The sequence below is a fragment of the Ostrea edulis genome, chromosome 7, assembly GCF_947568905.1.
Source record: "Ostrea edulis chromosome 7, xbOstEdul1.1, whole genome shotgun sequence".
NCBI lineage: Eukaryota > Metazoa > Mollusca > Bivalvia > Ostreida > Ostreidae > Ostrea > Ostrea edulis.
Window position 1 is genome coordinate 71,848,624 of NC_079170.1, and position 62,238 is coordinate 71,910,861.

General features: G+C 35.7%; 1 protein-coding gene across 3 annotated transcripts; it reads left to right on the forward strand.

The window, feature by feature from the left end:
• The first annotated feature begins 4,841 nt into the window (after positions 1 to 4,841).
• Positions 4,842 to 54,260, forward strand: LOC125653965 (uncharacterized). 3 transcript variants are annotated; one of them, XM_048883652.2, is made up of 10 exons: positions 4,842 to 5,061; positions 11,924 to 12,104; positions 37,205 to 37,369; positions 43,347 to 43,419; positions 46,960 to 47,292; positions 50,742 to 50,836; positions 51,188 to 51,268; positions 52,352 to 52,561; positions 53,079 to 53,427; positions 53,769 to 54,260. In XM_048883652.2, exons 1-10 carry the CDS (start codon positions 4,979 to 4,981, stop codon positions 53,957 to 53,959), a joined length of 1,761 nt encoding a protein of 586 aa, XP_048739609.1. In that variant the 5' UTR covers positions 4,842 to 4,978; the 3' UTR covers positions 53,960 to 54,260. The 3 variants fall into 3 exon arrangements, with proteins under 3 accessions (XP_048739609.1, XP_056001270.1, XP_048739610.1); XM_056145295.1 differs by lacking the exon at positions 51,188 to 51,268 and having other exon boundaries at positions 4,866 to 5,061; XM_048883653.2 differs by lacking the exons at positions 4,842 to 5,061; positions 11,924 to 12,104 and adding an exon at positions 19,295 to 33,425.
• The last annotated feature ends 7,978 nt before the right edge of the window (positions 54,261 to 62,238 follow it).

The window sequence follows — 62,238 nt, forward strand, 5'->3', positions numbered from 1 at the left end:
CAACAAACCAATTACAGAGGCCTTCCCAAAAAATTCGTATCTTTACTATCATTGATTCAATGAAGTACGTGCATGAATTTATTGGATTCAAGCAACAATTCAGTTAAATTGAGAACAAAATAATTCATGAATGATATTTTCAATATTCATTTATGATATATTTATGTCGCCCTGAACGTAGCTGCAATAATGTTTCACTCTCCGACTTTGGGTGTGTGTGTTTCACTCTCCGACTTTTGGGGGGGGGGGTCAGAATAATAACAGAAAAAATCAGAGAGAGTTCCACTGTTGCAGCTACCGTGAACGAAGTCTAGAGAATATTTATAAATTGTGCAAAGGGCAATAACTCCTACTTATAGATCTTGAACTAAAAGGGTGTATTGCTTCGCCGACGACCTTCTGGTCAGTTTTTAAAAGTTATCATTCTAAAAATGGATTTTTTTAATGTCAATATAGATATTCATATGACTTTTCTTAAAAGTGGATTTATTTGGCAAAACAAAGAGAGATAACTCTATAAGTTGGGCTAAAATCACGTACATTATATAGGAATCAATGGAAAACATCTTCGCTAGCCAAGGGTGACGATACACAGTGCTCCTCTCACGATGATGGAAAACGGAAAATAGTTTTAAAACGATCTTTCTCCCAAATTTATTTTTGCAGGTATCGTAAATTTTCATATAGCAAATTTATATTTATACCAAACCTTTTGTTGTTTTACGGGGGGGGGGGGGGGGGGGGGGGCATATGTTTACAGACCGAAATACAACGAAAATTTTCACTCTATGATCAATTACAACTGAGGTTAAAGTTTGAGAAATGAAGATTAACCATTTTTTTACTCAATAATATGTTTAGTTATTCTACAAATTAAATTAGTATTTACTGATATCAATAAGGATTCTAAAATATATGACGTTTTACAGCCCGGTTTCAAGGAACATGTTTTTCCTCCCCCTAATCAAAAGAGATTGAAATTATTCAACCCCCTTATCAAAAGCGATTGAAATTAAGAGCAATTAATATATCAACAATGACATTAAAGTTAATAATCAATTACTGATGGATTCTACTTTGCATTTTAAAAATAAATATCATTTACAAAATTGAAAAGCTTTTTAAAATATATGAGTTGAAAATAAAGGCGGGAGTCCAGAGTTAGCGTGCGTAGTTCTTTTAAATGTGTGGAAAAGAAAAACACGCGCTTCTGTATAGTAAATATTTGACTGGCAATATATCATATGCTAGTACATTATTATAAAGTCATTGCCATTAGAACAGATTAGACTGTCACTACTTCACCAGAAATTGTACAGACAAGCAAACCGAAGATCATTCTATTTGTACCTCTTTTCTCACAGAATCTGTCAAAATTCTAGATCTATCAACTACATTTTCTCTCACTGGACGACATGCTGCACTGTTTACTGTCTATGCGCATGCGTCTGAAGACTGAAAGAAGGAGACTCGATATTTTTTGTATAGGCCATCAAAAAGTATTAATTTTTACGTTAAAACGATAATTTTTAACTTTAGATTTATTTTCGCAAAGTTCATACTTTCAACAATGCAACAAAAATTGAGAAAGCACTAGGAAAATTGTCATTTCATGATTTTTGCGCAAAATGAGCTGTAGTGTCTCTTTAATGAAGCATCTTAAATAGCTAAATCATGCAAGTAGGAGAAGGTGAGAAGGAGGGATCTTCTCCTTCAATTTTTTCTTTCTTTTTCTTTTGAAAATAAATTTCCAATTGCGTTATTTCTTCTATTCTTACATGCGAAGGCCGTTTTATATTACATGCAAAGTTTGATTCACCGGCGGCCCGGTTTGTACCACCACCCCCACCCCATCCCACCCCATCGACCCCCATTTTATTGCAGTAAATAAAATTTAGTGGAAATGCAAGTTTTTCACAATTTAATTAGATTAATTTATTCACTCAAAACCAGATCACTGGTACATGAGGTACAAACAAATATATACATATAATAATATAAACTAAGGTTACAGTCGCAAAATATACAAGTATAGGTATCGAAAAATAAATAAACATATAGTTACATATGTAAGTGGCATGCAGAACTAAATATGTTCTTGACAAACTTTTCCAATGATTTTAAAAATACCATGCACATTTTTTTGCATTCATTAACTCTTTTTTGGTAAAATATATTTTTCGGTGGTTAGAAAAAAATGTATTTTCCATGACAAAATGAAAATGTAAGATTGAACCGATGAAGTGAATTTATATTAGTTGTTCCTATCAATCATACACTGCAGTATCAACAACATACTCCGCCTTAAAAAATGGGCGTCATAACCACTTTCAAATTATCTCTCTTTTTTTTATATAAGATAATAAATATTGCAATATAATCAAATCAATGTTATAGTATACTTATAAATATGAACTATTAGACAGACAGGGAGTTTATAAATACAATTCTAATACATATTTCCCTTTGTTTTTTGTTGTTTTTTGTTGTTTTTTTTGGGGTTTTTTTTTTGGGGGGGGGGGTATGCTATGAAAAAAGCTCAACATTAACCTTAAATAACTTCTGAGTCTGAAGCTTGCGTCCCATCATGATTAAGAGTCTGCACAAATTCACACATTCTAATATAAGTTGTCGTCATTCATATGAACAGGCGCGTAGCTGCCTATACGCAAGTACGCAACTGCGTACACATTTGCGAGCCATCTTTATCGTTAAAATGTATGTGCTTATGATTAAATCACAACAACTAAAAAAGATCGTGTAATGAATGTAAAGTCAGTTCTAGTACACACAGTTGGTATAATAAAACACTTTAGAAAATCTCTTTACTTTGGAAATTGACAAGAAACAAACCCTGTTTCTATGCACAAAATTAAGTGATTTCATTGGAAAAACCCATGAACTTCTAGAAGCTTCGCCCCCGTTCCCCCACTAGGGCTTTGCCCTGAACCCACTAAGGGTCTCTAGGCAGCCACCAGACCACATGCCATACTTTGCGTACACTTCATTTTCTTTCTGGCTACGCGCCTGATGAAGGTGTGATTATCAGACAGACATTTATCTCTATTTCACTATTTTGATATAGTATGCAAATACAGGTGAAAGGAAAGGATTGTCAGTTGATGCATTCGTCTATTTAACTTTTCTATAAAACAAAATGCAGTGTCGGGGAGTGGGAAAACTTTTCTTCTTGGGGGGGGGGGGTAGAGGATGGGGTGCTCTTAATTAAATCAGTTAATTAGTTGGGTTCCATGCCAAATTAATCACATAGAAACTACTTTTAATCTAGCAAGTGTGTTCCTGTATAAAGTACCATCAATATGCATAAAAAATGCAGATGTGGACAGAGTATAGGATAGTCTGACACTTATTTCAATTTTAGCTCCATTTTGAAAAACATGATAGCTACATTGGATGACCGGACTACATTAATACCGTAAACCGTCAAAACACAGACAGAAATCAATTTCGTCTTTGAACATTTGGAAAATCCGGATACATGTTCTTTGAAAAATCATTTAGAAAGAAAACTCAATCTGTGAAGTTGAAATCCTCTTTAAAAGAGGGGGGGGGGGGGCTCAAACGGAATCTACAACATTTTCTTCCGTTATGTCTTCCAGTTCTCCTGACTACTATCCCCTGGAGATTCGGGTCAGAATATATATAGGTCCTCAGTATCCCTTGCTTGTCGTAAGACACGACTAAATGCATGGGGCGGTCCTTCGTAGAGACCGTAAAAACCGAGGTCTCGTGTAACAGCAGGTGTGGCACGACTAAAGATCCCTCTCTGCTCAAATGACATATGCGCCGAGCGTCTACATCAGACGTAGATTTTACAGCCCTTCACCGGCATTAGTGACGTCTCCATATTCAGAGTGAACTGATATTCTCGAGGGGGATGTTTTTCAATATTCAATCAATCGATCTTACTGTGCCATCTCTCTGGGTTTATGAAGCACATATACATGTATTAGCTGTGGAAGTGATGACAACCTTTTTTCTTTTTTTTTCAAAATCAATCGCAAAGGAATATTTAATGACTAATAAAAACATTTGTTTCGTACAAAATCAAGAGAAATCTAATAAAAGTACAATTTTATTTGTGTTCGTTTGATAATTACCGCTTTTAGTGTAAAGTAAAATATAAGGGAAAATTATTGGCTTGCAAGACAATAATTATTCAATCACCGAAATTACATATTCATATCCATGTGCCTGCTTAAAGGTTATTTAAAAGTTTTTGAAATGATTAAATACTGCTGGTATTACTGAAATATATGATATGTTATTCTGGACCAATCTTCATTCAATATTAAATTTTTGATGACAATACAGGCGCGTAGCCAGAAAGAAAATGAAGTGTACGCAAAGTATGGCATGTGGTCTGGTGGCTGCCTAGAGACCCTTAGTGGGTTCAGGGCAAAGCCCTAGTGGGGGAACGGAGCCGGCGAAGCTTCTAGAAGTTCATGGGTTTTTCCAATGAAATCACTTAATTTTGTGCATAGAAACAGGGTTTGTTTTTTGTCAATTTCCAAAGTAAAGAGATTTTCTAAAGTGTTTTATTATACCAACTGTGTGTACTAGAACTGACTTTACATTCATTACACGATCTTTTTTAGTTGTTGTGATTTAATCATAAGCACATACATTTTAACGATAAAGATGGCTCGCAAATGTGTACGCAGTTGCGTACTTGCGTATAGGCAGCTACGCGCCTGCAATATTACAGCTAATACCTGAATGTTGTAATGTGATAAATGTAATCTGTGTGTCGATAGTAGTGACTATTAGTAATATTATTGCACTGAAATTTGGCGGGAATGTTAATTTTGCCAGGGTCACGTGAGAGGAAGTTACCATAGTTGAGCACGTGACAAACACTTTTCCCTGGCAAGGTGCCCCGAAGAAGATCTGCGTTTATCTATTTATCAAAAACTAATAATATAATAATGTATAAACATTATCCATAAATTTGAAAATGAAAACAGCCGACCACTTAAGCAGCAGTCTACCAGCAGTTTTAAAGCAGTATCTTCCGGATTATGAACCGACATTACCCTTGTAAGTTATGTCGTCCGTCGTGTTTACATTAGAGATCAATATCACTTTTTTTTGTAAGAAGTTCTGAATTTTCGTGAACTCTTGCAATTTTTGTATGTCAATGTAAAGAACTTGTAATTAATGTATCTTTCACTATCATCTTCAGTGAGAAATCTTGATGATTTAAGGTAAAATGAGTAACTGTTTTGCAATACAATCCGAATTTACTCAGATATTCTTTTTCGTTTAGTAAGATTCATAAATTCTTTCTGTTCATTATGTCTAGCTCCATATTTTGGAATCAATTACTTAATTTATTTGATCCGTAGTTTGTTTATCTTCAATATATGATGGGACAGATGAAATATTTTGTGTTTACTTAATATTATAACAGTCTATACGAAAGTTTTTGGACTACAGGACATTCGGTCCTGTGTAATCAATGAACACACCGGACCGAACCAAATTTTGTCAGACCGAAAAACCTAATGTAAAAAAGAGAAACACGTGAAAATGCAAAACCAAGGAAATCTTATGTATTATACTAGTAATACTATACCAGGGATCCCTCCCGCATAATACTTTAGACGGTCCATGCGGTTTAATCACATTCATTTACGTATTTGGATTTGTGTGATATTTTTTACTTATAACAAACATTTAATTGACTCCGCGTCAAAATAATAAAGCTTAAAACCGAATACTGAGACATCGGACATTCCGGTCCGGTGTAAAAAATGACACATCGGACCTGAGGCACTGCACATCGGTCAGGTCCGACGGTCTGATGTCTTTCGCACAGACTGTTATAATGTATTTTAAAATTATTTTTGAAATCATGCATACAGACTATTGTAGAGTGGTACAACGAGGAATTTTGATATACGTTTTTAATTCTAGTTTTGGAAATTTAATTCCACAGTCAAAGTGATAGATAATGTTGTATTATTGGGAGGAAATGTATTGAATAAATCTTGAAGCCTCTGAGAGAAATAATCTTAGTAGTCAGTACTAGCTACTGTGATCATAAGGGGGCAAATTACATGGAGAATATTAGTCACTTTGTGATTACTGGTGTAGTATTTATAAATTTCATGTTTTCTCATTGATAAACGTTTGCTTTCATTGTAATATGTATTGTATTTCTCAATAAAAACATTGTCATTTGACAAGCAAGTGACGTTAAAACCTATATATATATATATATATATATCAAAGGAAGAAGTTGAAATACAGATATAGATATAATGGTGGTATAAAAACTACAGAAGTGTTGGGTGATTTCTGATGACCCTATACTCCCATTGATTCAGCATCACCTCTAATCCCCTACCAAATTATCTTCACTAACCAAATGTCTGATTCGCTTGTTCTAGAGTTAGTCGGACACTTGACTAGCAAAGATGCTTACCAAATATACAAACAAACATTCTGACATTCCTTAAACAGAGTCTGGCTAAATATTTACATTGACAGAGACTGGCTAAATGTTTACATTGACAGAGACTGGCTAAATGTTTACATTGACAGAGACTGGCTAAATGTTTACATTGACAGAGAGTGGCTAAATGTTTACATTGACAGAGACTGGCTAAATGTTTACATTGACAGAGAGTCTGGCTAAATGTGTACATTGACAGAGACTGGCTAAATGTTTACATTGACAGAGAGTCTGGCTAAATGTTTACATTGACAGAGAGTCTGGCTAAATGTTTACATTGACAGAGAGTGGCTAAATGTTTACATTGACAGAGACTGGCTAAATGTTTACATTGACAGAGACTGGCTAAATGTTTACATTGACAGAGAGACTGGCTAAATGTTTACATTGACAGAGAGACTGGCTAAATGTTTACATTGACAGAGAGTATGGCTAAATGTTTACATTGACAGAGTCTGGCTAAATGTTTACATTGACAGAGTCTGGCTAAATGTTTACATTGACAGAGACTGGCTAAATGTTTACATTGACAGAGAGTATGGCTAAATGTTTACATTGACAGAGTCTGGCTAAATGTTTACATTGACAGAGTCTGGCTAAATGTTTACATTGACAGAGACTGGCTATATGTTTACATTGACAGAGACTGGCTAAATGTTTACATTGACAGAGACTGGCTAAATGTTTACATTGACAGAGAGTGGCTAAATGTTTACATTGACAGAAAGTGGCTAAATGTTTACATTGACAGAGAGTCTGGCTAAATGTTTACATTGACAGAGACTGGCTAAATGTTTACATTGACAGAGAGTCTGGCTAAATGTTTACATTGACAGAGTCTGGCTAAATGTTTACATTGACAGAGACTGGCTAAATGTTTACATTGACAGAGAGTGGTTAAATGTTTACATTGACAGAGACTGGCTAAATGTTTACATTGACAGAGAGTGGCTAAATGTTTACATTGACAGAGAGACTGGCTAAATGTTTACATTGACAGAGAGACTGGCTAAATGTTTACATTGACAGAGAGTATGGCTAAATGTTTACATTGACAGAGTCTGGCTAAATGTTTACATTGACAGAGTCTGGCTAAATGTTTACATTGACAGAGACTGGCTAAATGTTTACATTGACAGAGACTGGCTAAATGTTTACATTGACAGAGACTGGCTAAATGTTTACATTGACAGAGACTGGCTAAATGTTTACATTGACAGAGAGTCTGGCTAAATGTTTACATTGACAGAGTCTGGCTAAATGTTTACATTGACAGAGTCTGGCTAAATGTTTACATTGACAGAGACTGGCTAAATGTTTACATTGACAGAGACTGGCTAAATGTTTACATTGACAGAGACTGGCTAAATGTTTACATTGACAGAGACTGGCTAAATGTTTACATTGACAGAGAGTCTGGCTAAATGTTTACATTGACAGAAAGTGGCTAAATGTTTACATTGACAGAGAGTCTGGCTAAATGTTTACATTGACAGAGACTGGCTAAATGTTTACATTGACAGAGAGTCTGGCTAAATGTTTACATTGACAGAGTCTGGCTAAATGTTTACATTGACAGAGACTGGCTAAATGTTTACATTGACAGAGACTGGCTAAATGTTTACATTGACAGAGAGTCTGGCTAAATGTTTACATTGACAGAGACTGGCTAAATGTTTACATTGACAGAGTCTGGCTAAATGTTTACATTGACGGAGTCTGGCTAAATGTTTACATTGACAGAGAGTCTGGCTAAATGTTTACATTGACAGAGAGTGGCTAAATGTTTACATTGACAGAGAGACTGGCTTAATGTTTACATTGACAGAGAGTGGCTAAATATTTACATTGACAGAGAGTCTGGCTAAATGTTTACATTGACAGAAAGTGGCTAAATGTTTACATTGACAGAGAGTCTGGCTAAATGTTTACATTGACAGAGAGTCTGGCTAAATGTTTACATTGACAGAGAGTGGTTAAATGTTTACATTGACAGAGACTGGCTAAATGTTTACATTGACAGAGTCTGGCTAAATGTTTACATTGACAGAGAGTGGCTAAATGTTTACATTGACAGAGACTGGCTAAATGTTTACATTGACAGAGAGTGGCTAAATGTTTACATTGACAGAGAGTGGCTAAATATTTACATTGACAGAGAGTCTGGCTAAATGTTTACATTGACAGAAAGTGGCTAAATGTTTACATTGACAGAGACTGGCTAAATGTTTACATTGACAGAGTCTGGCTAAATGTTTACATTGACAGAGAGTCTGGCTAAATGTTTACATTGACAGAGAGTCTGGCTAAATGTTTACATTGACAGAAAGTGGCTAAATGTTTACATTGACAGAGACTGGCTAAATGTTTACATTGACAGAGACTGGCTAAATGTTTACATTGACAGAAAGTGGCTAAATGTTTACATTGACAGAGACTGGCTAAATGTTTACATTGACAGAGAGTCTGGCTAAATGTTTACATTGACAGAAAGTGGCTAAATGTTTACATTGACAGAGACTGGCTAAATGTTTACATTGACAGAGAGTCTGGCTAAATGTTTACATTGACAGAAAGTGGCTAAATGTTTACATTGACAGAGACTGGCTAAATGTTTACATTGACAGAGACTGGCTAAATGTTTACATTGACAGAAAGTGGCTAAATGTTTACATTGACAGAGACTGGCTAAATGTTTACATTGACAGAGAGTCTGGCTAAATGTTTACATTGACAGAGACTGGCTAAATGTTTACATTGACAGAGTCTGGCTAAATGTTTACATTGACAGAGAGTCTGGCTAAATGTTTACATTGACAGAGAGTCTGGCTAAATGTTTACATTGACCTTTTCTTAGAAGGAGTACATAATTACTGATGATAGTTCATGGGTGGAGATTTTCTGTTGAGTTAATAAATTTATTAACAAAACAACTGTATATGTACACATGTTAAGGACATGTGATGTTTTTCAATAATATATAATTTGTCATGACATTTTACATACAGTTCACTTGCATTCTATCCCATTTCTACAAAAAATCTTAGGAGTATATTACCATGTCTGTTTTAGAGTTGGCATAATTAGATAGTTCCTGGTTGTTGCAAGTAAAAATGTAAAGTCAGCTTTTATGCATTACTGTAAGTTGTATAAATGTAGCAAAGTAGAAGAGAAAAATCTTTGGAACATTCGGTTATCGCACCTGGTATCCTTGTATTACAAGTTAGGTGATCTAACCACTGAGCTAGATAGTTTATATTATATATAGTAATACTGTAGGGTAATAAGTTTATATTATATATAGTAATACTGTAGGGTAATATTACTACAATGTGAAATTTAAACTCTTTGGAAATCATATAAGAACTCTTCATATCTAGGAGATGAAGAAATAATTTTCGAGAAAATGTCAGAAATGTTACATATGTTCCTAAACTGTCATAAATGATTATTGTATACACCGACTTTGTGCAAATGCACTGGTATCTTAACTGTTTGTAAGGGATTGTGTTGTTAGGGCAAAATCATATATCTTGTAACTGTTGATATACAATTTATAGATTTAAAAGAAAGTAAAAATGGCTCCAATCAAGATGTAATGTAGGGACAGTAATGTTTATTTGAAGTCTGAGTAAAGGAAAGTGTTTGGGAGTTGTACAATCTTTGCTATTTGCAGGGCCCTGTAGAGGAGTGGTATCAGGTACTATAATAGTATACACAGGACCAAACCTGAAGTAGGGACAAATCCACTGTCCAGTTGTTGTTTTTTAAAAGCAATACTAGCTGTCAATTTGGTGTTAAAATTTTTGTTGCAAAACTATGATTTACTTTTTCAATGACCTAAAAAAAAAGTTTATAAACTTTGTTATTAATATTTGTGTTAGAAGACCTATCCATGGGCTCTGAATGATCAAGCAAAATTACATTATTTTTCCATACAGAAATTGATAGTTGGTCTAATTTCTAATTGGGGGATTAGTTGAGCTATGTTTAATTGGGGGGATTAGTTTTTCTAATTCAAACTGAAATGAGAAAAGAACCACAAAATTTTAAATATAGATATAGGGAGCAGATAGAGGGTTTAATTCTCATTTATTACCAATCCAGTTCAACACATAAAGTGAAAGCCTGAATTACTTCTGTCTTTTTTTTTTTGGAGGGGGGGGGGGTGATACTTCAGGTGCCTGTGTTTACTTTTTGAATGAAACTTGTTGAATGCTGCGTTACGTGTCACAGTGTTAACAAATATCCTAAATGAACGGCCTGTTTTGACTGTTTTAGTTTGTTGTTGTGATAAGAACTGTTTGAGAAAACAAGCTAACAAATGCATGGTTTTATTTTATAACCTTACCATCCTATGTTGAATTAAAAATATCAATTATATAAACTCGTACCATATTGCACATATTTAAATGTGGACATTTGTGTGTGTGTGATTTTTTTTTTCTTTTTCTTTTTTTTTTTTTGGTTGCAAGTTCCTAAACAGGTCAAATACTTCTGCAGTTAAGATGATATATACAATAAAGAACATTGATTAGTATACATATATGCCTTAGGTTTTACAACCAGCAACATATGATAATGATCCTATGTGCCAACTCAACCATCAATATGCCTGTATTAATAGTACACATATATCTGACAATTAACTTCAACATCTGGGTGGACAAGCTATAGATGGAAAGAAACATCTATCGGAAGAGGTGAACAACAATGGTGAATTGCATGATCTCTTGACCGTGTGGGCCTCTAAAATGAGACTGAGTGATGATCTGGATGTAAACTACAAGGGGATTCAACATTTTATATGGTGGATCTATTGGGATTTGGAATTAGCAGATGGGAATTAGCCTACAATGAGGACATAGAAAATTTAACGAGTGTTCTGTAGCTAATTATGGTTCTACAAATTATCTTGTTGCTCGATATGTCGTAAAGTAACAGATGACCTCCCAATAAAAGGGGTTGAAATATTAACTGTATTCACACCCCACCTGAGTTCTTTACATTTGTAAAAGCTTATCTAATTAACATGTTACTAATTAACCTCTGATTGCTGCATGGTTTGATTTAATTTGTTCATTAACAGCCTTTAACCGTAAAATGATTTTGATTTGAATATTGATTGAAGGTTCCTAGGGAGCAGGGATATGGAATTCTCTTAATTTCAGATTATGCATAGTATGTGTATGTATTTGACGAAGATTGAGTTTAGTCTATAAAATTTGATAAAGCTAGGAACAAGTTTCTGTTATCCAGCTTGAGAGTTATTGAAGCAGTGGTGGGTTAATGTACATGTAACACAAGAAAATAAGGAAATCTTGTATGATTATAAAAATTGTGTGATATAAATGCATGATGTATTGATTTGTACAATTAAGCAGACTAGGGATTCTGTGAAGCTTTTTACATGTAATCTAAGTGGTTTAATTTTCCTTATAGAAATCCTCAGGAATCACCCTCTCCTAGAAACAGGTCCCCGGGAAAGCACTCCAACAGGAGCAAGTCGCCGGGAAGGAGATCTGCTTCAGCTAAAAATAGCAACAAAGATGAGGGTTCTCACCTTGGGTCGGACTCTCCAGATCATCTGCATAATAGAAGGCGGCGTTCCAGTGAAGCTGAGGTAAGAACGGCCCCGTATTAGCCCAAACTGGACATAAGGGCTGTGATTTTTCCTCTTTTTAGAGGAAATCCTCTGATTGGCTCAATTTTCGATAAAATGAAACACTCTGGGTTTGATCTAAAGTGACAGAAAATGTTAATTTTCCAGGTAAGGTGAGGTGTTTTCCTCCCTTTTTGACCAGTTTTCCTCTGATTTCTGAGGAATTCAGTCACAGTCCTGAAGTAGGGCCTGTGGATTATGTACTTATAGAACCCCATATTGAGGGAACAAAGGGCGAAAGTTAAGAGTAAACTGTATTTATTTCTAACAAACAAGAACATGGTTAAAAACATGATATTGGAATTGTTGAGATTGGAAAACAAGTGCATTTGCACTTGTATCAAATTCCTCTCTCATTATGATAAGTTAACAAATGGCGATCACGTTTTCACAAGAAGGGATAGCTGCAGAACTGGCTGGCTAATCAACATGGCTACATCAACGAACAAAATCATTAAAAGAGCTGTGAGTTTTGGGCTCATATGGGGCTTTAATGAATATTTGAAGGTATGTTTGGACACAAGTTTTGTAGGAATATATGTTAGGAATTTTTTTATATTAAATTTATGAGATGGTGATGCGAGAATATAGCGATATCAATAAGGCCGCGACTGCGCATTTTATTGTGTGCCGTAAATTGAAGGTTTTTATAAGGGGTGGATCAGTAGCTCTCTGATCTATTCCAATATTTTCTCTCAGAGAGCTACAGTTTCTACAGGTAAAGAAAGGAAAGAGAGCAAAAACCAGAACTGAGGAACAGAAGAAGAGGTTGAACTGGAATAATTACAATTGTAATTGGGTCACACAAGTTAAAAAGTAAAGCAAAAAGTTCAGGCATAAAATATGAGATTGCATGATCATACGAAATTTAAACAATTTGAATATTTACATGTGTATATAGACAATAGAGGATTGACATTATGAATGGTATCAACAGCTAAAAAAAAAAGCAGAAGAGCTAATAGCAGATTTACAATATGAATGGGTTTTTTTTTGTTTCGATGTTTTCTGCCACACTCAACAATTCTTCAGTTATATGGTGGCGCCCAGTTTTTATTGGTGGAAGAGAGAACCCAGATACAATGTACCTGGGAAGAGACCACCGACCTAAAGAGACCACCGACCTTCCGAAAGTAAACTGGGAAACTTTCTCACTTAAAGGCCCGAGCGGGATTGGAACCCGCGCCGACAGAGGTGAGAGGCCGTGTGATTTTGAGCGCAATGCTCTAACCACTCAGCCACGGAGGCCCCTTAATGAATGAAATACATGAAAATTGAAAACAATTGGCAAGTTTTCAGTACGAATAAGATAAACAGGAAGCAAAATATCAAATAATAATAACATGAAGTTCTTGAACTATGATCCCTTTCAAACCCAATATGGTGAGATAAGAAAGGGTGTGGGGTTATAGGTTTTTGCTAATCGGTAATTCTAATATGAATACACAAGGAATTAACAGTTCATTTATAGAATGAAAGTAGTTTTTGCTCATTTTATACGATATAAAGTAAGTTAAGACGATTTACAAATTTCTCAATTTTATTGCCACCCCCACCCCCCTCCCCTTATAATTTAATGTACAGTGATTTTTTTTATTTTTCAAACTACCACCCCTCCTTTTGAATTGGGAAAAATTAGCGACATTTTCCTCAAATTGGGAAAAATCATTCATAGTAAATTAAAATGGTAAAGATGCATAAAATAATCAAATAACAATTTTTTTGTTTGAGGTTTATTTCAGATCTGATTTAAAATCATAAAATAAATCATTATTTAACATTAAATATGTATTGGAAGTCACACCTTGCATAGATATTATTTACTTTTCCTAAGAAATACTTATTGTCTAATTTCATAAAGAAAATAATAAATTATCAATTCACCAGCATTTTTACCCATAATCTTGTAAATATTATATTAATAATCAAGTTTCCAGAATGTCTCTCCTTTTTGTATTTCTTGGATTTTAGTAAAACCCTATACTGTTGGCCACTTCCTGTTATTAGCCTGACCCTACATACAATGGCGGTCAAACTAAATTGTCAACAATATGGCTTAATGTGTATCTGGAAACTATCTATACTTCACTGCATATTTGCTTATATGGATGCCTCTATTGTTTTACATATTCTTTACAAAACCTTTTGCATGTGCAGTGGTTTGGAGAATAAAACTGAAGAAAAAAACATATTTACTCTTCGTCAGCAATATACGGTAACCTTTTTTTAAATGGCCTAATTTCCCTAGATTTGAAATTGGGAAAAATATATATATATAATTGGGAAAAAATAGCTAATTTTAGTGAGGGGAAACAGCCGAATATCGGTGGCATTTTGGCCCCAAAAATCACTGATGTAGTAAATTGCAAATTATATTTAATGAATGATTTTTTTTTTTAAATATGTACTTTATATGATGTGGCGACCCAATATTGTTGTAGCCACAAAATGGAAACAGAAAAGTCTTAAGTATTGTGATGTCATTCTTAGGACGTCGTATAGTGGAACTAAACAACATTGTTTATATGATATAGATAATGTTGGTAAGGTCTAATCAACCAATGAAATCGCACATTACAGGTAAAATTTAATCATTTCATGTTGATCTTCCTCAAAGGCTGGTAGTTATAAACGTGAGAGTTTTATAGAGAAGTAAGAGTAACAGTGAACTATGACCTGAAGGTGACACCCGTAAATGAGAACATTTCAATTAATTCTATTAAAGGGGCTGGTTCACGATTTTTGAAAAAAAAATATTTTTCATTTTTTATGCTGAATATAACTTGATATTGATAGCCAAAATTTCGACCATCTGAATGCAAAAATAAAAGCAATATTTTAGCCTTAAATCTGTGTAATGTAAACAAAAACTCCAGTCTTTTAATGTTAACAAACAAACAAATGAGATGTTAATTTTGTAACATAAAGCATCTTAACTTTGCATAATCACAAATTTAACTGTTAGATGACATATTTTTCCTAAAGAATACTTGAAATGTGATAGTATGATAAACTTACATCGATATCCATTTCTATTGAAAACTCATAAACAATAACACACCGCAATCTTTGTTTACAAAACAAATAATAAACTCTCTGTGGTGAGCTGTGATGCTGCATAACCTAAATTTTTGGTGGGAAATCTTTTAAACACATCATACAGTAGATTTTGATCATTAAAATTGCCAAACAAAATTTTGGGAGAAATCGTGAATCAGTCCCTTTAAGCGTTTCTAAAATGTGCATACCGTTTATGATCATGAATTACAATTAAACAACAAACCTTCATTTGATGTTGTGTAAATCTGTGTAGTTTTGAAGTAACAAAGTGATTCTCACTGTAAACGCGACTGGAAGGTTGTGGAGCCTGACAGACTTGAAGCAGGAAACCAAGTATAGTAGCATGTGCCTTATTCCGATTAAATGACATTCTGTACTTTTCACGTTTTATGTCAGAAATTAATTTATTTTGTGTGTTGAAAAAAAGATAACTTGAAACTTGAACATGTTGAAAGAATATGCAGAGTCGGTTAAAAACAATAATGTTACGTATTATAGTTTCTCTTCGGGGTTATGGATTTAGAATGAAAGAGAATGAATTCTTTAATCTCATAAAAAAAAATTATTATTGTCTGAAAGCAATGTTAAAAAGAAAGTATTTCCTTTGTCTCTTATTCCAGATACTGCTTGTTTTATCCATTCTCATTTTTTTTTTTATTTACGTTGTGATTATCGTGCTCGGTGGAGACCTGAATGATGATCGTTGTACACCACGAACGCCACAAGTTTTAAAACGCAATAACGAAAAGAACACAAGTGTTATTTATTTCTTACTTTATTCATGCTTATATAATGAATAAATTAAGTAAGGAAGGAAAGAGAACAGCATAGGCATCACAAACAAGATATGATACATATGCTAAAATTAGCATCATTACTTTATCTTAAAATTGATACCGGAGCTGTGCAAGAGACATTCAGAGCCTGAAAAATGGCACGTTTGAATAGAATCACTTCATTACAGGTTCATTTATTAAAAGTTGACAAATTATAGCCATATGTTTTAGCCTTCCTATGAGATGAGATATTACGGTAAAGTATACCACAATTTGATTCTTGGTACTTTGACTTGCTGATATTACAATTCCATCCATTCAGTATGGAGTTGTTCAAGTCTTCAGTTTGGTTTTGTTATACATTTACAATATAGATTCTGGCCTATTTAAGCCTATGCTCGGGGCTTACAACCTTTGAGCAGTAAGGGATCTTTATCATGCCATGCCTGCTGTGACACAGGACCTCGGTTTTTGCAGTCTCATCTGAAGGATCGACGTTTGGAAATAATAACAAAATTGACATTTTTTGTCATACATGTATACAAAATTTGACATGTATTATGGTACGTTACTTATATCGTTAGCTGAGTATCATGAATATGGATCCTGTTGTGATGTTGATTTATCCTAGTAGTAGATCAAAAATGGATTTCTCTAAACTTTACAAGCTGGCTAATATTATTAATATGTTGCCTACAGAGTATGGCTTAATGCACGAGTCTGGCTCATCTCGTGAATTCCTAGTGTCAAACCCTCCATCTGTCTCTCAAGATAGAGTCATACTGCACAGGCTGTAGCAAACACAGATGTCTTGCGCATCCGTTAAACACCCAGGCTGCACACTGTGGAATCACCATAATTCATGGGGGATTGATGTTCGTGGATTTCGTGGTTCACTCTTACCCACGAATTTACGTGTCCTCCAACATTTTTTTTAAACCAAGTAGAGTTATTCCTCCTAGTGACCATCTTCGCTAGCCAAGGGTTTTCAGTCCACTCTGCTCCGAGCGGAGTGGACTGAAAACCCTTGGCTAGCGAAGATGCCTAGTGACATTAAATTGCTTACCCACAAAATTACTTCCCCATGAACCAGTAAAATTTTCCTTACTCACGAACATTGGGCCCCATGATTTAAAATGATTCCACAGTATTTGTCAGTTGACTGTTTGTTTGTCTGTTTAAATCTTCATCTTCCTGAACCACTTGGCTATTTAAAGCCAACTTCCCAGAGAGCATCCTTTGGTAAAGGGAACTGGAGTTTATTCAGAAGAAGGCCCATGCTGTGCTCCAAGGAGAGATGCTCGAGAAATTGTGAAAATGTATCAGAGAAAGAAATTTTCGAAAATCTGAAAGGTAATAAACATTCAAATCACCCCTCCCCCAGGGCAAGGCTGTCATAGGAGCTAAAGTTTTACATGTGAGAATTCGTGTAGAATCTTAAACACAGATGTTTACTACCCGTCATGGAATTATGAAAGAATTTCAAGTACCATAGATTAATGTGTACAAGTATTATGGAATGATGTTCCATCCATGAAGTCTTGGGGCAGGTTGAAGCCTTAAAAAGGTGTGAAAGCTGACATAGGAATTTGTAGGAAAATTGTTAAAAGTCTTCTTATTAATAAGAAAGGTATGGTTTCATAGTGTTAGCATCCTCAAATGTATAGATTCAAGTTTGTTATATCTGAACCTAGGTATTAGGATAAGGACAGCTGCAAAGCAAAATTGATTATAAGTAAACATACTGGAAGTGAGAGCTTAAAAAAAAGAAGACCGCTCAAGATGTGTATATATAGATAGAGAAGACAAATTCTACTGCTAAGGTGAGGCGTAGACCTGTTGTTCTAATATCCTAAACAGTCAAGACTCGGAAATTGAATCAAAATGCAGTTGGGGTTGGAATTTGAGGCCATAAGCATTAAGAATGGAAGATAAGTGAGCTTGGCACCGATGGTCGGGTTCCCCCGTTTCTGAATGGCAGGGTAATGGCGATGTTGAGATATGTGGTGTGTTGCTACAGAGACCTCACTTTTTACTCTCCATCTCACTGTGTCTATTGATTCCGTACATTTGTACATTTGTTATACAGAGAGAGAATGGAGGAAATTGATTGTAGACAGGATAATGAATTAACTATTTGTTCAGGGAATTTCCAAATACTTGGGTGATCTGTTGTATGATGCTAGGTGGGATATTGAATTAGGGGCCACTCTGTTTGCGTGGCTTGCTGGCCTTGTGCTCAAAAGGCTCGCTAATCATGGAAACAATTGATGAATTGACAGGATTGCACTGCAATTGGGAATTATTTTTAGTTTCATTAATGTACATTTGTTGTAGAACAGGGAGTAGTGGCATCCCATGAAATAAGAGTATTTATCTATATGTATGTGTAATTATGCTTTAAAGATTCCAGTTTTGTCCTTGTTGACTCTCACCAATCTGTTTGTCATTTTATATCTGATGTCAAATACAGTTTATGCACTATCCAATTTCTTTACATGTCACGCAAGATTTGTTGATCATTATTAATGTGTTGGAAATCTTTAGTTTTTATGATGCACTAAATATTTCATGGATTACAATTATGGAAATAATTTTAATAGCATTCTTGAATAAAGAAAACTAGGATGAACATTATTTAGGGAAGATTTTATTTTGTCTTTCATAGTAAAAAAAAACATCACATAAAAGGCAAAAAAAAAAAAATTGTGAAAATTAAAAACAAGATGATTTTGATGATCTCGGAATTCATGCTCACTACAATGAAAATTTTGGAAAAAATGATGAATGCAGTAGAAAGATGACATGATTATCAAACTTGAGTTATTTCCCTTTGGCAATGTGCCTGAACATGACTTCTGTGTTATTTTATTTATTGATAAGTGGAATGGATTGCATTTGTAGAGACTTGAGGAAAAGTCCTCTACTCATTTCCACATTGAGTCCCCTACTCATCTTCACCTGGAATTAGGATCCAATTTGCATAGATTTAGATTAGAAAATTTTTAATTATTAATTTACGAAATCAAGTGTAACCATCCTGATTATTTTAAGAGAGATGAGTTTTACCCCAGAAAGAGGATTAACTTTCAATGCCTGTATTGTAAATATTCATTGGGGTTTGAATTGATATTTAGCAGGAGAAAAGAAAACAATATTGAACAAGTCTAAACAGCTTGTCAAATAATTGATTGTAATGTGAAATTATATATCCCATTCTTTTAAACAGCTTTGTCAATTTAGCTATGCTTTCCCCCTGCATCCTGCAAGCACCAAGTTGTTATCGAACCCTGAGCATGTCGTGAGGAGGCTGTATTGATATCCATTTCAGCGGTGTTTAATAGTTTGTTTAGGTAATCATGTAACAGTATCGGTTCAATAATTCATTGAAGCAGGACGTTTAGAAATAGTGTTTGCTTAAAACGAGTTACCTTGTTTCCCGGGTAACCCTTTTCATCAATAATTGAGCCAAATCAAGCTTGTACAAGTTTTTCTCTCATGTTTAGATAATAGATTTTTTTTTCTTTTCTTTTGAATGAGTTGCAATTATGACTGAGTTTTCAGTGTTTGTGTAATGGTTTAAAGGTTTAAACTATTGGTAGGAATTGTTAGAGCTATACAAAAGCTACCCAATGGGGCCCGAGGAAGGACACTGTAAAAGCAGTGAGGGTCTTGAAAGGATATTTGGGTGTACCTGAACAGCCTTTGTGCACCTATATGTTTACCTTGCTGTGAATTTCACAGTGAAATTTGTCAAAGTGGAGTGTTGAATTTGATTTTCTTGAATTTACCTTGAAATAAGGAAAAGTGTTTAGTTCTGTAGTGCAGGGACTTTTTACTTTGTTTAAAGAAGAATTATTTAAATATAATGATGTCCCGTGTAAACAATATCGCGTATGGGTGCATGGTAATATAAAGATCATGGGTAGCTATTATGTGGCATAAGTTTATTTTCAACAAATTCTGATTTTGAATTTTAAAAATATTTTTTAAGAGGAATTTCCATTGGAAACATGTTATAGCTCTTACGGGTGTATGGGAAAAACTGGTTGTACATATGGCTTCCAGGGAGAAATTGGAGCATGCCATGATGGAGAAACATATCCACCAACTGTTGTTCTGTGAATGTATCGGTATATCGCATTTGAACATCACCGTCCACTTTGATGTCGGTAAAGTTTCCCCTGATCCCTGTAGAGTGCTGCTATGAAACATTGATAATTAGCAGTCCCTGCAGCCCCTATGATCTCGGAGGCTAGTGAAACATTGATAAATCTTGGTCCCTAGAGTAAGTCCCTGACACAGGGCTGTATAAAGTCTACATCTATTGTTTCTGCAGCAGGAAAACCAACAGCTGTGGGGTATGTGTTGTATGTGTGTTTATGCAGAATGCAGCGCTATACACAAACCCTATGCTGGTCAATAATTTCTGTGTCAGTTATCATGTAAGGGAATTTTCTTTCTTTTCTTTTCTTTTTTCTTCTTTTGGGAGGTTTGCTAATTATAGTCATATTTAGGACAGTCCTTTACAACTCTCTGAAAGGAATAGTTGTAGGTTGGTTTTTTTTAATGTGGGTGGATTGCAGGGAATTTTGAAACGAGTCGTGCCTCATCGACTTGCAGATATGTTTTGCCGTTGCGCTACAGTGGTTACATTAGAGAAGTAGTGAGGAGTTGGGTCGTTTAAATGAAGGGGTAGTAGGCAAGGTCGGAAGTGCCACGAGTCGGTAGCAGTTCACCTGTCCCATTCGCACAGACCACGGGGTAAGTCCTAGTGCTCATTATCATTTCTTGGGTCCAGCATTTATGATGAGCTGTCACTGTGCTCTCAGTCAGTCCTCCATTGGTAGATAGTACTCGATAACACTGTTTTCACACAAAAGCTACCATTAATGTGGACTGTTTATAATTGTTGTAGGCAAATAAATGCCAACATTTCAATCTATATATATATATATATTAGGTTTTGAAATTTAACAGCAGCAAGGCTAGGTTGAATATATTAATTTATTACATTCAGTGAAATACATACATTGAGTGGTAAAACTACTGCACACTGCTAAACATTTGTTGCATTCTTGTGGAAATTTGATTGTATCTCTGACCTATCCTGTTCTCTCTGTTTGTTGTCAATGATCAAGACTTGAAAGAGTATGTATACATCATTCTGAGTCACTGAAAAATTCGTAATGAATAAAAAGATATTATTTTATCTAGTATGTGGTTGAGGCAGCTCAGAAGTACAGTTACTTGTTGATTAAATGTGAAAAGAAGCCCATCTTCTGTAGTTAATCTTAATTCCTTGAGTACAAAGGTAATATTCTAGAATGTTGTTGAGGTAGCTCAGGATTTGTTGATTTAATGTTAAAAGGAGCCCTTCTTTTGCTGTGTGTCCTTTAACCTTTGTCTTTTGCTGTGTGTCCTTTAACCTTGTCTTTTGCTGTGACCTTTAACCTTTGTCTTTTATAATTTTAATCTTAATGAGTACAGAAATACCCAATTGCACAGGTTAGATAAAATTTTGCCAGGAGAATTTTTGCCTTGAGTGCATTTATTGGCTGCAGTATTTTAAGAATATTTCAATCATACTAAGATAGCTGTAGCACCTATCTCTTGTGTAGCACAGATCTAATTGTAGCACCTATCTCTTGTGTAGCACAGATCTAATTGTAGCACCTATCTCTTGTGTAGCACAGATCTAATTGTAGCACCTATCTCTTGTGTAGCACAGATCTAATTGTAGCTAGTGATGGGCAATGGAACCAAAAACCACAATCGATTATCGGCAATAATCGGACACATGTAATCGATTAATAATGGATTATAATCGGAATTGGCATTTAAGTGTTTCCCCCTCAAATGAGATGTAACAGAACCATTAAATGTATGGAAACATTTGAATTCTTCTTTGTTTCATTTGTTCACTGGTAAATAAATCGGAATTCCAATATATCAAGTAATGGAATTTATCTATAATCTCAATGTATCAAAGACATCAGAGATAGGCTCCTTTATTTGACTGTTGAAAGTCATTGTTGTTACCGTCCTTCATATCTCCCGCCATTTTGTTTGCTTATTTTTGATCGGGGCTGACATACAAAAAATAAAATTTGAACAAAGTTGAAGTGATTTCAGGATTTTGTTTGGTCAACGATGTCGGCGACATATTTTGTAATCGATTAGTAGCATCGTAGGTATCTGAACGACAGACAATCGATCATCGGCGACAATCGTTTCATCACTAATTGTAGCACCTATCTCTTGTGTAGCACAGATCTAATTGTAGCACCTATCTCTTGTGTAGCACAGATCTAATTGTAGCACCTATCTCTTGTGTAGCACAGATCTAATTGTAGCACCTATCTCTAGTGTAGCACAGATCTAATTGTAGCACCTATCTCTTGTGTAGCACAGATCTAATTGTAGCACCTATCTCTTGTGTAGCACAGATCTAATTGTAGCACCTATCTCTAGTGTAGCACAGATCTAATTGTAGCACCTATCTCTAGTGTAGCACAGATCTAATTGTAGCACCTAGCTATCTCTAGTGTAGCACAGATCTAATTGTAGCACCTATCTCTTGTGTAGCACAGATCTAATTGTAGCACCTATCTCTAGTGTAGCACAGATCTAATTGTAGCACCTAGCTATCTCTAGTGTAGCACAGATCTAATTGTAGCACCTATCTCTTGTGTAGCACAGATCTAATTGTAGCACTTATCTCTAGTGTAGCACAGATCTAATTGTAGCACCTATCTCTTGTGTAGCACAGATCTAATTGTAGCACCTATCTCTAGTGTAGCACAGATCTAATTGTAGCACCTAGCTATCTCTAGTGTAGCACAGATCTAATTGTAGCACCTATGTCTAGTGTAGCACAGATCTAATTGTAGCACCTATTCTTTGTGAAACGTCAGTGGTAACCCTTATATTGTGCATGGCACCTATCGTATGTGTAGCACCAATGCTATGTGCTGTTTTACAAATGGGCCCCTGTACTGATCTTTTGGGAAGAAATTCTGGTGGGTTTCTTGCCCTGCCTCTAATTTTGTGTTCATATTGCCTAGCCTTTAGTTTTGTGTTCATATTGCCCTGCCTTCAGTTTTTTAGTTTGAAGAATGTATTTATTTCCATTTGCCCTGCCTTTAAAATTAGTTTTAAGAAGGTACTGCCCTGCTTTAGTTCTGTTGTTGTAGTACCTTGCCTTGCCCCCCCCCCCCCCCCCCCCCCCCCCCCCCCGGGCTGTACATGGTCTTAGACAGCAACAACACCCCCCCCCCCCCCCCCATTCTCCATGGTGTACTAATCTTCGAGTGTGTCTGTATTGCCTTGCCTGTGTACATGGTACTAACCTGTGGATCACTAGTTTGACAGCAGTGGGTCACACTTGACCATATGTATGTTTTATATTGATTGGTTTGGCCCCCAGGCATTGCATGTGGTCAGCGCGGAGAATGTGTGATGTTATGTACATACCTAGAGAGGACCAGTATCTAAGATGATGTGTGGTGTGAACTATTTTGGAGATAGTGTTATGTTATGATGTATCTGTGAATTGTAACAGAACTTTGATGTGTGTTTGAGAGACATTATACAGAAGGTTTGTAGTCTTCAGCTCGTTTTAAACTACTACATGTATAAACTATCCAGAAAAGGGCAATCTATAGTCTAAAGCCACATCACTTTTAAACAAAATTGTATTCATTAGCATTCTTTGAAAGAACCTTAACTCAGGTCAAACTTGTAAACTTCCACTATTGCAGTGTCGCTCTGTGGGTTAATCCTTAAGAGTCTTTTTATTAAGTGGTCTTTTTTGCATGTTGACTTTTTTATGGTGTCTTGTTTGATAAATTTGACAGGTAGTATGCTTACCTACACAGATTGTGTTTTATGGTGTCGTAAACTTCAGCATGTGTCCCCACAGAGCAGTGGAAACTTTGGTTGTTTTATTATTTATGAACCGACAATTAGGGGGCGTGTCCCTAGCCTTGGTCATAGAATAGAGAAGGAGGGGCTCCCTGATGTTATGACCTGAAAATTACCTGCCAATATTTAGGTGTCAATAACACAGGTGAAATTACAGCAGAATTAATGGATCAGGCCACAGATGCTTTATTTTCGTTTTAGACAATAATCCATAAACTCTTATTAAAATCTTGTATAGGGAGGCTGTATTACCAAACTGTATAAAAAATTTATCAATTATCCGTAAATGATTCTCAGATTTTGTTTGCTTAATCAATCAGAGTTACCCAGTGTGATTTCTGCATAAAGCGACAACGCGTTGAAACTGAATGATTTTCCATAACGTACTGCTTAAGGTAGATAAAGGTTAAAGTTGCAGAGTTTGAGAAAATTACGTTAAAAGAAAGCATAGGGGGGAAAATGGGACAGGAAGTTGTTTCCTTTATGGGAAAATGTACAGTTTGTAGAAAATCCTAAATCCAATTGTGAAAAAAAAAGAGAAATAAAGAGACAGGAAATTTTTATGGCAGGAGAAGAAAGAGGAAAGATGATTGATTTTTTTTTTTTTTTTTTTTTTGGTATAGAGTAGGCAGAATGGGATGATGGAGCATGCCACAAGAATTGCCCCATAAAGACAGAACTGCTAGTAATTTATTAATTGAAAAGCAATGAAAATTTATTGCAGTAACTACATTGCTACTCTAGTTTCTAAAGGTCCTCACTGCAAAATAAAGAAATTTTGTTTTCTAATGATGAGTTGTTTTTTGTTTTAATGATGCCAGATAGCAGTTTTATGGATTGATATTTGTTTATTAATCATGCATTATAGTAATGTTTATTTTAAAGCATGCGAAGATGAAGTATATAATGTTAACACTATTAATGTTAAACAATTTTCATCATGTATTCTACTCCGTTTGTAATGGGGTTGTTTTTTTTACTACCAGTTTCTTTCTTCACACACATGGCGATGCACGTACACACTCGCACACACACACACACATCTACACTTCCTTAATTAGGGAACTATAATTTGAATTTGAATTTTACGAATTTTTTTCCTACAAAGGTCGAGTTGGAGGACGAAAAAAAAAAAAATAATAATTCACATTCAATACTTAATCATAAATCTACCTTTTAACAATTTCATACAAACACTATTGCAATGTTATTTTCACACATGGCAACAATTTCTACTTCGGATAGTCACGACTCCGTCCTATTGCTAACTATCGTCCCAACAGAGTCCGTGGTTTTACTTTTTATAAAAGTTTGCAAAAGGAGGTTTTAGGTTGTCCTTAAACATCACAACACACAGCCAATGATGTTCACACTTTTACTCCATCGTGTAATGCATACATATATCAAGTCGCCTTAAAGTGTGATTGCTACACAATTACGATCATTTGATGCAAACGTTTAAAGAATTCGCTATATATTATAAAGTGCCGGTTTAACACGAGCAGCTTGCAAAATTCCAGATCCTGATGTTTTTTTTATTTAAAAGCAAAAAATTAGAGTCAGCGGATCCGTTAAGCTAAAAATCAAATTACAGTCGCCTTAGCAAGACGATATCTGCCATTAATATGGAAACAATGAGTTCAAAATTTTATTTTTACACAAAATAATTGGATTTTACTCCCCAAGTTTTAGATGATATTTTGAATGTCAGAATACATGATTAATACAATAATTCATGCCGTAATTTCAATGCATTTTTAATTGATACCGGGCTCTGTAAAATACAATCTGTTATTTGATATACATGTTGATACATATTGGAAGGAAATACACATATTAAGTGTTTTAAAAGCAAACTTTATTTTTTTAATCATTTAATGAGAATGAAACTGAATATTAGAATTTCATGTGCATGGTGACAGCAGTGTTATCAGAAGCAAAGGTTTTCAGGATATTAATTAGTCTAATTGATTGCATTAACTTGATTTTAAATTGGGCTCTGAATTTGTTGGATCTGATCATTGTCAGCTTAGAGTGCTACTAAGATTGCCATTAGTGTAAACTGAGAATGGAATGCTGTTTTTAGGGACAGGAAGTTGGTTTGTATCAACAGTATTATATGTTTTCACCTGTTGTAAGGGGTGCAAGTATACTTTTTCTAATTCATGTGAAACAATGTTACAATATTTTAATTAGGACACGTTGATGATTTTTAAATGTTTAAACTCTAGTAGTATAATTTGCTGAATCCTCTAGACTATTGGTATTAATTGGATGATATGAATTGCATGCAGTTGGATTAGATTTTTTCCAAGGCACAATATGATCTGAGTAAACTTCTAATTATGGACATAAATTTGTATGAATATAATCATTGAACTGGTCTGCACTGTTAAGCAGTGAAAGAAAATGAGTGTATTTCATGGGGAGAAAATGGTTTCATGTGGAAATAAAGTTTGTCCTGATGAAATGAATATGGCAGGATAAATGGTGAAAATTGATCGAGTTAAAATCTTGATTGTTTGATATTGATGTTTTGAAGTTTTAAGCTAGTTCCCAACCTTTAATGGCTGGCATCCCACTGTGAGTCGCTTGTTGAGAGGGCTGCACAGGAACAGTGGACCCAGGACTGCTGGTGCATTGTGGCCTGTCTTTTGTGTTGGGCAGGTTTCCATAATGGATGGTCAATATTGTACAACTTTTACAGGGCTCTGAATTGCAGGGTAATGTTTAATATATAATATTACGAGGGTAATGTTTATACAGTACTATCCATTTTCATGGACTAAATTTCTCTTGCAGATGATGATTAATGGCATTTGAAATTACATCAAAGATTTTTATAACAAATGATTGGATGGGTGACAAAGTTGCACTTAGTATTATAAATGTGATTTTAAATGCAAATATTTTTTAAGAAATCATCGATGATATACATGATATCTATTTTTACCAAGCTAGAGTGATTTTCTTCATTTATCAGAACATAAACTTTTATATATCTGTCCCACTTGAATTATATTGATGAAGATCTAAAATTTTGTGGCATTTCAGTAAGCCAAGTTATCCCCCCCCCCCCCCAAACTTCTTTTTCTTGTGAGTTCAGTGTTAAGAAATGATGGTGTGTTTTTGTATTTAATGGGGAATAAATGACATGTTGTTTGATGAAGACGAGCTTTTTCCATTTCCAAACAAAATTTTGACATGGAGGAGACAATTTTTCATCAGTCTAACAAATATTCACATGGAAAGCATGTTTAGTTGCCTCTCTGTATGGAAACAAACAAGGCCATGCATTTCAGACATCACTCCTGATTGCCTGAGAAAAAGACATCCACATAGAGGATGATTTTAATGTTTACTTTCCAACATTTCATTGAATTACGCAAAATTTTATGTCTTAACAATATTGAGATTGAATTAAAACGTACTGATGTTTGTATAGTGTGTATCATATTGAAATAGCTGGTTGCGGCCTTCTTTGATGTTTACGATAGAATAAAGTTCCGTTTATCTACATTTCTTTATTATAGTACAGTAGTAAAGAAGTTCAAATCTTAGGTTAAAATCTCATAAGGGCATTATTTTTTATTCCCTCTCGATGTATTTTGAGACCACTTTTGAACTGAAATTTTTTTCAATATCTGATCATTTTAATGAAGATTTTATATGAACATGCATACTAAAAACAGTTTCAAACCCAGGATGTGAAGAGAAAGTGTTTTTGAAGTTATTTAAGGAATGAATTTCATTTTTGAAAATCCATAATGAGGGCATGAACTGTGAAGTGTTGTATTAGCATTCTTCATGAAGCGTGTTAGAGCTTTATGAAAAATATGTTGGTGTGCCGTGTTGCAATTCATCCTCCTAAGTATTTTTCTGAAATAAAATTTATTATTTATATTTACATCCTACTTTCGTTTCTGTCAGAATTCCCAGCTGTTAAAATAGAGGTATCATATATTGATCAAAGATTCATACACTCATTGTTTACAACTGTCTCGCATTCATGAGAAAATGGTTTTCATTACAATTGGTGAAGACATCAAAGGCAAAAACATTGGCAATGTAAATCTGTATAAGAGTATGTAGACACTTAACCTAACTTGGGGAGGAATGCGATGCATATTGAAGATGTGGAAAATGAAATGTGCGTGATCACGAGAGTTATGGACAAGAACCATGATCCACCTCTTTGTTTTACTGTGATCTACCACCATCTGTTGTGACAGAATTGTGGAGGACTTGTGTGAAATCAATTGTAATAAGGTAAAGCCAAATATTTGCTAACTTGAAAGAACAAGGTCAATTGATAGCTTACAAAGGAAACATGAAGTCAATAGTGGTGTTCTGTGAAGTCCAATGTGTTTGTTGTTCCATGTTGCAAGGACCTGCGGTTAAAAACGATTTTTAGAAGAAAAAAATTACGAAGAAGAGGTTACCGTTCTTTTAGATAATTCTATGGAGACTCACTGAAAAAAAGAAAGACTGAAAGCAGAAACTTTTTTTTTTTCTATGTACCATTATTTTTATGATCAATACGTTCAGCAAACTTGGAAATGTTCTTGTTGTGATTGTTGCAGACAATCCTGTAGTGGTGTACATGTATTAAATTTGTTTGATGACCAAATATAGATTCTTGCTGATTTACTTGCAAGGCATGATCAGTTTTACAAAGCTTTTTTTTTTTTTTCTGTGATCTGCTTTCTATTGTGGAATATGATGCATGTGGGCAGCTGAATTTCTATTAACTGCATTATAAAGACAGTAATTTGTCACATTGAACTTCCTAGTACTTTAGGCAGTGTAAAATGCACGTTATGGTTACAAACTTACAAGCACCAGCATATATGATTTCTCAGCTTCAAAAGATGCCCAGTCTGGTGGCAAATAAAAAAAACCCCGATCATTAACATAGATATAAGGTCAGAAAATACGGAATTACAATGGCATTATGACTTAAGTTTTGTGTGCGGACAAAATCGTTAGACAATTATTGCTGGATGTTAGAGTGGGATTTAGGGTTTTAAGGTACGGTATGAATACAACAGAAGGAGAAAGTGAGCTGATTAGTGAAGCGGTCTTAGGTGATGTCATGTAATGTCCGGCTAACGGTATTGTGGTCCAGGCGTTGGTCCGTGACTGTTTGATAGGCCTACTTGTTTTAACGCCACTGTAGGACGAGGCAAATGCTTTAAATTGTTTGCTCAATAAGCATTACCGTGGGGGAAAGAGAATTTGTTTAAATACAGAATTATAAGCTTTTGTTAGAATGAAATAATTCCGCATTGGGCTTTATTATGGTCAATAGTTGTAGAAGAGGTTCAGAAAGGGGAACTGTTGGTATCGTACTGAAATTATATTTCAATATCTGCATATATAATACATTAAAGATATATCTTTTATCAGATTTAGATAATATAGTAAGAGTTGTATTATTCTGGTAGTTAATAATGCTTTGTATTTTATTCAATTATTTTCACTTGAGTGAATTTCTGTTATAACTAATAAGGAAATGCCAATTCAATTTGTGTCCCCAAATCATTTTAAACTATGCAAGAAGAACTGAAATGCTTGATTAGATGTGGTCATTGTAAGTTATACAGAAACTGTCATTGTATATATCCCTTCAGAATTAAAACCTTGGTGTGTTTAAATCTCATGGTGTGTCCTACAAGAACCCCAGGAACTTATTTTTAGATAATTCTCGAATTTTTCGGCCATGTAATCCTTCTTTTTTACTGTGCCAGTGAGAGCAGGATTAAGTTGGTGACATGTTCACCGTGTTTTCGGTTCCTGTCGCCGCTGACCATGCTTTTGACTGCCTTTTCTGCCCAGGGACCACCACATTGGCAGAAGCTGTACATTTTAGTCATGTCTCAAGAAATCTGCTGCTTGGGGGGGAACGTCATTTATTGAAATCATCCAGGAGCTTTCTGATCAGTCAATATTTGGGACTGATTCATGAATGTCAGTTTGACCTTAGTAAACCCCTGTGTGTTTAAAATGTTTCCTTCAATAGTCTTGTCTAGTCCTGATGGTAACATGACTGCATGGTGAATGGAAAACCGGATGGCAACATTTGTGGAGAGACTCGTCGGTGGGTAGGTACTTGAGCTAGCATCTTGGTGTTGGCCCATGTCATATTGAGTTTACGAAACCTTGCCTGTCATTATGGTGCATATATTTTTTCATGCCCCCGCTGAGAACCTCGAATATAGTTGCTTTAATTATTGATTTGCTAATTGGAAGTGACTAGAAATTGCTTACAGAAATATTGAGCTTTCTGACCAGTGTATAGGACTGTACCACAGCCAGCTTGTCAGGGTTGGACGAGATTGAAGCAGGTGCTTGTTTTCTATCAGGTACTACTACTCCTGACCTTGAGAGTGAAAACTTCCGCATGTTAACAAAGTGTAAAGGATTACCTGTGTATTGGTTTGTCACCTGTATAACTTCAGGTATGTGTAAAATCATTGAGGGATTGTTCAGTGTGTGTTTGTTCTGTGTGTGTAGGGCAATATAGGCATGCATTGCATATGTTTTGTGTCAGAGTTTGTCGCTATCCTGTGGTTCAAATTTTTGCTGTTTTTTTTTTTTTTTAAATTTCTTCTTTTTTTCTTTTTGGCATTAGAAAAAAAAAAGAAGAAATCTCCGTGTGAATATTGATGGATTTTTAAAAGATGGTAATGAATTATAGAATTTCTAGTAACAGGTGTTTATTTTAGTATCTCAGTCATTGTGGTATTAATATCTGCAGTCCTTTTAGTATTAGTGTCTGCAGTCATTGTTGTAATTAAGGTAGAGTTTGCCACAAGATCTTACAGAATATCCTTAACCCAACTATATCTTGTTGATCAAGTGAATAGGCTAATTCGTGTTGGACAGATAGAAAGATGATTAAATATTGATGTTTTATGACGTGGAGTATGTGTTAAGGCATAGTCCTGGCCCTTGTCCCTGTGGACTATCATTAAACCTCCTCAAATTTCACATTCCGTTGTTATATAGCATGTCATCCCAAGTACCATCTGATATACATTGTCTCTGTAACATGCAACTACAACAAGCATGGGAGGCGGGCAGACTGCAGGGGGAAACCCATACCAAGAACCCTCCTGTACTTGTTATTTTCTTACCTGTACTTTCAGTTTTGCCATTTTGAGTGCATTGTAAAATTTATTGTATTTTGTTTTGGTGATTCACGTCATTACATGTAAGTAACAATTGAAAGTTGTGTGAATTAAGGTGTATTTTATATCTTGCGTATATAGTTTCTCATCTCTCAGCCAGCCTTATTGAATTCTATCAGTGTTCCATTCGTGCGCAAGTGATATTCCTTAAATTTCAAATAAACATTTTATTTTGTATTTGAAACTGTGAATTCTAGCAATGTGGGTATAAATTTGAATCCTGTAATAATTTTAGAGATGTATGCATTAGAAAGTATGGTGTGGTTTTTTTAAAAGTCAAGAAACCTTATTATCCGTATTTAACCTAGTCAAGACATGCCAATTAAAAGTTCATGATTTCTCATTAACATGGGATAATGTTTGCATCTGAACAAATTAAACACATAAAAAACACACTTCCTAATTGTGGAGTCGCAGCAGAAGTGTGCAGAGCCCGACATTTTGAGGCTCATCTTGTGATTTTTAAAGCCTTTTTGTGAGGTAATTATGTTATGGCAGACAATGAAACGTGGCATTATTGCCTCTTGATCTATTGTCATTGGATGACTACAGCAGTTTGTTTTTATCTCATGACAAAAAAGGAAATTAGAAAAAAAAATTCTGTAATTGTAACCCTCTTTTTTGCTTGTATCAGTCAGGGGAATGTTAAACTGTGAAGCATCGAGTATGAATTTCTCAGAAGAATGAAGGTTTTTAATTTTATTTTGGAACTTGAAATGTGGTTGCGATAACAACAGTTCATACTTTTTAATCAGTTATAGAAAATTGTGGAATTAAAAGCAAAATATGAGCAAAATCAGCACTGTTAATGGGAAGCGACAGACTTAAGTAGGGGAACGGAAAGAAATTTTATTTTCGAGAATCTCAATGCGCTGTACTCAGGAATGTAGAAAATCCCAGGAGGGTGAATGATTCAAAGCTACTAAGGAATACACAGGTCTACAGAAGATCAGCAGCTGTAGGTATGAAGGTAGGCAGTTGTATGAAGGTAGGCAGTTGTAGGCAAGAATGTAGGCATGAAGGTAGGCAGTTGTAGTTAAGAAGGTAGGCAGTTGTAGGTATGAAGGTAGGCAGTAGTAGGTATGAAGGTAGGCAGTTGTAGATATGAAGGTAGGCAGTTGTAGATATGAAGGTAGGCAGTTGTAGGTATGAAGATAGGCGGATGGAGGTAGGCAGTTGTAGGTATGAAGGTAGGCAATTGTAGTTATGAAGGTAGGCAGTAGTAGGTATGAAGGTAGGCAGTTGTAAGTATGAAGGTAGGCAGTTGTAGATATGAAGGTAGGCAGTTGTAGATATGAAGGTAGGCAGTTGTAGGTATGAAGGTAGGCAGTTGTAGGTATGAAGGTAGACAATTGTAGTTATGAAGGTAGGCAGTAGTAGGTATGAAGGTATTCAGCAGTAGGTATGAAGGTAGGCAGTTTTAGGCATGAAGGTAGGCAGTTGTAGATATGAAGGTAGGCAGTAGTAGGTATGAAGGTAGGCAGTTGTAGGTATGAATAGGCATGAAGGTAAGCAGTTGTAGGTATGAAGGTAGGCAGTTGTAGGTATGATGGAGAAAGGTAGTGGCTGGGTACAAGGTTATTGGTGAGTTAATTTTATTGGTGATAAGGAAGGGGATGTCGTGCACATCAAATTGTTGGAGAGGTTTTTATGTCCTGGATTTGAATTATAGTTCTAGATTTCATAAATTGAAGTCCTGAGACGGTGATTTGCTCTGTCGTGCCATGAGACTGTGACATATTGCTTGTTACTTAATTTATGTGTTAATGTTTGAAAACCAATAGCTAGAGTTGCATTGAATGCTGAAATATTGTATATAAAGGCAACAGAAATATAAGCACTTGCACGACCTATAGAATGGGCAGATCGTTCCAGGAAATGGAGATGTTACGTATGGTAGAACCGAGAATATTGTCAGACAAAGCCTCATTTTCATTAAGGCTGGGAGCTGCCAGGGCATCAACTCAGAAGTACAGATACGCTTATTTATATTTGTCTTCATTTTGTATATGAACAGAATACAAAGGGAGTTAATTTTGAAGAGACAGTACCAAACAGATCACTGGGACACATAGTGAGGGCGAGATAGGGAAGGGGGAGAGAAGACGTGAGGACCAGGGAAAGGATGGGGGGGGGGGTAGAGGTTTTCCTGGCTGTCCAGGTGGAGTTTATCATCACTTGTATTTTATGAATACATGTGTAAGCACAGGAACTGGTGTGGTCTTACACAATACTGGGAATCACAATGCCATGAGTTGGAACCTTTTCATTTTGGATCCCTTCCCTCTGGCAAGATCAGATGGTCAGCATTGGCCAGGTATATACAGGTAAATGTACTGATCTGGGGGACGTATTTGTCTAACGAATTAGTATACACTTGTTAGAAGGATTTTTCAGGACTGGGTAGTATTTATTCAGTTTGTCATTAAGAAAACACCATTAACCTTAGTGTGATAGGGGATCAGCATGGTCAGATTAAGTTGTTCATTTATTTCCTTGTACCGGTCATTGGGAAACTGATCTAAAACTTCAAGAGTATAAATTTTCAAGACTTATTTATTGTGTAGTGTAAAAGATAACGAGGGATGTCTTTAGATTAGATTCCAGTTTTCCGCATATTGCCATCTTATAAGATTAATTTTTTCCTCTCTTTTACGTTTGTATCATTTTTTCCTTCTTTTTTTTTTTTTGAGTTTTGATTATTTCGATTTAGTTGTGCTCTCCACATCCATGATGGTATGATTTCATTTTATTCTCTCCATTCAGGGGACTCATTACTCTTACTTCTTAAGCAGGGCTACATGTTATACCTCAAATCAGATTCCACACTTGGAAGGGGGGGGGGGGGAGAGAGAAAAAAAGAGTTATGTGACCCAACAAGTAGAGCATGGCAGAAAGTACTGCTTCGACAATCTATAGAAGAAAAATATCCCGGGTGCAGTGTTAGTGTTTTAAAATATAATTGCCCGAGCTTAAATTACACCACAGGTCATGCACATCTTGAATATTTTTCTCATTTAAAAAATCAATGACAAGAATTCTTTTGGGTAATTTGGATAGAAAACTAGGCAATTGAGTAATGTGTAGAGTCTCCGGTAATAAGTGGGCATTTAATTGTTGTCAGTCTTTTGTTGGGACGTTATTGGTGTCCCTTGGAGCATGCACAGTCACACAAGCAATCCAATACAGACGTGCAGTGTGTGTTCATTCTATATCATTGTCTCTGTCACGCTCTGCTGGCTCTCCCCTATTTATCTGATTTGGGGGGGCTTTCTAGGGTGTAAAGAGGTGGATCGGGTTTTATTGTGCAGAGGCCATTTGAGATTGTCTGATTTTGAGGGTTCTGTGACCGGTCGTATGGAAAATGATTAGTATTTCTTTCCAGTTAAAATTATTATGAATAAAATTTTATAATGTTTAGATAATCCTTATTGTGAAGGACTACGCTTACGTTTCACGATTTCTATTAATAAAGGACTTTTATTATGGGTTATGCAAATTACCATGACGATGTAAACATGGATCACATGAACTAGGAACTTTAATAATTTGTTTAAAAGCCGAAAAGAAAACTTGAACTAATATTTCAACATGTTGAAGTGATATAATTTGAGACAAGATACAATGGGTCTACTTGAGGCACCCTTACAAGGACAGTACAGCCAATGACACTGGAACCTACCATTGTGTGGGTTGTAATCAGAGGACTAAATCAGTTCCACTCAGGCAAATGCTTCTGTCAGAAGTCATAACCGAATTCTCAGTGTATATTCTGGACTCGCTCGAGTGCACTCTAAGAAATCTTGTTTCTGCCTTGTATGTTATATTCTTTTCAAGGATTCGCTGTCGGAGTACTAGGTCCTCATATTGTCGGGCTTGTTCTAGGGTTTGAACATGTTCTCTATGTTGAATTTGGCGGTGTAGATTATACTTAAGAAACCAAAAAGGTAAGGACTTAGATTGTGTGTAATTCTGATGTTTTATGCTCCAAAAAATGAGGGTTTGTGTGAAGGCATTGTAAGAAAATCAGATATACTTACACAGATTATTTCATTTTCTCATTCAAGAATTTGAGTACAAAACTTGATGTAATAACAAAAAATCGTTGAATATTTCACAATTGAAACTAATGGAGAACAAAAAGTTCAAAGAAATTTCAGTTGTGTACTAGAAATATGCCATCTTTAATGTATAGCTAAGCAAAATAATTTTAAAAGTTGTATAAATCAAATTGTTGGAGGTCTCTAGTCAGAGAACAAGTTAGCCCTGTGTGTTCTTAATGGGTTTGGAAAGTCCAATGTGATTTGTGACTCAGCTAGCTTAGTAAACTGGATCTTGCGTGGTTCAGGAAAAGATTGGTTGAGCTCACATTTTGACCTAGTTTCTTTCTGGTTCAGAAAAGTGCAGGCACTAGCTGTTTCGTTGAGCATATAGGAACCTTTACGATCGTCTTGTCTGGTACTCTACATGGAAGACGATCGAATTGCTTAGGAATAATCAATAGATCTGCTTTCACTGGGCTTCTTTTAAAACTTTCTGTTGTCAGAAGATTGTGGCTGAATGGATATATAAGAATATGTAATTAATAGAGGTTAATGGCCTCCGCAAGACGTCAATGACCCAAGGGTCACCACACTAAAGTTTTCCATAATTTTAGTATCCAAATATAGAATTATTTTAAATACAAATGATAATGGAGACAAATCCTAGAATGCTTTTTCGGCATTTTTTTTTTTCAGTGGTAAGGGTATCATTTACCGGTATATGCCATGAGTATCTGCACAAGTATTTTATATGTATGCTGTTGAACAGATCAAGGAAATTCTAACCTCAGTAGTGTGTATCATATTTCCGTAAATTGGCCCTCCATAGTAAACGTTTGATGGCCACTAGATGAACAATTAAGATAAAAAATAAAAGAGAAAATATGTTATAGGAAAAATTAAATCGATGGGATGTGAATTTCTAGCATCCCAAACCGGTGTAAGGTGTCATTTTTGCAGCAAACAAGAAAAATTCACTGGTCAATATTTAGGTGTACATGTATTACCAACAATTATATGGAGAGAGAAAGGGGAAGTCAATTTCAGTGATGCCTGAACTAGGGAGAAGAAAGAAAGATGTATGGCATTGCTGGCTCTAAACCACAAGAACATGAAACTTGTACAGGAAGGGGACAAAAACAGCAGCCATCGGCAATACAATAAATATTACTGGCAAAACACAACTGTGTCTGTCAATTAGAGCAAGATTGTGATTTCTAGGTCATGTATTGCTTTGCTGGTCGATTTTAGCTGATTTTCTGCTGTACTGTGATGTACCTTGACTTATTTTCATTTCCACTCCTTGCATGGTGTGGTCTGAAGATGGAGTGAGAGTTAGAAAAGTTATTTTCTGCTTGTAGATCATTATGAAAGCAGTTTGTGTTTCCCGCCAAATGATGACTAAAATACTCTTTTATTTATCTAAAAAAAGTGTTATTTCTCATTGTCAATTTATCGTGTTTTGTACTTTCTTTATCTAAGTTACAATATGCAAATCCAATTTGCCTCTTTTCCCTACGGAGGAACGTGGTTACCTCCAAGCCGTGAGGTCAAAAGGTCACAAGGTCTCACAGTGGTGGTTAGATATTCCAGTACTTGTAATTGGTATTTTGGGTTTCACTTTTGTTGACTAGTTGCTGGAAGGAATGGGCTAATGGATTGTTGGCACCTCTTAGAGAAAGAGGCCTGGTTGTAGTAGAAAATAGGATTAGAACACAATGAGTCATTCAGAAATTACACGGTGTGTCGGGGACTGAATAGATATGGTTTAATAAGAGAAAAAGTTCCACTGTACTAACTCTACATTGATTAAGAGAACTATTGCTACTGAGTGGCAAAGCAAAGGCTAGTTTAGGTGTTATTGGGGGCGGACTGGAAATGCTGATTTATTTATTTTCATATTTCACTTTATGTCTCTTCTGGTAAAACATAAATGAACTCTGCAATCAAATGCCTGTGTCTCTCTCATTCTGAAGAAAGTATGTCTCGCATCAAAGTATAGAGATGAAGTATACCTGAAAGAATGTTATTTTTATGTGTATGTACACTGTGTGTCTTTACAGAGATTGGAGAAGTTGTCGTTGAAGTGGGATATTGCCAAAAACGATGTACGGCAGGACCAGCACCAGATCCTTAAAGACAAAGTTTTACTACAACAGCAGCTCATCAAGAAACAGGATGCCCTCGCTCAGGCTAAGCGGGACGAAATGGAAAAGGAGGCCTGTAAGGTATGAAGCTCGAACATGTTAACCCCCGGAGGAAGTTTCTGTCTTTGCAGGTCATGTGAGCAGTCGTCGTGGAGATAGAAAATCTGCTGTAGGTCCCTGGTTTCAAGTGGTGAATAGATTTTGGAGTTATTATATTGTCTAGCACCATTTGAAATCAGTGCATCTTTTAGTGGAATGACAACATGGGGTGGAGATTGATAATACTTGCGTGTATATTTTGCTGGTGTTAAGGTTCAAGTGCTCTGGGGGGAAATGGGTTTACGGGAATGTGAAATTTTATATAGATTTATATAATATATAACCTGTTACATAGCATTAAATGTTGTGTAAGTTGTAATCAGTATGATTGAAAATAAAAGCCCAAAACACAAGAATAAAACAACGTGACGACTGTGAAGGACCCCAAGTGTTCTGCTTTTTTAAAAACAAAACTCTGACACTAGTTGATTTGGCTTGTGGTGTACTTCTTTGTTGATCAATATATTCCAGCAGAATTTTACATTGGTCTGATGTGAAAGTTAATTGCATGTACGACAACTGCATACCAGAATGTTAGATGAGTTTGTGTAACACTCTTTGTTCAGGCTTGTGACTGACAGGCACAGGGACAAAAGTGAAGCAGTTCCAGCAACAAGTGCTTTAGGGGATTGTCCTTTTGCGAAAGTCTTTTACTGTCTCGAAAATGGAAGACCAAATATGTTGTATGTGCCTTAATTATTTTCCATCACCATTTTTTGGCTTCAGGGGTGGACAACTCCAGGTTTTATTTGTGTGCACTCATTCATCCTGTGATTTAATGGTCGTACACAGGGATTTGTGCAGGAAACTGTAAATCGCCATTTATTAAAGGAAATTTAGGTAATTCTAGAGCATTTAAGGATGATTTCTTGTATATACATATATATAGATCAAATCCAATCCAATCTTTTGCAGAATTGGAGATAATTGATACTATTTTCACATGCTTTGTGCCCTGCACTGAGCTAGGGTCTCCTCTCTGCTTTCCAATCTCATTACTGCCATCATCTACCTGTACTTTGAAGTAAGTTTAATTCATAGAAATTGGAAGCAGAATTGAAGATTACGAAATAGGAAGGATCGTTGTACTCTCTTGGGATACCCTAGGCTTGCAAAGTGGAATTCTCATTCAGCTGCAGTAAGCCCTAGAGCTTTGATTTGTTTTAAGTTCTATTTTATAAAACCTTTGAGGTTTAGGAAGAAGATACCTGAGTACTTCTATGAAGTATTAATGGTTCCCAGATGTTCCAGATAAAGGACAAATATAGGTTATATGTAGATCTCAATGGTTTCCAGCATTTAAATCATTCATATAGAGGACAACGCTTCACTGGGTGTTTTGTCTCAGAACTGTGCAGCGGAGAATGAGGATTTCACAGGATGAAAAAGATTGTATCATTGGAGAATTTTCTAGTTGTATAGGCTGCACTTTGTTGTCGGGTACCATTGCAGTCTTGAGTAGAAAGCAGTGGAAACAGAAATATCACTCTCCAAAGAAACAAAAAGCAGCTCGAGGATGATGCATAGAGTATGACATAGAGAAGACTATTGGCATGTCAAATGTTTTTTCTTGAAAATATGGACTACTGACTTTTCTGACCCGGCCAAAAGTGAACACGACCTGAAGTGTACAATAAAAGCTGGCATAGATAATCCTGTCACAGTGTCCCATCACAGGTGATGGTCATCGAGTTATTATATGTTGTAAGCAGGCAGTGGTCAATACATGGAATTTAGCCGGTACTGGGTCATTTGCATGAATGATTGACAGTGACCACCATCCAGACCTAGTATGTCTGATTGTCCAGGACATGCCGAGTGTTTCCATTGATAAGTGTGCAGAGTTTTGTTGTGGGTAACGGAACGGAACTCAGCGGTGTTTATGAGGGTGCTGGCTCGTTATTTTATGGTGTGCTCTCCACGGGTGAGTGGGAACTCTGAGACGTGCTCATTTTCTCCTGTACATTAACAATTTATTGGGACTTGGAGCAACATCTATATATTGATTCACTTTGCTTGTTTTTATTGATCCTCGAGCAGACTAGTTCTTGTACCAAACATAGATACCAGTTCATTACATTCGGGCCAAATGCTCGAGATATGAACTCTCTGAAGATGTGAGAATTTTGCGTAGGAATCCATCAACGATTGTTGAAAGTACGGATTGGGCTTCAAGCAAAATACGGACTTTAAACTGGGCATGTGGACGACAGACTCGGAATGTTACAGGTATCTTATTGCGCTTCGTAAATGAGTTGTAATGTGATGTTGCATTTTCATTCATATCATATGAGAAAGGGGATTAACTTACTGAATGTATATATGTAATATGGTATGCATTCCCAAATTAACTGGAGCTTTCAAAATATAATCAATTATGAAATAGATTTGTGGAAACGAGGGAATTCTGCAGCAGGCGCCATCATTGATTCCGATGGAGTGCATCCATCGATTCCTTCATTCGCTGCAGGTTTAGTTTGGATAAACTCCTATTCTTCAAGTATCATAAAAGTCCTAAGTGTTAATATAGTAGGGGGAACTTAGGTTTTGAGGTTAACTGGTTCAATATTGGATGAGTTCTTATCTTGTGGACTGTTTTTAATGTTTTGGGTTCAATATTTGATTAGCTGAGCATGAAACTTTGCCAATGTAGCACCTTTTGGGTATCCTGGTTTACAGAAAGCATGTTGATATGGTGGGGTTTTCTGGTGTGACTGGGTCGTTCATAGGATGCATGTGTTTATGGTTTGAAGTTGCAGACACCAATGAGGCCAGCAGAAGTCGATGAAGGACTGCGTTGGAGGTTAAGCAGTCTGAGAGATGGCATTAAGCAGCTAATTGTCGACTATCTTTAGAATGGAAACTTTTGTCAGGAAGAAACGGAACCAAGAGCTTTACTGAATAGACAAGTTCTTACAAAACCCATCACTAATGTTACTTAATGGTGGAAAGATATATGTTTTATTGAAAACTGGTTTGGGAGTACTAAATTGGTCTGAATCAGTTTATCCATTCTAGATTTAGAAAAAAATTATCAACGGTTAAAATTTATAGTACTTTTCCTTCTTTTTTTTTTATTGTTAAAAGTGTACAGGAAGACGTGCATAAATCCTGCGAGGAATGGTGCAGTTTGAATGATGCTGTGTAGACCTATTTCTTACGGTAGTTTTTTGATGTGTAATGTTTTCTGGGAATCAATAGGCCATTAACTGTAGGGGAGAGAGAAAACAATAAAAAATTGATCAAACCTAGCTTAGATATGGGCAGAAGATAGCATTCCTTCATGTGTGATTACCGGGAACCCATCATCTAATGGTCGGTTTGCTGTGGAGTTGGGGGGGTTATCCATTCCAAAGCCAATGGACCTTGGTGGTAGCACATAGGTCATGTAGTTACAGCAAGGCAATCACAGGAATAGAGCATGATGAATCGGAGGAGGGGACTCTCCAGTTATTTAGGTAGAGAGATGGAATATTGGAATTTGTAGTCATTACAATTAATATGTGAAGGAACATGTTTTTTGGTAATGGAAAATGTCGGCATACATGTGAGAATATTATGTCTCGTTGGCTGTTTTGGATTGCTGTGAAAATTAAGAGACAGGAGAGATGTTGAAATTCCATAATGAAAGAGGAAGGAAAGTTGTACATGTAGTAGAAAATAACGTGAAGTGGGAAATCATGCAGTGATGTCAGGTTAACAGGCCCTGGATCAAAATTCCCCTTGGAAATCAGAAATATGCCTTTTAATGGATATTTATAATTGTTTGACATGTTGGAAATGCGACTGTTTTGGTTGGGGGTTTTTTTATTATTATTTTTTTTGTTTTTGGTAGGCAAATGTTTTCCAAAACAAGGGCACCAAAATTTTCATCCCTATAAATTTTTGTACATAGGTATGGATCCGTATAAATTTTTGTACATTAGTGTGGATCCATATAAATTTTTGTACATAGGTATGGATCCATATAAATTTTTGTACATAGGTGTGGATCCGTATAAATTTTTGTACACAGGTATGGATCCGTATAAAGTTTTGTACATAGGTATGGATCCGTATAAAGTTTTGTACATAGGTGTGGATCCGTATAAATTTTTGTACATAGGTGTGGATCCGTATAAATTTTTGTACACAGGTGTGGAATATAAAAACCTACCAACAAATCAACACCAATTTGAGAAAAATCTGTTAGATGTTCCCGGTGCCATATTTTACCCAACCTACAGTACATAGTACCATGCACAACAGTATGCTGAGGGAACATTCATGGGAAGCTTCAGTGGGCAGTATGTACAGCAGTATCAAGGGAGGTCATCCAACACAGAGATCAATGTGTAAGCTCCAGAAACCAATCTTCTAAGGAAAGAAGAAGACAAAAATTATTTTGAAAATGAATCTGAAAAAGGGAGATAATCTGCCACTTCTTGACAGCCTGGTCTCATCTGGTGAATAGATTATTCAGTTCTAGCACCATTTGAAATCAGTTTGTCCAAGTGGTGCAACATCTTAACTTCACCAACTGTGTTCATCCAGTGTTTCAGTCATCCAGTTACCAACGTCCAAAAGGTTACAAACATATCTATATGATTGTGAACATTGTTTTGTGTAGTATAAGTGTCAACAGTCTGAAATAATTCATTGGCTATGTAAAAACTATTTTAGTGGGGCTTTGGTATCATAAGGATTCTTGAGGAAATGAATTGTATACAGGCAATTTAATTAGCAAAAATATTTACCATTTCATGAGTTGTTGAGAAAAAAATATTGCAAAAGCTTCAAAGGAGTTAATTCTCAATGGTTAATGTGATACAGGCATGTGAAATGAATTGAAGCATGAATAGTTTTGAAACACTATTATATAAAGCAATAGCTTCTTTTACTCCAGTGGCCCGCAGATCTCGCACTTCATAAAATTTAAATGATCTTTTAATGAAAAAATAGGCAGTACATGACTGATTGATTTTGATCCTTGCTTGAGATATTTTAGCTTCTTTAAAAGGATCTATACACTTTTGTAGACCTTGAGTAGAAACACTTGTCATCAGAATACATTAAACTCAGTGGGGTTTTTTGACACTGGAGGGATTTAGATCAAAATTTTGAAGTTTGTTTTTTCTTGAGTTGTGCACTCAAAAAAGATTGACATAGTCTGTGAAACAATGGCCTCTGCGTACTACCTTTCTTCAAGAAATGGATGATCCCGTATCTAGAAACGTGATCAGTGAATTAACTCCTGAAAGACAACACTCAGACAACAATTGTTTTTCTTGACAAGGAATTTTAATTTTCTGAGGACTCCGAAGTCATGCCTGTAAGTGTGCAACACCAGTTTTCAGTCGGTTTCATTCAAACAATTCTTTTCTCACATGTTTGTTACCGTTGACCGACAGCATTATGTAAAGCTCGTATTAGATCCATGCTGTTGTTGCAGGACTTTTGTGCTGTCCCTCAGATTTTTATGGGCGGTTGGTTCCTTATTGTTAAAACTGTATGGCTCTTGTTTCATACTTAAATCTTTTTCGATAGATTAACTGACAATATCCACAGGCGTATGACTTAAAACCCTGTGTAGAGGCAATGCTTTATTAACTGCAGTTTATTTGATGTTATAACAATGCGAAGTCATTGGCATTTCTTTTGTTGATATTTTTACTGTTTCATGTTTAAAGTTATTGCTCCCCTCATTTTCGATTGATTTCCTTGTTACATCAATAATAACACTTGCGTGAAGATTAAATTAAACATGCAATTCGTTTTGACTGGTTACTTGCAGCATATGTGGGTCATATTGTAATTCGAATTTATCTGAAGAAGGAGGAAAAACCACACATTATAAGCATTGTGATGTGTACCACAAAATGGCCTCCAAATGAAGATTTTATCTTGAATTCATATTTTAAAAAATGCCAGTTGGCAACATATTGTATAATTTGCTAAATTGAATTCTGAAATTTTTCAGCAACGAGAATTGGAGAAGACTAGGAAACAGGCCAAAGAATCAGCACTACTTCAGCAGTGTAAGAATTCTCTAGGTGAGTTAACAAGTCAAAGATCAGCACTACTTCAGTAGTGTAAGAATTCTCTAGGTGAGTTAACAAGTCAAAGATCAGCACTACTTCAGTAGTGCAAGAATTCTCTAGGTGAGTTAACAGGTCAAACAATCAGCACTACTTCAGCAGTGTAAGAATTCTCTAGGTGAGTTAACAGGTCAAAGAATCCGCACTACTTCAGCAGTGTAAGAATTCTCTAGGTAACAGGTCAAAGAATCAGCACTATACTTCAGCAGTGTAAGAATTCTCTAGGTGAGTTAAAAGGTCAAATATCAGCACTACTTCAGCAGTGTACAAATTCTGTTGGCAAGTGCTTATAGGAATTGTCCCATGATGTAAGAAATCTGTTGCTGAATTTTTATAGGAATTGGCCCTCGATGTAAGAATTTTTTGGCTAGTGTTTATGTATAGGAATTGATCCTCAATGTAAGAATTTTGTAAATAAGTGTTTGTAGGAATTGCCCTCCATGTAAAAGTTTTGTTGGCAAGTTCTTATTTAAGTTGGCCCTCAGTATAAGAATTCTGTTAATGAGTGTTTGTAAGAATTGGCCCTCGATCGAATTTTGTCGGCAAGTGTTGATAGGATAGAAATTCTATGAGTGAGTACAGGCCTTACTGTATGTGGTAAGAATTCTATTGGTGAGTGTTAAAAGTTTGTCCTCTTTGTGAGATGTAATGCATAATAGATGTGGCCAATTACAATAGCTATGTTAATTGTGGTGTATAGCCTTCAAATTAAAAAAAGGGGGGCGGGGGGCAAAAGTTTGAGATACCAACAAATAACCCATTTTCGAAATAATGGATTGATCTGTATTTTCTGATAGTGACACATGAAGTGTTTGAAGTATTAACACTTATTATCCCATATCCCACAGTTATTACTGGTAATTACATGCTTTAACGTAAGCATTTAGATCATACTACATAATGGGTTACTAGCTGGCTTGTACATAGAAGGGGGTTGGTAGATCACGTACAGGTAGGGGGGTAGTCAGACGTTTAAAAGTTTACTGGTGTCAATATGGATGTCTTACACTTGCTGGGGTTTTATCACTTTTCAAAAAATAGTGAGTAATAGGTTTTTTTGTTGTTGTTTTTTTTTTTCCATTTATCAGGTTAGGCCAAAAATAAAAGTTGATTTGTTTGATGTACTCCGACCGACCCGTGAAATTTGCTCCTACCAGATCATTTTTTTTCCCGGCAATTTAAAATTTGTTTTTTCTTTTTTCAGTTTCTTTTAAAAATACAAAATTCTCCTTATTTTAAAAGAAAATATTTAAAAAATTTCATGACATTCAAAAAAAAAAAAACCTACCTACCTACCCACCTTGGAAAATGTGGGTCGGAGTACATCAAACAAAAATATTTTTAATGATGGCCTTAAGCAAAAAATATGTTTAATGATTGAGATAGTGTAAGATTTTGTATCATGTGCTGACAGGAGTTATCTTTCTTGGGTTATTCTCCTGTGTGTATCTTCAGTTAGTCATGATATGAGTCTTATCAACTAACATATATTTGTCACACTTAGAACTTCACAGCCACCTGCTTTAAACAGAGGGTGTTAGAAAAAGGGTCCCATGAACAGGGAAAATATGATAATTTGTGGAAGTTGTGACCTTTATAACACAGTAATATGATATGTGAAGATGGTATTCTATCAGAGATCAAATCTTGTTAGGTACTGTGGCTTTGTTTGAGGCTAAAGAATAAACAAAGGATATTTTTTTACCATTCAGCTCTACCTGTAGTACAAGTGAAGGAAAACTTGTATCAAGAGTCCCTGTAGTTCATTAACATTTTGAAGTATTTTCTAAATCCTGTAATCTAGGGTTGATTAAGAAATCTATGTGACTGGGATTAGTATAATGTAATCAGTAAATCTTAATGGAGCTTTATGAGGACTCTATTGGTTATTCTCCAAGGGAATTAAATTGAGCTGTAAATCTACCTGGATAATCCTAACATAATACTGCATACATTTGTTCCCAATGCCAGGCTGCATTATCTGAGCACATATTGACAGGGTTCTGTGTGACTGCCCCTCTGTGTCTGAATATTATCTGTGGTGTGCTCGACAGTGATTTTGATCATATTTATTGACAAATTATGTTGATGACAATGCAGGTTTCAGATTGTCCAAGTGTTAATTGAGACTTCGTCAGTTAAAATGATGTAATGGACAGAGGGAGATCTGTAGCTGGGGACTTGTGCTGGATCTGTTAAAGGATTTCACTACATGCTATGCAGGTGCCCTGAGTCTTAGTGTTAACCATGTTTTCCCCTAAAACCAGGTTGTCCGGATCCTTGGGGTCCATGGGGTCAATGGGCAGTTTGGAGGTCATTTCAGGTAATTTCTTCTCTTTCATGAATGGACAATTTGTAATTTGACACAAAATGTTAACTCATGTGAAGGAAACAAATATTTCATACATTTGGTATTCTGATAGTCTGTTTAAGTTGTACTGTTTCTAGCATGTGGTTTGCTTGTTCTATTGAATGCCTTTAGGTTTTCTTGACACTTCATTTACACGACAAATTTTTCCTGGGAACAAAGTGTTCAGATTGACATGTCTTGACTGTGCCTTTTTTATATATTACATTCTGTAAGAAGGGGAATTGGAAAATAGTGTGAATTACTTATCATTGATTCAACTAAGTTCAGTCATCCTTAATATAATAAAAAAAATCATTTTTTTTTGGTTGCGGACTGAATTGAATTGGATGGTGCCAATAAAAACTAAATCTGTTTCATATAGACCTGTACAATGGTTTCCAATCTGTGTCAGAAAGATTGGGGTTTTCAAAAATAAATCTGTTTTGCAGACTGAGAAAATCAATATTGGGGTTTCTTATCCACATCATCAGGGGAACCCTCTACAGATTGTAAAACAGATTTATGGCCAAGCCAGAAAACTGCTCACCAAGTGTCCCAGTGGGACCCATGTAGTTGTCTTGCTTTCAGTTTTAAGAAGGGTTCAAGGTCACTATGCTTTATATATAGGATGTATGTACGTGAATTTTTCAAACACCCCCACCACAAAAATAGATTTTGTATGTCCATCTGTATTTTGCAAAAGTATGTAACCTTGCATATATTTTTTAACTTTATGTGAGAGAGGGCTTTGATACGGAGTGTATACTCTTTAGGGTGCCACATATGATGACCCTGTGACATTGACCTGTGACCCACTCATTGAAAATTTGAGCATTTATCTTCATGGGAAAGGGCCTTCATAGTTATGTGTGTATGGTTCTTGTGATGAGCCTGAGGCCTTTCCAATCATAGGAATTATCAATTGTAGGCTCTGTAATCGCCAGGAACGTTTGTGTTTCACAAACACATTTTGTTGTCCCCTTTGTGGATTGCTCTTCTCTCTCAGAGTGTCAGTCACACTTGTAACTGCCATAGGTGCTCTAGCTGAGACATAATAGAATTATATCCTGAGTGAGACCAACTTCTATTTTATTCAGTAAACTCACTTTTACTAATAGTTGGGTTTTTTTTTTTTTATCTTTTAGAGGAGGACAGAAAGTCAGCAGGTAAAGAGAAAAAAACCAAAGCCAAAGTCACTACTCCACCCACGCCATCTTCTGGTGGACCGTCCAGCCCAGTCAAAACTCCATCCAAAGCACGCCGCTTCCAACCAAACCTTTCCCCGGTCAACCGAACTCCAACAAACCCCAATCTTCTGGAACGCGATCCATCGTGGAGCATGCCTGAGGCGGACCAGTTACCATGGCACCAGAAACAGCTCTACCAGGTCCTAGGCAAGGGAGCAGACTATTTCCTGCACCCCAAAATAGAAAAGAAGGCAGTTAAACCGGTCAACAGCAAGCTGCGGAAAGAAGGAGGTGGGTCTTTAATGATGTCCTCTTTTTTTTAATTTTTGATATTTCATACATATTACTGCTTTTGTTTAGAGCTTTATGCATTTATATTTACATTGTGTTTGCTTTTGTGATATTTTTATGTAATGATGGCCATTTTCTCATGAATGCGCTGCAGTTGCGAACAATGCATGTATGAATCTTGATATAAATATATATGTAGGGTATCTATTTTAACAGCTGGGAATTCCAACAGAAATGAAAGTAGAATATAAAATAAATTCCAAGAATGAATTTGCACGCTCAATGAAAAGTATGCCAGCATGAATCGTCGCAATTCGTACTCTCATGTATTTTCGAAAATGAAATTTATTTTTGAAATAGATTTACATATAAATAATTTGAGTTGTTGCTTTAATAATATATAGAAAATGAATATTTTAAGAATTTCCTGAGCAACATTGAGTTTCATTTGTGTGAAATATTCAAAAATGCCTTCCCTATTGCAAATAATGGATGTCAGTTCAGCTGCCACTAAGAGTAGGAACTTTTTTCGATATTGGGGTAAATTAAATGTGGACTATTTGTTGTTGATAAAAAAACGAATCTTAAAGATAAGCTGTAGTGGGTATACATTCTGTGAAATACGAGAATTTCTTTTATTTGCTTTCCCTCATTTAATTGGCCCAGATAAAACATCCGCATAGCCATTGGAATGTCCAGCTGATACAGAATCAAAAATACACTTACTCCACAGTTTTTTACTCATTTTTGTAAAAGCATATGGTCGTTAAATTTGCAATAACTGTAGTCCAGTCCATAGCTACATCAAGCTTATTTGACAAGTTTATTTGTTGTAAAAACGCATTATGATCAATACTGCGATGGATTGACGCCTCCCACCCCCCACACATTCACACCACAATAGAGGAAATAAACTTCTTGTGTTTTCTTGTCTTAATCAAAGAATTGTTTTATTGATCATCGATAAACTGATTCTAGAATCACATCATGTTTCATTTATAGCAATTTTTTATTTTTTTTTGAGATGTTAAAGGAAGAAAATTGATTTTACATTAAACTCGCCTAAAAAGTGTGTCTATATATTAGTGCCGTCTACACCTAGTGGCTTAGCTGCAAAACCTGTAGCTGTGTGGGAAAATATCTGGTCTGTCCCAATTTTCCAGCGAGTTACAGTTCTAGCACTACTCACACTCGAGTCATTCTCGGAATGTTGAACAGATCTTGTGAAACGAGGGCTTGTTGTGCAGTGTTGTGAACTACGTTTATGTGGCTTTTGTTTGTTGGTGCATTCCTCTTGACTGCAATACAATACAGTAATACCAATCAAATATGTATGTACATGTGTATATCTGATATGAGATCAGAGGGTGTGTATGCATGTTACTGGCTATAAAATAATAAAGACATATTGACTTCTTTTTCAGTAGGTTGTGAATATATTTTTTGGGGGGGTTGTTCCTTGGTGCATCATTTTTTATCCATATTGTTTGAATATGAGATGGTTTACATTGTGCATGATTTTATAAGCCTTCCATGACAAGTTAACTCAGAATTTCTTAATATTTTTAATTTGCTTGCCACTATTCAGTTCAGTTTCATGCACTTCATTAAATCATCATGTTTCTATTAAACCTCCTGTTTTAATCATCATTACTGTTAAAGCTTTGCATGTGTATTGTATATAATTGCTTGCCTTCTGACAGGAAAACGTCGAAAACAGGAGACTTCCGAGCTGTCGTTTGATCCCCTAGGTAACACACCTGACCCAGTTGTGACCAATCCCCTGTGTTGTTTCCCATTGGCCACTGGCAAATTGATCCTAGAGAGTGCATACAAAGAGAGATAACTGTTACAGTCAAACTTGCCTTTTAGTACCAAATTCTCAATCCTGTAATTAAAAACATACTCTGTATTGTGGATTTTGTCCTGAATTCTTTCTTTCTTTTTTTTTTTTTTTTTTTTTTTTTTTTTTTTTTGAAGCATGTTATGCAAGTTTCACTGTTTTAGATAGGAGGCATTCAATTTACCAGTATCCCTATGTTTTAGATTTAACAGTCACTGGTTTTAAATTGTTAGGTGTAAGGACGAGTCAAATTTTTAAAACTTAAATTTGTGTACAATGAAAACTTGTGTTCATAAACATTTGCAAATTACACATAGTATTTTGATTTGAAGAGGGAAAAAAGAATGTGACATAAGACTGTGTTCTAAATTTCAAAGTTAAGGTATCCGATACATAATTATGTTTTCAGTAAGGAAAACTAAGTATTGAAAACATTTTTCTTCCATTGCATCAACATAGTTAATGATTCACTGGGTGAATGTTTCTAGGTGTTTTTTTTAAATAATCATGTACTTGAAAAAAATATTGTTTAATCCATTTAATATCATTATGAGAAATCCATGCTCTTGGCATATAACATAATTTCTCAGAAAGCTCTTGGTGCATGGAACAATCACTTATCATAATCTTTAAAGAAAACAGTAGACACCAAATTCTGAAGAAATTTTAATATTCTCAAAATATTTAGCAAGGGAAGATAACTCTTTAAAGGAATTGCATTTAATAGACTTTCTACTGAATGATGTGAAGATAGAGTTACCATTCATTATTTGAGATGTGAATTATTTCATTATGTATTGGATACCGATAGTTTCTTGCAAAAAAAAAATTATGAAAGATCAATCGCTTTATATCACCATGTTAATATCAATTAACAAGGTTTTATATATACCAAATTTAAGTTTAATCAGAACTGTCGGGGGGGAAATAATGATTTATGATGTCTCCATTTTTGGTAATACTTCAGGTATCTGAGAACATTAAAAAAAAAGATTTCCTTTGTCATTTTAAAGGAATGGTTTCAATCTAATTTTGTTTAAATGTGTTGGTAATTATTTTCAATTTTTCATGTGACATTTAATATTAATTGTTTGAAATTTGTATTATGAAATTCCCTTTACCAGCATAAAAAAAATGGAGACATCTGAAATGTGTAGAATTGACCAACATCTAAATGTGATAATGTATGTCAGAGGACATGCTAATTTGCTGGTTCAATTTAGATTTGGTATAATGTTTCCTAACCATACCCAGAGATGTGTGTTTTTGAGTAGCATAATTCATTTGTAAAAAGCTAATTAACGATGCAGTTCAGTGTAGATTTGTAGAGGCTTCCAGGAGATTTAAAGCAACACTGTTTGGGGATTTAATTAAACACTTTACAGGGATAAGGCCAGAAAATAACAGGCTCATGTTGACCATATTTTGATTGTGTTAACAAAAAAATACTGGAATAAAAAAAATATATTAAGTTAAAATCTTGTCAATTTGGGGATCTTTTTATTTTCAACTAGAGATTGTATTCATGTACTATTGAAAGAAGTCCAAGAAAAGTATTGTATTAATTAACTGAATCATTTAGATCCAATTTTTTGTGGCTTTGCAGGTCGAGCTGGGGTGGAGAGACTGTTAAGAACGCTACGAGACGAGTCCCAGATTAGACTTCTCAAGGCAGATGCACACATTCCACAGGAACTGAAGGTAAAGAGGAAACTGTACTCACAGAAGAAATAATTTTGATCACATACTTTGTAATCGGTAATACTTAATTATGCTTACAATAAATTGCTTTAATTAATGATCAAATGTACTCTACATGACATTTTTAAATGCCAGGATAATTATTAACATGTTTATACCTGTATTATAAGCCGTCTAAATTGTTTCATATATTTTAGAAACTGTTATTATAACTCTGTCCATGCAGCTAGTACTTGGAAAATAAGCTTTGAAATGTCGGTCAATGCCACAATGCATGGTTCCAATACAGACTGCATGTTTCCATGGTATTAACCCCTACTAAATATAGATTAATGACCTTGAACTTGACAGGACACGTTTGGAGCCTTTGTAAGAGAGAGTGTTGGAAAGGACCGCCCTCCAGTCCAGAGGTTCTTCTGTGCCCAGGAGGATGTAAGCACTTTATCTGTTGGTTTGTCAGTGGGAGAAATTCATAACTTTTTATGGGAGCCTGAGCTTTCATACATCTTATAATTTACAATATAGCTTATATTTAAAAACAAATTAACTCATAACAGGTAAAACATTATTTAGTTTTGCATGCTTTTATTACATTAAAATATACAACAATAACATTAAAAAAAGTATTCAGTCGATGTGAAATGTTACAAAATTGAATATTACGGTGGAACACCATCACTGATTTCCCAAACAAAAACAAAATCAGAAATATTTCCCTTGTTTTAAAACTTCACCACTGGTTTGCTCAATGGACTGATACCATAAGCTGGCAGTCTCTAGATCTGTCCCACAGGGGGTGGTAGATTCTACACTGATACAATAAGCTGGCAGTCTCTAGATCTGTCCCACAGGGGGTGGTAGATTCTACACTGATACAATAAGCTGGCAGTCTCTAGATCTGTCCCACAGGGGGTGGTAGATTCTACACTGATACAATAAGCTGACAGTCTATAGATCTGTCCCACAGGGGGTGGTAGATTCTACACTGATACAATAAGCTGGCAGTCTATAGATCTGTCCCACAGGGGGTGGTAGATTCTACACTGATACAATAAGCTGACAGTCTATAGATCTGTCCCACAGGGGGTGGTAGATTCTACACTGATACAATAAGCTGACAGTCTATAGATCTGTCCCACAGGGGGTGGTAGATTCTACACTGATACAATAAGCTGGCAGTGTATAGATCTGTCCCACAGGGGGTGGTAGATTCTACACTGATACAATAAGCTGGCAGTCTATAGGTCTGTCCCACAGGGGGTGGTAGATTCTACACTGATACAAAAAGCTGGCAGTCTATAGATCTGTCCCACAGGGGGTGGTAGATTCTACACTAAAACTGCAATGTTGTGCTGCTTAAGACCAAATTTTAAAATTCAAACATTATTACACATATCCTATAGTTACAATTCATGACAATCCTCATTAGATATCTATGTGTACAATTGTGTCACCCAATGTGGTATAATATCTCTCAGCTAATAGGGATTTGAACCGTCTATTGTAAACATGCAGGTTCCTGAGTTAGGTCGATTACAAGACCACTCCAAGTCCATGCGAGTGCGACATTACAAACACAAGACAGACCTGATGTACAGAGCCTCCAGGAACAATGAAGACCGCACGAACATCCTGATTCACAACAACCCACCCCCGGAGGTAGCCTCATTGGATGCAGAGAATGATGGGGTGGGGCGATATCTACCCTCATGGATTGATGACCTTGTAAGTCGTGACAGTGATCTAATAAATGCAACAATGAATGGCATTTATGTGCTGTTTCGTTTGAAAGAGGCATGATCTCGCTGTATAAGTAGTTTTAACATTAATGAAGTGCGGAATTAATTATATTCACAACACAGGCAATCGTATCGCTTGGGGTCGAATTTACTTTTAAAGAGTAATAAATTCGAACCCAAGCGATGCAATTGCCTGTGATGACATTTGCAGCAAAGATAGGCTATAGTGAACACGCTTATAAAGAATTCTAATAAGATTTTCATTCCCTGTAGTTTTGATACATATGAATTCATTGGATAAAGCGAATTACATTTATAACGAGTCAAAATTGTTCATCCCCAGCACTTTGTTATATTTTACTGTAATTTTTGCTTCCACTCTTGTTTTTATTTTAAACCTGACTGATATATTCATTTTCCAGAAGTATAAATTGATTACAAGATTTCTACATAATTATCAATTTTATTTTCGAGATCTTTACAAATATGTATGGATATTACAGGCAGAGTCTGAGCCCGATTACATGAGGTGGGTACAGGAAGGAAAACACACCCACCGTGACCTGACCAGTCAGCCAATCAGAGAGGACGAAGAGGAGGTGGAGCAGGAAAAGGCCGAGGAGTTTACAGACGAGGTCATCCTCCAAATGAGTCGAAGAAAACACCGCCAACCACAGCCCAAGTACATCTTTATGAAGGAAAAGGACACAAACTTCAAAGGGACATTTACAGACAAGTTCCGAGACAAGTATGATAATGCTGACATCCCTCGGCCATTCAATGCTGGCAAGCTGCCAACCCCCACCAAGTCAAAGTCAGTTTTGGGTCTGACAACGGAGGACTTGATGGAAGGTAAGCAATTAAACTTAAAATTGAACGGATTTCTTGTGATGGCCTTTAACACTGCTTGACTGAGTCTTGATTTATAATTCACAAACTGACCCATTAAATTGGGGCAAAAATTGACAAATTTTCAAAAATCTTATCTACAACTGCAAGAAAAGATAAATGCACAGTGAATAAATACATTGTATCTGTAAATTAGATAGTCTTGTGGATGTTTGTTTCATAAATAAATCTGTGAGTTTTTATTTTATTACCGCCTTTATAAATTCTATCGGTAAGAATTTTAGTATCGAACACTTATATCCGTGGGAGCTTGGTCTCATTTTACAATGATTATTCGTCTTCAGACGACCGACCATCCTGCCAGTCGGCACCAGTTCCGAACAGACACCGCCGTTACTATGACTACGTCTCGCAGTGGGAGCCCCTCAGTATGAATGCATTGATCGAGTACACGAAGCGGAAAGAAGCAGAAGGGGTTGGCGAGTTCAACCAAGGTCGTCCAAAAATGTGGACCACCGAGGTCAAGGTCACGTGAGACAAAAATTTACAAAACGAGACTGAGGCTCTGATTTATTTATGAATCAGGATTTTATTGTACAGCTACACCCTTTTCAATAGGTGATTTTTTTTCATTGATTTGTGATATAAACATGTAAGGTCTCTGAATTGCATTTATTCAGTATTATTTTTGCAAGTGTTGATGTCAGAGCGTTTGAATCTGTGATATTTCAGGATTTTTATCATATCCGTCCAATATTTTTCTCTTTGATTGTACATGTATTTACATTCATATGTGCTAAACTCTTGTGCTTTGACCAATAAAATTTCAAAACCTTTCTCCAAGTTCTTTTTTAGTTATTATGTTAAGAGGATGGGTTCATACAGATACAAAAAGAATTTGAAGTGTGGTTTTAATTTAGGCATTTTCCACCTGAAGGGTTCCAACATACATTTGAGTTATCTAGTGGTTAGTATTTTACACTGTAAATTGCATCAAAATAATTACAAAATTGTATTTTTTGTTGGATATTTATTGGAATCCTAACCCCTGGTTTCCTCTTCAAATCCAGATGTGTCATGGGTTCATTCTGAGTTGGGTAAAAGAGGGTCACCTAATGTGAACTTATTGTGTAAATATTTTAAGTTCCAATTTTACCTATTTAAATTTGTCACATGCATTGTAGCATTATTTTGGCAAAGGGAACAACTCCGAACAAGAAATTTTAAAATTTGTTGCCTCCAACTCCCTAGAGAATACAGAACAAGGCCACAGCTTTAGAGAATTACGCCTTCTAAAATCTTTTTACTCGGGATATCAAGCAGACAAAACTCATTGTGTACTGTAGTGAATGTCACCTTTGAGTCTCTTATTAGTCAGCTCAACATCAGAAACATTCCTGATGTTATCCAGACATGTAGGCTGAGATGGTTAGGCCATGTTGAGTGTTGTGCAGGATAGATATTACGGGTTCATACATTGAATGTCACTGGATATCGAGCTCCAGGTAGACCAAAGCTGTGAGTCTACAGGATTGGATAGGATCAATCCACTGGATCGACAAGTATGGAAAAACAAACTTTGACCTCGACAGGACAGCCAGGCCTCACCCTTACAAAAACAATTAATTTGCCCTGGATAATCAAAATGGATAATGATACATGTACTCTACCAAAGTTGTGAAATACATATATATAGTACTTAAATTTAGCAATTTTAAACCCGCCAAAACAGCTGGCTATACGGTACTTACTTAGATGGGAAAAAAAATCTTATTTGTGTGTGTCGGACTTTCAGACTAAATAAGTTGTGAAAATGAGGCGAGCAGCCTATACACAAGTTAAAGATTGGGGCTCCGGCGCCTACAGTGAAAAGGCATTCTATGCACAGGTTAGAGATTAGTGCTTCGACTCATACAGTGAAAAGGCATTCTTTACATAGGTTAGAGATTAGGGCTCCGTGACCGAGTGGTTAGAGCATCGCGTTCAAAATCACACGGCCTCTCACCCCTGTCGGTGTGGGTTCGAATACCGCTCGCGCCGGTAAGTGAGAAAGTTTCACAGTTTACTGGCGTCTGCCACAGACACTGCACCAAACTGCTGGTCCCGTGGGTCAAGAGTTCAACAGAGGATAACCTCTGCAATGGGATTTAGATGGCCTCTTTCAAACTATACAGGTGATACAAATACCGCTCTTACTCACAAGGGGCTCTTACTATACAAAATGACGTGTGATGATCGAGAACAAAATCTGAAATCTATGTTGTTCTTAGAAGATGCTAGATAGAATGCTCTGTCGTTAAAGTGATAATGCCCTTCCCGTGGCCTGTCCCGAGACACAGATTATTCTAACTATAGGAAGATGTAACATGCAGCACGCCCTATGAGAATCAGGCGCGGATCCAGAATTTTTTTTCCAGGGGAGGGTCGAACCTTTTCACAAAATCGAACCCGTGATATAACTCATTTTTCTTATAAATCGTTATATTGTAATTTTTTTTATCTTTGCAAATTCCAGGGGTGGGGGATCCGGACACCACCCCCCCCCCCCCCCCCCCCCCCCCCTAGATCTGCGCATGGAGAATGTAAGATCTCGAGTGACCATTATGGTCTTCTTTCATTACAGGTCAAGTACGGTGATTTTCCTAAAACTTGAGTTTTATACAGAAAAATGTCTGTCGGACACTTATGGATTAATTTCCATGGCAATTTTGATAAAAATCACTTGGCGTGAATTACACGGCTCTATCAAACTTTTTCCTGAGCGATCGATAAATGTGTTGTGACGTGAGTTATCGCTCGTAGCTTATGACGTCATCTGAGATGCATTGATAGGGTTTTATAGTGTTTACATAGAAAAGTCCTGTATTTATGGTACAATGCGCTGCTTTGAACAGCAATGTGAAATCGGGACAGGGATTAAATATATTTCTTTTCCCAAAAGATACTAAATTTCGAAAAATTTGGATACTGAAACTGAAAAGAGACACTGAGATTTGTGACAAGCCACGAGGATCAGTGAGTGACACTTTAATTAACGAGGATCAGGTTTCCATCATCCTGTTTGACTCTAAACAAAGTGCAAAGTGATGATTAACTGGACATTCTACAAAACAAGTGGAGGGATGTATTTTAATTATATAAAAAGTTCAACCCAAAAAGGGGGGGGGGGGGGGGGATGCACGCAATCGACCCCTCTCTACATCCACCACTGAATGCTTTAATGCGACATTGTATTCAATGGGTTTGCGATTGCACATAAAAATTAATGTCAACAATTACCTAGTTCGAATTGATTTTATTTCTTTTATTAAATGAAATATCTTTCGAATATTGTCGTACTCATACTATATTTATAAGGAACTCATCGTCATCATTTCATTTCTTCACTATATATATATTGAAAAAATAAAATATAGTAAAAATGGAAATGAATTTAATTTTAAAAACCCATTTTGATAAAACCTTATTTATTGCGAGGTCAGTCCAATTTCCAAAGCTTTTTTTTTCAAGTTCATTATGAAAACGAGTACAAGTTTTCCTTTTCCCAATATGCTACATTCCTAATGTGCTACATATATATCATGAATCATTAAGGCAAAATTTCACACCTCAAAATGCTACAGTTCGTTAACTTTGTGCCGTAATATATCAATTTCGCATTTGACGTGTGTTGTGAAGAAATTACATGTACTAATAGGCCTAATTTACATTTTATGATATTGTATCTACATGTAGATGTTGTTTTGTTTTTTGTTTTTTTTTTAAAAGGGGGGGGGGTACAAATAACGTTGTGCACAATAAGTTTTTTTCTTTTGTTCTTTTTTCAAAAAGACATTTTTCAGTTAAATATATATCTAGCTAAACACATTATAATTTGAATCTGATCAATCTCATACAAATAAATCCCATAATAAAAAAAAAATACAAACGTGAGAGTCAATCTAGTTAAATACGCTCACAATCGCTACAATAGAGTATACGGCGAGTATCTATGAAGTCTGATTTTGATTAGCCTCGATTGTGTAAAATACAAAGGTTATCTTTTGATAGAACATTTTTTTCCAATATTATTCCCAATTTTCTATGGACTGTCCCGGTAAATAATTTCTAAATGAGATATTTGTCGAACATATAAATGTATATATCATATAAATATTACTATCTGATGGTTTCGAAACGGGTGTAGGTACAAACATTATAAAGGTTGAATCCCCAAACTCAAGTGTATCTATGGTATTTCATCGTCACTATCCACGGTGTTGCTAAAACTGGCAATTTCTCACAGAAATTAAAACGATGATAAACAGGCGTAAACAACTACAATTGTCTCAGATGACGTCATAAGAAAGGGTGACAATCCCTTCATTCGTTTCTATAAACAACGATTTTGGAATAAGTATTTTGCGCATTTACCTGGATTTAAAAAAAAATAAACACATCAATAAACTTTTCAAAACGGGTTTTAATGAATTATAAACTTTATTTTAAAATCTATTTTTATTACACTTGACCTTTAAAGCAGAGCTATATACATTGATAACCATTACAATGAAAAGGCATGTTCCAGTTATATCCAGTCTCCTCTGTACAGTGGATAAAGCTTCCTCCTGGAGCCAGTGATTAGCAGAAACTTCATGGAAACCAAAGCGTACAATCTATGGAGCGCCAAATCAACATTATACTCAAATAATTGAAGATATCTTTAATTATTTGAAGATATCATCAATTCATTTCATGCGTGCAACAATTCAATTAAAGGTCTCTTCATATGATTATTGATATCTTCAGTTCTGAATTATTGCGTGCATCATTTGAAGTAATGATAGCATTATTTTAATTCTTCTGAATTGATGCGCGTAGCGATATATAATTGTTGTAATTTTCGATTGAATTATTGCGCGCATCGATTTGATTGAAGCGCGCAGTATGATTTGATGCGCACAATAATTGAATTATTGCTCTCTTCAATTGAATTCATGATATCATGAATTTAGTTAATGCACACCATAATTTTTTTTAGAGATTAGAGATATCTCAAATTCAACACATCTACAGCAAGAGGCCCATGGGCCACATCACTTACCTGAGTTACCTTGGCCCTGTCATTGTTCAGCTGTTGTAATTTTTAAAAGATTTTTTAATCAATCTTTATTCCCATGAAAAACGTTGATCCCCAAACGCGGCCTCACCCTATCTCCGAGGACACAGGCACTCGACGTTTTAAATATCTATAATAATAAAAATTGTCTTCCTGTAAACATAATATTATGTTTACAGGAAGACAATTTTTTTATTATGAATATTCAAAACGTCGAGTGTCTGTGCATGAGGACTATGAATTGCACAGGCTTGGATCTACTCACAGACACTAGACGTTTTAAATATCTATATTATGTTTACAGGAAAACAATTTTTTGTTATAGATATTTAAAACGTCGAGTGCCTGTGAATCTACTCTATGTCAAGAGGCTTTTCTGACCTTGTGATTATTTTAAAAGAAAATATTTAAAGATTTTCACTATATACTTGTATGTAAGTAAACCTTTGGTGCCTTATTGTGACCCTATCCTACCCTCGAGGGCCATGTTTTTACAAACTGAATTTGTACTATATCAGGAAGCTTTCATGTAAATTTGAACTTTTCTGGCCCAGTGGTTCTTGAGAAGATTTTTTAAGATACCATGTAAAACGTTGATCCCCTATTACCCCCTACCCCCACCCATACCCGAGAGCAACGATTGTAACAAACTTAAATCTGCACTATGTTAGGAAGCTTTCATGTAAATATAAACTTTTCTGGACCAGTGATTCTTGAGAAAAAGATTTTCCTTATATATATATTTGTATGTAAAACTTTGATCCCCTATTGTGGCCCCACCCTACCCCCGGGGGCATGATTTTAACAAACTTGAATCTGAATATCTCAATCACATCAGGCAAAACAAAATGGGGTGAGCTTTTAGAAGATACTACTAAAGAATGGAAAATAATTCATAAAATACCCTTCAGAGTAACAAAAGATAGCAAAATCCAAAGGTTTCACTACAGAATTATAAACTGAATCTTAGCTACAAATTCCTTTTTATTCGGTGTACTGCAATCATTGTCATTCTGAAGGGGAAACAATAGAACATATATACATGTACATGTATATTCATGTGAATGTGATATTTTACAATTTATTCCTAGCAGAACTTGAGCATTCTCTGGGAGATAAGACTGAGTTAAAGATAGCTATTACAAAAAAATCTTTTATTCTTGGTTTTACTGAAAATACTATGTGTACACAGCAAGATGCACTGAGAAGTCCTCGAGTGTGCGTTCTGCAATATCACAAATGAAATTAATTTTATGAAACACAAAACTCTTGGTTGTTTTTTCCTCTTCTGGATATAAAATTGATGTATATCTGATGTACCGGTATGTGCACAAAAATAAAAATTTATAGAAAAGAAACTTGAATCTGCATGATGTCAGAAAGCTTTCATGTAAATATAAACTTCTCTGGTCGAGTGGTTCTTGAGAAGAATATTTTTAACGATTTTCCCTATATATTTGTATGTAACACTTTGATCCTATATTGTGACCCACCTTACCCTTGTGTAGGTCTATGTGGGTTACGATTTCAGCACTATATCAGGAAGCTTTCATTTAAATTTGAACTTTTCTGGCACAGTGGTTCTTGTGGAGATTTTTAAATGACCCCACCCTATTTTTGCATTTTCGTGATCATCTCCCCTTTGAAGGGGCATGGCCCTTCATTTGAACAAAGTTGAATCCTCTGTGTTTGTGCATTGTATGTATCATGTATATTTATGAGAAAAATGCAATATGAATAAAACTGAATTATTCATGTATTTTAATTTTGCTACAATGACGAGTCTAGGGAATCGCAAAAGCAAACCGTACATTTGCCACACTGAGATCAATGTGAGTAAAACCGATATAGGCCTATAGATCTGAAACATTTCGACCTGTTACCGGTTTTTTGGGGGGTGTTTTCCTTCTTTTTTTTTTTTGCTTATCTTCTTGATTGTATTTTTTTTTTTAGTTGAGAATTCAACTTCCACTTCTTCTGGCTATCCCCTCCCTTTAAAAAACGATTATAGGTCTATCTCTCTCTCTCTCTCTCTCTCTCTCTCTCTCTCTCTCTCTCTCTCTCTCTCTCTCCACAGCGATTTTATTCTGGGTGAGCGATGAGGTGATGTCCAGACTCCGCCTACTACGTTCTGGTTGGACGACAGTCACAACCGTGGACTCCACGCTTAATGAGCGTAGTTTACAATATATTCAAAAGCTTCTAAACGAGAAGAAAAATCCAATCTCTTTTCGGTGGCCTTCAACTCGACATTATTTGCATATTTCGACGATGTTTTATGTATTAACAATAATCATAGTCATTCATATTCGATATATCCCAGTGAACTCGAAATAAAAGAGCAGTCTTCCACATCTGCTTCGTCTACTTCCCACCATCATATACGTAGCAATATTCAAGTATCACCTGCATGTGTTGATTAAATGTCTCTCTCATGCAATCTCGAGCATGTTCTGTGTATGATCAATTCTGAAATCAATGCATGCTACTTACAAACAAGTTGGTGTTACAATACAAGGTTTCACCAGTCTTGTTTAAAGTCAGCATTTTGCAAATTCTATGGTCGTTATATAACGATCTAATTTACACATACAACCTATCATTGGGTCAAATGCTGTCTGACGTGTTTCATACCGATTGTTAGACCGTTCTTGTCATACTGATTTTAACTACGGATGACTCCATTTACCTGATCAAGATATAGGGCTCACGGCGGATGTGATCGGTAGACAGGGGATGCTTGCTCCTACTAGACATCTGACCCCACCTCTGGTAGATCGAATCCTATCTGATGTTTCATGCCAAATGTCCAGGTTAAAATATTTCTTCAGTATTTACCCCTAGCGTAAAAGGCAACTACATGGGGGAGGTCCTTCGGATGAGACCGCAAAAACCGAGGCCCCGTGTCACAGCAGGTGTGACACGATAAAGATCCCTCCCAGCTCAAAGGCCGTAAGTGCCGAGCATAGGCCTACATTTTGCAGCCCTTCACCGGCAGTGGTGACGTCTCCATGTGAGTGAAAGATTATTCTCGAGCGGGACGTGAAACAATATGTACAACCAACAACAAAATTGTTAGGCCGGCCATTCTTCACATATTAATTTTGACTACGGATTACTCCGTTTATCTGATCAGATACAGGGTTCATAGCGGGTGTGATCGATGAATTTATACCCCTTTTAGTCACCCAATCCCGACCACTCTGGTGTGCCCGGGGCTCCATGTTTGCCCTACTTGTAATTATGAGATTGATCTCTTCGCTATCTTCACCTTTTCAGCATCAGATTTATAATTAATCAGTAATAATGAAAATATACAGAATACTTTATATCTGAGTTCAAAATAGACAAACACCAGATAATTACAACAATGGAGAAATGTCAATCGATAGAATTTACATATTCATCATCAACAATAGATGACAAGGCATATTTAAGCACTCATAATTCTATTACAATATGCCATATATAAATTTACATGTACATATATATTACGATATCATGTTATTATCAATAAATCTGCCGACAAGGTCAAGAATTTCTTTCACTTCTGAGTTGATTAGCGAAAATAGTTTTTGTTCATTATCTATTTAAAGCAAAAATTTAGGATATTTATTTTCAATGAATTTAATTATTTCTTCTCTTTTAAATAGAAATACGTTATCATATCTTTCACATGTTATCAAAAATGTTTTTCATTTTCAGTGGTATTAGAT

Bases quoted from the DNA above. Each gene is read 5' to 3' on its own strand.
- LOC125653965 (XM_048883652.2), top strand. From the start codon at position 4,979: ATGAAAACAGCCGACCACTTAAGCAGCAGTCTACCAGCAGTTTTAAAG. The intron at 47,293-50,741 runs GTGGGTCTTTAA...GTGGCTTTGCAG, and splicing joins CAAGCTGCGGAAAGAAGGAG to GTCGAGCTGGGGTGGAGAGA. The intron at 52,562-53,078 runs GTAAGTCGTGAC...TGGATATTACAG, and splicing joins CCTCATGGATTGATGACCTT to GCAGAGTCTGAGCCCGATTA.